Consider the following 72,089-nt stretch of genomic DNA (forward strand, 5'->3'; position numbering starts at 1 on the left):
AATCGGTCAGGGGCAATGGTGTCTTTATCCATACGCTTGGTATTTTTTCCATTATCTGAATATTTCAGAGGCGTTGTGCATTCTATCGTCTCCAATATCGAATACATAAATGCCATAGTACTCCTCTTTGGATATAGTTTGTCTCCACCCGAACTATCGGCAAGACTCGAAAGGGTTCATAAGGGCGAATTCCCCGAATACCTGGTAGAGGAAGCACAATATGTCTGCGGATCTCCACGATGACTTCTTTGGAGATGAAATAGTCAAGCATCCATTGAAGATCTTCTTCTCTCAATTCGGAAAAAATCTGAGCCCATCTCCCCCTTTTTCTTCGATTGTCCATATTCGCTCAATACAACATGTCATTCAAATCTTTAGAAGTATCAATGTCCTTCTTAGCATTTTCCCAGGTCTCGATACATATCGAACAAGATGACCTGAGCCATAGGGTAGTACTTTGTTATCCCTTGGTTCTCATACCCTTTGAACAAAGTATGCACGAGTGTTATAACTCGGGTATTCATACTTAGACTTGGACCATATGGAAATACTATCATTCCCAATAACGCTACAGCAAATGCTAGAGGACAAATTTTATTCCATTCTCTGTAGGAGATCTTGAACTCTCGGTTGTAGTGGTATAGAAGCTCGCATGTTCAAATCGGATATAAAGATCTCTGAATGCTACATGGGATTCTTGACACAAACGTGTATTGCACGTTTTTCCGTTATTACTGTATAAAATTTGTACAAGTCTAATCTTATATCGATTTACTTTATAGCATTATATTTTATACATTAAATACGATATACCTTGCATTGATTGTGTGTTTGTACATAGAGTTTACTTTAGCATTCAAAAAGAAAAGAGGATGAATTTCAAATATAATCTTCTAAACTAAAATATCTAATTTTAACAGATGTTTTTTGATACAAATATATGTTCAATTAATCCTTTTTTTATTTAGTTTATTGTTGTGAGTGTGTAACTCTATTTAGACTCAAATTAATCATTTGTAATTTTATTGAAAATTCTAACTACTATCAAAGTTAAAAAAATTTAATTGGTTTCTTAAAGAAAATTAATTTTAAACACTTAAAAAAACCCATCTTTGTCACGTTATCTCTAAGAGTTTTTATAATTTTATGTGTATGACTTTATAATTTTTTTCTTTTTTAATTTCTTCACACGCTATTAGGTGAGTGAACTTATTCTCTTTACTACGTCATCTCTAAGGGTTGCATTTAATTCACTTCAAAGATATTAAGGGGATATTTAAACACCCGTATAGTTTAAGTGCTAAAGTAAGTTATTCGACCAACAAAATTTTTTTAATATATTTTCTCTAAAGTACTCTCCTTATTTGGTGTTTCATGTCATACACTTACAGATTTATTTAAACTTTTTTCATTTTGGTACTCATTATATACATATTTTCAAATAATTTTTCCTCCAAAATTATAAAATTTACATAGGATACACGTGTGACAAACATATCATTCTTCAATTAAAAAGGAAATACTGTAAATCGCAAATCAATATTTATTACAAAAGAAGGTGCTATTGGAACACTATTTGATTATCCACTTCAGTTGTTCGTAAGAACCTAACTTTTTGTTATATAAGTACAACTATAATAACAAATATTTTCATTCAAATGTTAAGCATAGTTCATATAGAAGAGGTAAGAAAGAACATATATTATTAGAGTTTTCATTGATAAAAATGAGTCTCTCTGGACAAAAGTTTAATATTAAATTTTTTTACATAGTTCAAATTAGTAGTTGAACTAGGGCGGCGACTCAAGCACATTCTAAAGTCAAAATTAAATGAATGCCTTAAACTTTAGAAAAAACAATTTTTTTTATACATAGTCTATTCTTCTAGCTCTTAGAGTTTGAGATATAAAATACTTTTATATAGTTATTTTTTCAGTTAAAAATATAAGTAATTCATATAATCTTTTATGACACATAATATGTCGAACTTCATCTATAGTTTTTTCATATTTTACAAATAGTATACGAAAAATTTCTTTTAATTAAAATGAGCTCCTAAAATTTGGAGGCCTAATGTCTTTTCTGTACACTTCGAGTAGGGCTGAGTTGAATACAATAAAAAATGAGGTAAACAACATACTATTTAGATATGATCATCATTATTAACTAAAATAATTTTCCTCGAAAGATGTTACCTAAGTAGGATATGAAAAATGAAATTAAACTTTAACAAAATAAAGTGAAAATAAATGGAAGAAGAGAAAGAAAATGGTGTCTCCAAACTAAAAGATCATTACTTTAAAATTTCTTAAATGTATAACTTAATGAGTCTTTATTTTGATTATTCCCATAAGTTTCTATTATCATAGCCCCTAACTTAACTATTGTCACATTTATTGTTGGGTTTTAAAGGTGTGAATATGAAATGAAGGGTTGTGACTTTCCTGAATGTTGTGATCTTTATAAAAGGTTGTGTCCTTTCGAAAAGGTTGTGACGTTTGAAAGGTTATGCCTTTTCCAAAGTGTTGTGACCTTTCTAGAAGGATGTCTTCTTTCCTAAGAGTTGTGACCTTTACCCTTTGTTGACTATAAATAGAGAGATTGTCTCTCATTGTTTAGCATTGAATTCTTCTCTTCTTTTGCATAAATTTCTTACAAAATAAAATCGATCGATCGTGTCTGTGTGTCTGATTTGTTGCTTCATTTGAGTTCGCTGGAATTATTGAAGTTTGATGTACCGCTAATTCTTTAATGTTTAATCCATTTTATCTTGAGAGCAATTAATCTGCAACCTCGGGTACTTGAGTGGATTAAATTTCATAAGGACACACAATGGGTTCTGTGGACTCAGATAGTTCTTTGTGCTTTTCTTTTCATCTTTTATTATTTTTCTGGTTTGCTAATCTGAAATAGGAGATAACAAGCTTAAGAAATTTATATTGATGGTATTTTATGTGGTAAAAAATTACTTTTATTTTCTGTGTTCTTTTTGTTGAAAAGAAAAAAGAATAAAAAGAGAATTATTTTATCATATGATAAAAGAGTTTTGGGATGAATTAGTATTACTTTAAAATGTTTGAGTATATTTTTCGTAGTACATTTTCGTTGGATGGGTAAGATTATTTTTATTTTCATCCCAAGTGCATTGAAACATTGCACCTTTTCAGTTTTCCTCTTAATGAGAAAAGTTATTTTGTGCATTAAGGCTAAGATGTGCACTTTGATTATTTTTCCTATATTCTTGATTTTATATAACTATGAGAAGAAGTAAATGAACAAATGTTGTCTCCTAACAATATTTGAACACGAGTTTAGTTTTTTTTGAAATTCAATATATTCTAAGGAAAATTGGAATATAATGCAAATTGGGAAAGAATGAAAAATTAGCACATTTCTGACAGATTGAATATGATTCAATATGAGTAAGAATCAGGTTCTATCTTTATTTTTCTTGCTTATTATTATTATTATTTCTATTATTTATAAGTTACGAAATGTATTTCATAAATTTTAGGATAGATGGTCATTATGTGATAAACGCATATTATATCTTTATAATATATATTTTGTTTAGAGGAGGAATTTTTTTTGTAGTTTTCTACTCCATGTGAAATTTGATTGTGTCTTTCTTTTGTAGACTAAAATCTTATGATTGTTAACTCCTTTGGTTTGAAGGATATAAGAACTTCACGAACAAATCAGATTGTGCATTGGTGTGAAGAATATAGAAACTTCACCAACTTGTTAAGTACTCTGTTTGAATGAATATTCTGACTTGAAGAGTACAAAATCTTCGTCAGGACTTTTAAGGCTAAATGATTTGAAAAAAGATAAAATTTTCATCATTAGCTAGAAACAGTGTTGTATTTGAGGTTTGTGGAGGTTAAAATCATTTTTGGTTTACTACTCTGTCTGAATGTGAAACTGATTCGAAGAATATAAAAACTTCATTAGAATTCAAGTTTCATTCGGCTAACGATTAGAAGAAGATAAAAACTTCATCGTTAAACTAGAAACAAGTCTTAAAGATTGAATCTTTATTGTTAGTATTCTAAATACTATGTGGTCTGTCTAATTGTGAGAAAGGGAAAACAAAAAACACCAGTAACATAAAATTAGTGAATTTTTGTGCCAGCAATGAGTGTTTCTATGGATTAAATCTCCAAAAGAAGGATTCACGTTGCCAATGTGTATTTTGATGGTATACAATATGAAAGCATGAAAAAAATGTGTGGAAAATAATTTCAGATACTTAAAATAAAGAAAAAATTAGACTTACTATATTATTTCAATCTGAAAGTAAAAGATATGAAATTTAATGACATTCTTGTATTATGCTAGACACACAAAATTCTTGATATTGTGGTCGTTAAGTCTCTCTTTCTAGTATATTATATGACTAGCATAAACCACAAAATTATATTACTCTTTCAAAAGAAATGTATTCTTTGATGAAAAAATGTCACTTAAAATATTGTGATTTTCATGAAAAGATATGTCTATTTGTATAGACATGAACATTGGTGAAAATTGATTTGTTATGTTCGTGATGTAAAACAAATATTATGGTCATATATATGGCCCTTATTGGACCAATGATACTATGGTAATGGGTAATTCTATAATAAATTCAGTGTTATGGAAAGGTCCTTCTGAAAAGGACATATGACAAGGTGTTGACTCTAAAACAATGTTTGTATTTGACAAAGTTATAAAAAGTAAAGAACAAAATATTTGTTAGAAAAAGTTACCTCATAGAAGGTCTTTTTTTAAATTCAATATTTCTTGTTGTTCTTTCTTGCTTGAATCAAATTGTTTGTGACATGAAGTTTTACCTAACTTATGTTGCAATAAATCAAAATTTCAAGTATGTTTTGAATCTAAGTATAATAAGCATACTTATAAGTTTGTTAAAAGGAATTTAATTCCTTAGAATTGTCTTACACAGACATTTGTGATACGAACTCAACATCATCTCGTTGTGGAAAAAGGTGTTTCATAAACTTTATTGACAATTACACTATATACTGTTACGTCATTTGCTGAATGGTAAGGATGAAACAATAGAAATATCTAGGCAATGTAAAAATGAAGTTGAAAATCATTATGATGATTAGAAGTGGTAGGTATTAAAAAATGAATTTTCTTTTGCAGAAATATCTTCGGAAAATGGAATCATCCATCAAATTACTGCGCATACTCACCTCAATCTAATGAAATTGTTGACAGGAAAAAAAATCGAACTTTGAAGGAAAGTTTGAATGTCCTACTTATAATTTTAAGTTTACCACAAAACTTGTGTGGAGTGCTATCATTATAGCAATAGAGAACAACAAAAAATTGTTTGCTCAAAAAGAGAAACAAAAATTTTGTTTGTTAGTAAATGAAAAAGTTTGTTTGTTCAAAAAGAGAGAAACCAAAAGTTTTGTTTGTCAGTAAATGGAGCCACAAACGAAGAACTTTTGTTTTTTAAGAAGGGAGAAACAAAAAGTTTTGTTTGTTCAGACTTTGTTGTATCTTGATAGAGAATTTCTTGTTGCCCCTTAAAGTATATACAAGCATTAACTCTTGAAAGATAATGATCTAACAATTTCCAGTACAATCTATTACATATGAGAAATGGAAATGAGGGAACTATTCCCAAAAGGATCAAAATAGGACCTAAGATTGTGGATTGTATGTTCATTCGATATGCTACAAATAGTAAAGCATGTCGATTTTATGGTTCCTAAGTCCAAACCATCGGATAGTCATTTGAAGGGTCTAAACGACCTTGGAAAGAACCAAAGAAAAATGTACTTAATAATAGTTTCAGAGGCGTATTAAATGTCAATGGACAAATTACTTCCTTCGTGTTTGATTTATAACATTTCTTCTTGAAAATGAGTCTCATATAGTCGAAGAAGATATGCCTTCTGTGGAGTCATCCTCTTTGGAAAGAGGTTGTCAATAGTAAGATAGATTTAATCTTGAGCAACCACACTTAAGAGTTGGTTGATATTCTTCCAAGAAATAAACATTTGTGTTCAAAGTGGATAAAAGAAAGTTGATGAAACTATTGTCAATTACAAAGCAAGACTTGTTGCCATCCACTTTAGACAATAAGAAAGCCTTGATTATTTCGACACATAATAGTCACTAACTAAGATTACATCAATTCAGATGTTAATTGCTCGAGTTGTGGTATATGACCTTCAAATTCGTCAAAATGGATGTGAAAACATTTTTAAAAAAACGGAGAATTGGAGAAAGAAATTTACATGAAACAACCTGAGGGCTTTGTGGTTTCTGATTAAGAAAAGAAAGTCTATAGACTTGTTAAGTCACTTTATGGACTAAAAACAAGCGCCCAAATAATGACTTGCAAAGTTTGAACAAACTATGTTGGCAAATGTATTTAAGATTAAATAATGTGATAAATAATTTTACTTTAAATACACGTCAAATCACAAGGTAATTATTTATTTTTATGTTGATAATATGTTGATCATCAAAACAGACATTTCTGAAATACATGTTACTAAACTTATGCTAGAAAGTAACTTTGATAAGGAAGACGTTGAAGTTTCTGATGTGATTGAAAAGGTACTTGACAAGTTCAAGTATTTGGATTTCAATATTATCAAGACTCCAATAAATGTGAGCTTTGTACTTCAAAAGAATGAAGGAAAAAGTGACTCACAATTTAATTATGCTAGAGTATTGCGGATATTATATATATCATGAAGCGTAACCGATCAGATATAGCATGTGATATTAGTAAATTGAGTCGGTTCACAAGTAATCCCAATCAAACTCATTGGATGACAATGAAAAGAGTTTAAGACTATTTAAAACATACTTAAATACAATCTTTTTGCATTATAACTAGTATTCAATTTTATTGGAAGAATATAGTGATATAAATTGAATCACCAGGTCAGATAAAATAAAATTCACGAGTGCATATGTATTTACTCTTGGTGGAGGAGCAGTTTCTTGGAAATCTTCCAAACAGAAATGTTTGTCTCACTCTATTATGAAATATGAGTTTATCACTCTAGATAAGTCCAGTGAAGAAGTTGAATGGCTCCAAAATTTCTTGAAAGATTTTTTGCCCAAACCTTTAGCTCTAGTATGCATACACTGTGAGATTTAATTTGCAATAGGTTGGGCAGGGAGCATGATGTATAATGGAATGTCTCGTCATATGACGTAGACATAATATCATTAGAGAACTACTCTATATTGGAATTATCGTTATTGACTATGTAAAGTCAAGGATAATGTGGCGGATCACTTATAAAAGGCCTAACTAGAGAGAATTGATAGATTATCAAAGGGAATGAGACTATGACCGATAATAAGTCATTGTGTCAATAACTCTACCTAGAAGAATGTAGAATCCAAGATCTAGATTCAAGGAGATCAAACAAACTCATTAATGACGGTTCAACATTGTCAAAATATTTTGTATGGTCCATTCTAATGATAAGACAATGTTCAGTAACAAGGATAAAGACATTATCACTTCTTAATGATTTCTAAATCTGATATAGGGTATATCAAATGGTGTAACTATGGGATAACACATATATAAATCACATATGTAAGTGTGAAGTATAAGTTGCTTCAAGGAGAATCCGGTAAAGTCAGTTCTCTAAGCACTTATTAATGAGGTGTGTTCATGGCTTAATCGAATAAAATAATAAGAATGAAAAACAGTTCAAGGGTTGATTGTGTGACTTATGTTGTCTAGGTATACACCAAAGCTCAACGGTTCAAATGTATCAAATCTATCGATTGACCAAATATATCCGATATATGTTCAGTAGGGAAGTTTAAAGGGAAACCTACTTATGAAGATGTGATTAACCCTAACTTACGAATCATACAATTTTTCATGCATAGATTTTTTCAACAAAATAGTCATTCCCTATTCATATGGGGGATTGTTGGGTTTTAAAGGTGTGAACAGGAAATGAAGGGTTGTGACTCTCCTGAAGGTTGTGACCTTTATGAAAGGTTGTGTCCTTTCTAAAAGGTTGTGACGTTTGAAAGTTTATGTCTTTTCCAAAGTGTTGTGACCTTTTTGGAAGGTTGTATTTTTTCCTTAGAGTTGTGACATTTACCCTTTGTTGGCTATAAGTAGAGAGGTTCTCTCTCATTTTTTAGCATTGAATTCTTCCCTTCTTTTTCATACATTTCTTAGAAACCACAATCGACCAATCGTATCCGTGTGTCTGATTCATTGTTGCCATTTGAGTTTGTTGAAATTATTGAAGCTTGATGTACCACAACTTCTTTAAAGGTTAATATTTTTTATCTTGGGAGGAATTAAAATGCAAGCTCAGGTGCTTGAGGGGATTAAATTTCTTAAGAACACAGTGACTTCTGTGGACTTAGATAGTTCTTTGTGTTTTGATTTTCGTTTTTATTATTTTTCTAATTTGCTAATCTGAATACAGGAGATAACATTCATGACATTATGTATTATTTTATTTTGTAATCAAATAATAAATACATAAATGATCAAATTAGTCTTTTAAGCTATTATATGTTTGGTGCTTATTACTTTCATAATAATTGACTTGGAAAATAAGATAAAGGCTATTGAGTCAGCTTGTGGGGGCGGATATCGATAAGAGTTTGAAAGATTACACATTCATTTCATATTTTCTTAATAATTATAGTAGCAAGAATTATGTTTCATTATTTATTTTCTTATATGTTCTTCTTAATATTTCTTTTTTATATATTTTATATGAATCTAATTGTCATAAGTTTATAATTTCTTTTGATTCGAAAAAATAGTGACTTATTACTTTGTTGAAATTCTACTAAGTAACAGTTAGACTCGTTAACCACTTGATCTAACTACGTGCAGGAAAGACAAGGACTTGGGCATTGGTCTTGGCATGCATGGGGGCAAAACAATGAAATAAAGTTTCAAGATGCTTGTGTGTTGAAAAAATAGCTTGGACGTTCAAGGCTTACATGTGGGTAGAAGTCGTCGGCAAGACAAGGCAGTGTGTTGGCTTGACAAGGCAAGTCTATGGGACTTGAAGATGGCAAGAAAAAGGCATTCATATGGTTTGAGTGTTGGAAGACAACTGAAATATTCCAAGTGTTAGAAGCAGGCTAAAATATTCTAAGTGTTAGAATATTGTTATTTCGTATGGATAAGGATGTAATTCGAATTATATTCCTTCTGTTAGAAATATAGTTGTTCGAAACTTAGTGTGAATCCTGTGATGAAAAGTGTTTTACAAGTGTTGGTTGTAACTGACGTTTGTAACTGTCACATGTAACTGTCGTTTGTAACTCTCGCATGTAACTGCCATGTGTAGAAATTTTAAAAGGGTGGAAAATTCGTCCAAGGCTCAGCAGATTGATTCTGGCCTAAGAAAAAATTCGTGAAGCCTTCCTTGTATTGATTCTGAGATTAATAAAGGTTTGGAAGAGATTCCTGTAAAAAGTGTTGTTCATTGTTTAAGTTTACTGCTTTAAGTATTTCTATACTTAGTCAAAAACGTGAGTGAGATAGGCTGAGTTCTGCAGACGTTTTGAAGCTTTCGTTGGGATCACAGATGAAACTTTGGTAGACCCATCGTTTGTAGATCTTTTGACACAAATCATTGACTTGAGACTGCACACTGAGAGAGTTCAGGGTAAAGTCGTTGTGTATCGAAAAGATATTGATGGACACATCGCTGAAATCTTGAACTTTCGTAACGCAACTACATTACAATTGGAAGGACTGCAAAAGGAAAATGAAAACCTTCGCGCAAAGATCATTGTACTATGTCGGGCTGTGGCAACTTTGAGTTCAAGTCGTGGTGAATCGTCCAAGGTGAAAGAACTGGAGAATTTTATTTGGGATATGGAACAATATTTTACTACTGAAAGGGTGCCTGACACTGATAAGTTGAACATTACTACAATATACTTGACAGGTGATGCTAAACTTTGGTGGAGGATTCGAAATGCAAATGATGTAAGTGCTGGATGATCCATAATTGATACGTGGGATAAGTTAGTTAAAGAAATGCCCAATCAATTTCTTCCTAGCAACGCCTCTTGGCTTGCAAGGGACAAGTTGAAGAGACTGAGGCAGATGGGTTTGCTGAGGGAATACATTAAGGAATTTAACTCTGATGTTAGACATCCAAAATATGTCTGGTGAGTATAAATTACATAACTTCATCTCGGGTATGCAAGGTTGGGCCCAAAACGAATTTCGAAGGCAGAATGTTAAGGATCTGCCTGATGCAATTGTTGCTACAGATTCATTGTTTAATATTTAAACGACTTATCCAGTGACTAATGTTCCCCCTACTTCAAAAACTAAGAAAAAGAGTGACAAGAATGGGAAATAGAAAAGGTATAATCGTAAGGACAATACAAATGACAAAAGGAAGACACCAATGAAGGATTGTAAAGACAGACCAAAGAATAAAGATGGTAATTCAAAGGGCTGTTGGATTTTTGGTGGTCCTCATTTTGATAAGTCTTGTCCAAACTGGGAAGAAGTTAATGCTTTACTTGCTAAAAATGTGAATCAAGGGGAGGAGGAGGAGGAAGTTGTGGCTGCTATGGCAAATCCATTGGGATTGTCTTTCAATCAGATTACGTTTGTTAATAATGGTGGAGGAACGTTCAGTACGTGAATCCTTATGCTCCACTAATTCAAATAGAATGAAGGTTACAGCACAACGTGTGATGGCTATGATTGATACAGGGGTTACTCATACGTTTGTGGATTTGAAAATTGCTACAAAATTGGGGTTGAAGTTGACTAAAAGCCCTTCCTACGTCAAAACAGTCAATGCTAAGGCACAAGCCATTGTGGGCATGGCTTATGGGGGTGTCTATGTCGACTGGAAGTTGGGTGGGAAAACATAGTTTGATGCTGATCCCGCTTGGTGAATTTGAGATCATACTTGGGATTGATTTTCTAAGAAAACCAGTTTCTTCCATTTTTTCATTTAGATGGAATGATGATTTTGAATGAGAGCAATGCTGGATTTCTTAAGAGTGTTCATCCATTCGGAAAAGTTAGCAAAGTTGCAAAGGAGAAAAACAAAGGAATGTTGTTGTCTTCTATGTTAATTGACAAAGGGTTGAAGAGGGGTGATGAAACTATACTTGCTACCTTAGTCAAATTGAAGCCTGATGATATGGTAGAAGTGCTTGATTGTGTTGCTGAATTATTGAAATAATATGCTGATGTTATGCACCTGAGTTGCTAAAGAAGTTACCACGAATGAGGGATATAGATCACAAAATTGAGTTACTTCCAGGTACACTTGCTCCTTCACAAGCTCCTTATCGTATGGCTTCTAAGGAGTTTGCTGAATTACGGAAACAGTTGAACGAATTGTTGGATGTTGGTCTGATTCAACCATCTGATGCTCCCTATGGTGCTCCTATTTTGTTTCAAAATAAGCAGGATGGGACGAATGAGAATGTGTGTGTATTATAAGGCTCTAAACAAGGCAACCGTGAAGAATAAATATCCAATCCCACTGGTGCAAGATTTAATGGACAGGTTGAGTAAGGCATGCTGATTCACTAAGCTTGATCTCAGGGCAGGTTATTGGCAGGTTAGAATAGCATAAGGTGATGAACCAGACTATGTGTGTAACTAGAAATGGTCCGTATAAGTTCCTTGTCATTCCATTAGGGCTAACAAGGCTCCGGCTATGTTTTCCAATTTAATGAATGATGTATTGTTTGACTATCTTGATGATTTTGTGGTTGTCTATCTAGATGATATTGTTATCTATAGTCGAACATTGGAGGAACATGTTAATCACTTAAGTTTGGTTCTGTCTTAGTTAAGAAAATACACACTTTATGTTAAGATGGAAAAGTGTGAATTTTCACAACAAGAGATAAAAATTTTGGGGCATCTTGTTAGTAAAAACCAAGTTCAAATGGGTCCTAAGAAAGTGCAGGCCATTGTTGATTGGAAGACACCTCATCATGTTAAGGATTTGAGATCGTTTCTTGGGTTGGCTAACTATTACAGGAAATTCATTGCTGGTTATTCGAAGAGGGCAACAACTTTGATAGATTTTTTTAAGAAGGATACAAAATGGGTTTGGTCTGAACGATATGGGTAAGCATTTCAGAATTTGAAGGAAGCTATTGCATCTGAACTAATACTCAAGTTGCCCGATTTTGTGTTGCCCTTTTAAGTGCACACTGATGCGTCTGATAAAGGTATTTGTGGTGTGTTAGCATAGGAAGGTCATCCTGTGGCTTTTGAATGTCGAAAATTGAATGATGATAAGCAGAGATATTCGACACATGAGTAAGAAACGGTTGTTGTTGTGCATTGCTTGTAGGTTTTGAGAGTCTATCTCTTAGGTACTCGATTTGTGGTGAGTGCTAATAATGTAGCCAATACATTCTTCAAAAAACAAAAGAATTTGAGTCCAAAACAAGAAAGATGATTGAGTCGAAAAGAGGTATTTGCTGCACTCTATTCAATTTTGGAACTTGAGACTGATTTCTTTGATATAATCAGGTTGTGTGCCGCAAATAACTTATTGTATGTTAAGTAGATGGGTCAAGTGCAAGATTGCATGATGAGACGGTATTCGATCGAGGACAATCTAATCTATTTTAAAAGGGGTAGAATTGTTGTTACCAAATCAGGGTGGATTGCGCAAAGACTTGATGAAAGAGGCGCATGATTTTTCTTGGGCTGGACATATGGATGTTGAAAGGATGTTGGCTCTACTGTCTCATGTTTATTTCTGACTAAAGATGGAAGATGATATAGATGCGTACGTAAAGACCCGTCATATCTTTCAAGTGAACAAGACTAAACGTAAGAGGGAAGTCGGGTTGCTGCAACCCTTGCCTATTCTAGAAAGTCCTTGGTTGTCAGTAAACATGGATTTCATTTCCGGGTTTCCTAAGGTAGATGGAAAAACTTCTATTAAGGTTGTGGTTGACGCATTTTTGAAATATTCTATTTTTATTGTTGCACCTGAATTATGCTCATATGAGGTTGCTTCTTATTTATTCTATAAATATGTGGTGAAATACTTTAGTGTTCCACCTGATATTGTGAGTGATAGGGATACAAGGCTCACAGGCAGGTTTCCGACAGCTTTGTTCAACATGATGGGAAGTGAGTTGGAATTTTTTTTAATGTAAATCACCCATAAATAGATTGAAAAACAGAAAGGATTAATCACTTGTCTGAAGAATATTTGAGGCACTATATGACATCAAGTCAACGGAACTTGGTTACTTTACTAGGCACTGCGCAATTTTGTTACAATATGCACAAGTCGTCTACAACAGAAATGAGCCCTTTCAAAATTGATTTAGGCAAACAGCCTAATACACCATTGGATGTTGCTAAGACTTAGAAACAGGAAAAGTGTCCAGCAGCGTACATGGTTGCAGGGACATACTTGAAATGTTATCTGAGGCACAAGACAGCTTGCGCAAGGCTCAGCGGCGCATGAAGAAGTATGTTGATCAACATCGTCGCTCAATTGAATTTAATTTGGGTGACAAAGTGTTGCTGAAACTTACTCCACAAATCTGGAAACCAATTATAAGTAAGACTAGACATTGGAGTTTGATTCAGAAGTGTCATGGTCCATTCGAAGTGGTGAAATGAGTGGACGGAGTTGCTTACAGGTTGAAGCTACCAAAAAGGTTAAAGATCATCCCACATTCCATGTGAGCTTCTTGAAACCTTACTTTGCAGATGGAGATGATCCGGATAGGAACATGTCTAAGAAGGCTCCTCCAATAGTATCTACATAGTTTGATGCTAAAACTGAGAAGATCCTTGGTCATCGGGTTTTGAGCACAAGTAAGAAATATACGAAAATAGAATTCTTGATTCATTGGAAAGGTAAAAGTGCAGCTGATGCAGTATGGGAGAAAGCAAAAGATTTATGGCAGTTCAATGCACAGATCGATGACTATATCAAAATAGTATCGATGAGGACATTGAGTTCAAGTTGTGCGGGTGGTTTGTTAGACCAGTAAACTACTTGATCTAACTACGTGTAGGCATGACAAGAACGTGGCATTGGTCTTGGCATGCATGGGGGCAAAATAGTCTAATAAAGGTTCAAGATGCTTGGGTGTTCGCAAAGCAACTTGGACATTCAAGGCTTAAGTGTGGGCAGAAGTCGTCAGCAAGACAAGGCACTGTGTTGGGTTGAAAAGGCAAGACGGTGGGACTTAACGATGGCAAGACTTAAGGCATTCACATGGATTGCTGAAATATTCTATGTATTGAAAGCAGGCTGAATTATTCTACGTTGTTGACTATAGGCTGAAATATTCTAAGTGTTAGAATATTGTTATTTCGTTTGGATAAGGATCTAATTCAAATTATATTCTATCTGTTGGAAACTTAGTTTAAATCATGTGATGACAAGTGTCGGACAGGTGTCGCTTGCAACTGTTGCATGTAACTGCCATGTGCAGAAATTCTAAAGGGTGGAAATTTCTTCTAAGGCTCAACAGATTGATTTTGGCCTTAGAAAAAATTTGTGAAGCCTTCCTTGTATTGATACTGAGATTAATAAAGGTTGGGAAAAGATTCCTGTAAAGTGTTATTCATTGTTTAAAGGTTACTACTTTATGTATTTCTATACTTAGTAAAAAACGCTAGTGAGATAGGCTGAGTGTTGCAGACGTTTGCATACTGCGTAGGGTGGTGATCGATAATTATAAATCAACCCTCTTTCACTAACGAATTATTTATAAATAGATAGATAGAGATTGTAGTATTTACTTTTCTAAAAGAAGTATATTGTCATCTTTAAGACCGTGCGAAGCGTGGACAAGTTTACTAGTTATTTATATAGTTTGAAGATGTGTTGCATTGACTAACATGAAATACACGTGCAACATACGTGCTCGAAAACTAGTAAATCATGAATAACTTTCACTTGGTACATCATCTTAACATTTCTCTGTAGCATTCTGAAGGAGTTAACTCTATTAAGAACAAGATTGGTTTATGATTAAGAAGGAGAAAACACAAGCAAAGTAGTCATATCTGCAAAAGAAAAAAGAGAAGTTGTGCAATAATTTTATGACAAAGAAATTACCTCTTTTTCACTCTCTTCTAAACTTGAGTAACAAAAGACATCTGTTACATTGACATTAAGTCTTTCCTCTCCTCTGTACGCCTCTACATCTTTCTTAATTCATGTGGCTGAATGTCCAAGGTGATGGTCAGTTTGAACCACCCTAATGGACTTTAAAGAGTGTATATCCCCAAATGCAGAAGGGATCTCTGTAAGCCCATGACAATGTTCTAGTATTAATTCCACAAGCTTGGGAAAATTTTCCGTATAAACTTGTCATTCTCTAAGAAAGACATCTGATAAATGCAAAGTCTTGGGACTTTGATAGATGTCCTCACTTGCGTCCCATTCGTCCTCAAGGAAATTAGATTCTATAATCTGTAGAATTTCAAGCTCAGGCAATGTCGTGATTGCTAAAAACAAAGTAGGTCTCAGGGGAAACCTATGCAACTGTAACTATTTCAATCTTGTAGGGAAGTGATATTCATTGGGATTTTGAGTTTTTTCAAACTCAATCCAGACAGTTATTAGTACTGCTCCAGACATACCTGCAACGTAGAATTAGTGATTCAAGTTTATTAAGGACATCCAACTTGGGAAACCAATTGCCGTTTGTAGGAGGATCATTCGGTACCAGAATGTTGCAATCTAAGTGCTGAAGATTGGGAACTTCCCTAGAGCATCAAATGTGCCTTGAGAATATGAGATATCAACTAGGGATAAAGTTTTCAAATATTCTAACTTTGAACACTCAGCTTCCAATAATCTACTTGGCTGATGCATAATGTTGTTCTTGTCCTTTTCAAACAAAGAACTAGCTTCGATGCTCACATGTTTCAGCTTTGACAGTTCCATTATTCTGGGAAATTGTGCCTTGGTGGAATACCTGTTTAGGATCCACAGAGTCGCCAGATTCTAGAGGTTCAACGACCAAAATGGGAGAGATTTTTCATATGTCAGAAACCTCAAGAACCTCAAATGAAAAAGGAAGCCTATTTCTTCCATTGATGACTATTCCAGAATAATGATACCAAGTAGCAACACTTTGTTGGATTTTAAAGGTGTGAACAACAAATGAAGGGTCGTGACTCTCATGAAGGGTTGTCACTTTGCCGGAGGGTTGTGACCTTTATAAAAGGTTGTGTCCTTTCTAAAGGGTTGTGTCTGTGCCTTTTCCAAAGTGTTGTGACCTTTCTATAAGTTTGTCTTCTTTCCTAAAAGTTGTGACCTTTACCCTTTGTTGTCTATAAATAGAGAGGTTGTCTCTCAATTTTCAGTATCGAGTTATTCCCTTCTTATACATACATTTCCTACAAAAACAATTGATCGATCGTGTCTGTGTGTGTGATTCGACGCTGTCATTTTGAGTTCATTGAAATTATTGAAGTTTAAGGTACCGCTACTTCTTTAATGGTTAATCCGTTTTATCTTGGAAGGAATTAACTTGTAACCTCGAGTACTTAAGGGGATTAAATTACTTAAGGACGCACAGTGAATTCTGTGAACTCGGTTAATTCCTTTGTTTTCTTACATGTTTTATTTCTTCTAGTTTGCTAATCTTAATACAGGAGATAACAAGCTTTAGAAATTTAAATTGATGATATTTTCTGCGGTAAGGAAATTACTTCTATTTTCTGTGTTCTTGTTAGAAAGAAGAAGATGAAAAAGAAAATCATTTTGTCGTATGATAAAAGAGATTTGAGATAAATTAGTACTACTTTAGTATGTTATTTTGTGCATAAAGGTTATGATATGCACTTTAAAAAAAATTCTATATTCTTGGTTTTACATAACTATAAGAAGAAGTAAATGCTCAAATATTTGAACGTCATTTTAGTTTCTTGTTGAAATTAAATGTCCTCTTGAAAAAAAAATAAGAATATGATGGAAACTGAGAAAAGAAAAAAAAATAGCAAGGTAAGTGACTTGCATGAATCATTGCTGACAGATAGAATATGATTCAATGAGAGTAAAAATCAAGTTTTATTTTCATTTCAGTTGATTATTTTTTTTCTCCCTTTCCTTTATAAGTTATGATATTTATCTGATAATTTTTAGTATAGATGGTCATTATGTGATTATTATTACTAATATATATTACGTTAAGAGAGAAAAAACTTTTGTAAATTTATACTCCATGAAAAATTTGATTGTGTTTGACTTTTGGAGACTAAAATCATCTGATTTTTTTTTGTACTCCTTTGGTTTGAAGAATATAAGAACTTCACAAACAAATCAAATTGTGGTTGATTTGAAGAATATAGAAACTTCACCAATTGTTAGATACTCTGTTTCAATGAATATTCTGACTTGAGGTTTCAGGAGATTAAAACCTTTTTGGTTTACTACTCTGTCTGAATGTGAAACTGATTCAAAGAATATAAAAACTTCATCAGAATTCAAGGTTCATTCGGTTAACGATTAGAAGAATATAAAAACTTCATCATTAAACTAGAAACAAGTTGTACAAAGATTGAATCGTTATTGTTAGTATTCTAAATATTAAGTGGTCTATCTTGTGACTGAAAGGAAAAAAACACTAGTAACATAAAATTAGTGATTTTTGTACCTTCAATGGGTGTTTCTATGGGTTAAATCTCCAAAAGAAGGTTTCATGTTGTCAATGTGTATTTGATGGTATACAATTTGAAAGCATGAAAAAATATGTGGAAAATAATTTCAAATATTTGAAAAATATTTTTGAGAACATGTTTAAAATGTGGGGGGTTCTTTACTTGTGATAAAGACAAAATTAGACTTACTATCTAATTTAAATTTGAAATTAGAAGATATGAAATTTGATGATATTCTTGTATTATGTTAGACCCACAAAATTCTTGGAGTATATTTGATATTATGGTCGTTCAGTTTGTCTTTATCAGTATATGATATGACTAGTATAAAATCACAAAATTATATTACTCGTTCAAAAGAATTGTATTTTTTGATGAAAAAGTGTCACTTAAAATATTGTGATTTTTCATGAAAAAATATGTCCATTGAAGTTTTAATTTTTTATAGACATGAATATTGGTAAAAAGTGACGTGTAATGTTTGTGTTGTAAAACAAACTTTTGGGTCATATTGCCCTTATTGGACCAATGAGACTATGGTCATGGGTAATTCTAGAACAAATTCAATGTTATGAAAAGGTCCTTCCGAAAAAGACATATGGCAAGGTGTGGACTGTAAAACATGTCTGTATTTGAGAAAATTATAAAAAATAATAAAGAATAAAATATTTATGGGAAAAGATTACCTCAAATAAGGTCTTTTCAAACTTAGTATTTTTGTTTGTTCTTACTTGCTTGACTCAAATTATTTATGACATAAATTATTGTGACATATCAATTACAAAACCTTGCAAAAACTGATCAATTTAGAAGTTTTGCCTAACTTCTAGTGCAATAAATCAATGTCAAGTATGTGTTGTTAAAATGAATTAGAATACCTTAGAATTGGTTAACACTGACATTTGTGATATGAAGTTAACACCATCTCGTGGTGAGAAAAAATGCTTCATAGATTTTATTGATCACTGCACTATATATTGTTATGTCTATTTGCTGAATGATACAGATAAAGCAATAGAAACATATAGGTAATATAAAACTTAAGTCGAAAATCAGTTGGATAAAGAGATTGTCATGATTAGAAGTGATAGATGTAGAGAATATGAATATTCTTTTGCAGAAATATATTTGGAAAATGGAATCATCCATTAAATTATTGCACATACTCACCTCAATGAAATTGTTGACAAAAAAAACTGAACTTTGAAAGAAATGTTAAATTTCCTACTTATAAGTTCTGTTTTACCACAAAACTTGTTTGGGAATGCTATCATTATAGAAAAAGAGAACAATAATTGTTTTGTATGTTCAAAAAGAGAGCAACAGAAAGTTTTATCTGTTAATAAAGGGAGCAACAAATAGAAGACTTTTGTTTGTTAAGAAAGGGAGCAACAAAAAGTTTTATCAAACTTTTTTGCATTCTGATAGAAAATTGTTTGTCTTCCCTTAGAGTATATACAAAAAATAACTCTTGAAAGGTACTGATCTAATAATTCTCAATACACTCTATTCCATATGCGCAATGAAAATGAGGGAACTATTCCCAAACATGTTAAAATAGGACTGTGGACTGTGGACTGTATGTTCATTGAATGTTACAGATAGTAAAGCATGTTGATTTATGATTTATTAGTCCGAACCACCGGATAGTCATGTAAAGGGTGTAAACAACCTTAGGAAGAACCAAAGGAAAATGTACTTAATAAGTAGATTCAAAAGCGTAGTAAATGTCAATGGACAAATTACTTCTTCTGGGTTTTATTTTGTAATATTTCTTCTTGAAAATGAGTCCATATAGTTGAAAAAGATATGTCTTTTTAGGACTCATCCTTTTTGGAAAGAGTCTGTTAATAGTAAGACAGATTCAATCTTGAGTAACCATACTTAAGAGTTGGTTAATCTTCCTTTGGGAAATAAACTTTTGGGTTCAAAGTATATCTACAAAAGAGAAACAAAATCTGATGAAACTATTGACAAATACAAAACAAGATTTGTTTTCATAGACTTCAGACAATGACAAATCCTTGATTATTTTGACATATAATAGCCTCTAACTTGGATTACATCAATTCAGATGTTAATTGCGCTAGTTGTGAATTTGTCAAAATGGATGTAAAACTATGTTTTTTGGGGGCGGGGGGGGGGGGGGGGGGGGGGAATTTAACTGGAAAAACCTGAGAGCTTACTAGTTCCTAATAAAAATAAAAGTTTAAACTTGTTAAGTAACTTTATGGACTAAATACAAGCGCCCAAATAATGCCATGCAAAATTTGGCCAAACTATATTAGCAAGTGAATTCTAGATTAATGAATGTGATAAATGGTTTACATTAAAGACATTACAAATCACAAGGTTATTATTTGTTTTTATGTTGATGACATGTTGATCATCAAAAGAGACAAATTGGCATAAATGCTACTAAGCATATGCTAGAAAGTAACTTCGATATGAAAGACGTTAAAGTTAGTGATGTGATTGAAAAGGTACTTGAAAATTTCAAGTAGTTGGATTTCAATATTGACTGGACTCCAATAAATATGAGCTTTGTACTTCAAAAGAATGAAGGAAAAGGTGACTTACAATTGGATTATTCTAGATTCTTGAGAAGTATGATATATATCATTAAGTGTACGCGATCAGATATAACATGTGCTATTAGTAAATTGAGTCGGTTCACAAGTAATCGCAATCAAACTCATTGAATGACAATGAAAAGAGTTTTGAGTATTCAAAAATCATACTTAACAAACTGTTGCTTTGCATTATAAATAGTATTCAACAGTATTGGAAGAATATAGTGATGCAAACTGAATCACCAGGTCAAATAAAAATAAAATCAACAAGTGGATATGTATTTAATCTTGGTGGAGGAGTAGCCTCTTAGAAATCTTCCAAACATAAATGTATAGCTCGCTCTACTAAGAAATCTGAGTTTATCACTTTGGATAAGACTTGTGAAGAAGTTGAATGACTCCAAAATTTCTTGAATAGTTTTTGGCTCAAACCTTTAGCTCCAGTATGCATGCACTAGGTTGGGCATGGAGTATGATGTATAATGGAAGGTCTCATCATACATAACGTAGACATAATATTGTTAGAGAACTACTCTCTAGTGAAATTACCATAATTGACTATGTAAAGACAAAGGACAATGTGTCAGATCCACTTGTAAAAGGCCAAACTAGAGAGGAAGTTGATAGATTATCAAAGGGAATGAGACTATGGTTGATAACAAGTCATTGTGGAGGTAACTCTACCTAGAAGAATGGAGATCCCAAGATCTAGGTGCAAGGAGATCAAACAAAGTCATTAATGACGGTTTAACATTGTCAAAATATTATTTTTATTGTCCATTCTCATGATAAGACAATGTTCCATAAGAAGGATAAAGGCATTAGAACTTTTTAATGGTTTCTAAGTCTGATACAGGGTATATCAAGTGGTGTATCTACGGGATAACACATTTAGAAATCATATATGTAAGTGTGAAGTGTAATCCGGTTCAAGGAGAATCTAGTAATGTGAGTTCTCTAAGCACTTATTAACCGAGATGTGTTCATGGATGAAATGAACAAAACAATGAGAACCAAAAACAGTTCAATGGTTGATTGTGTGACTTATGTTTTCCAGGAATACATCAAAGCTCGACAGTTCAAAGATATCAAATCTAACGATTAACCGAGTATATCTGATATATGTTCACTATGAAAAAATTAAAGAGAAACCTACTTATCCAGATGCGATTAACCCTTACTTACGAATCACATAGTTTTTTCATGCATATGTTTTTAAATAGTCATTTCCTATTCATGTGGGGGATTGTTGGGTTTTAAAGGTGTGAACAGAAAATGAAGGGTTGTGACTCTCCTGAAGGGTTGTTACTTTATCGGAGGGTTGTGACCTTTATGAAAGGTTGTGTCCTTTCTAAAGGGTTGACTGTTTGACAGGTTGCGCCTTTTCCAAAGTGTTGTGACCTTTCTAGAAGGTTGTCTTATTTCCTAAAAGTTGTGACCTTTACCCTTTGTTGGCTATAAATATAGAGGCTGTCTCTCATTTTTTAGTATCAAGTTCTTCTCATTTTATGCATACATTTCTTACAAAATAAAATAATCGATCGTGTCTGTGTGTGTGATTCATTGCTTTCATTTTGAGTTCGTTGAAATTATTGAAGTTTAAGGTACCGCTACTTCTTTATTGGTTAATCCGTTTTATCTTTGGAGGAATTAATCTGTAACCTCGAGTCCTTGAGGGGATTAAATTTCTTAAGGACACACCGTGTGTTCCGTGGACTCGGATAATTCCTTTGTGTTTTTCTTTTCATCTTTTATTTCTTCTAGTTTGCTTATCTGAATACAGGAGATAACACACTCTAACAAGTCCAAAGTGTCTAATGTGACTGAGGGCATGAAGCCAATTTTTCACTTTCAAAGATATGAGATGCTTACTACCAGCTGAATACTTATTAGAATTGACAAAACACATCTTTTGTGGAGTTGGGAGTCGTCAATATGAATGGTTAGACTATGGTGTATTGAATCCAAAGAATGAAAAATGGAGCACCCGAATTTATTAACTTGAAAAAAATTTCCTTTTTCGCTATTACTGAACAAAAATCATGCACAACATCATGCACATAGCAAACCTTGATAGCAACAGAAAAACGGTGACTACTCTTGGAGACGCTAGGATCCACCATTACCAGGCTACTATAAATTAAAGCTTCCAAGTAATTTGAGTTATCCTCTAAACTACTCTTGTATGGGATACAATGATCCACAAACTCTTCGGCCATCCACAATTGCATCAACTTAGACAATGGAGTTCGTTTGTTCTTTTGAGATCTTTCAAAGTAAAACAACAACAGCTTCAGGTGATGTGGTAGGTGGTCATAACTTAATTGCATAACCTTCATGATCTGCAAATTGTTGTTGGCAGAAATAAGGGAATCCATATTATGTTGAATCTTAAGCCACAAATCCTTTTCCTTTTTCTTTCCTCTAACAATTACTCCAGCAATCAAAATAACAGCCAGAGGAAGCCCTTGACATCTCTCAACTATTTGGTGTCCAAATTCTGATAGTTCAGAAGAGCATCTTCCTTGATCTCCAAATACCCTTTTTTTTTTAATAAATCCCAACTTTTTTCACGTGTTAAAAGTTGATGGTAGAGAAGATCATTACGACATTTAACTTGCAAACCTACCTTGCTACTTTGGCTAGTTAAGATAATTTTATTTCCTCTCTCAACCCTCTGAAAGCATGCTATTAACATCTCCACTGTTGCAATATCCCACACATAATCCAAGACAATGAGGTACCTTTTATCGTATAGTTCTTATCGCAGCTTTTCAGCAAGATCAACAACTTTATCACCCTCATTACTTTCTTTATTGTCTTCCGACCCTGCAACTTGCTGAAGAATCACCTGCAACACCTTTGACTTGATAAACTTTTGGGAAATAGTGCACCAAGCACAAACATTGAAATGACTAGCAACTAGTGTATTTTTATACACTTTGTTGGCTAGAGTAATTTTACTGAATCCCGGCATTTCGACAATCGAAATGACATCAAGCTTGGATTCATGTTTATCAAGGAGCTGGTCAATGGTACAGGCTTCATCTTCCTCATGACCAACTGTTACCTCAACAAAAGATGATGAGGTTGACTCAATTGACTCATCGGAAGACTTTGCATCAAGGGGGTTATCATCCCCATTTTCATCATGCAGCTGTAAACTGGTGATTTCTTCCACGATAAGCTTGATCTTATCAGTGACACTTGGAAGTGAGAATATGAGATGTGTGAGAGCACTATCTCTGATAAGAATGGAACTAATTACATGTTCTGCTTCATATGTCACATCTAAAGCACGCACCCAACAATCTTTAACTACTCCGCTAGTGTCATCCAAGGATTGCTTGACTTTCCGGAAAGATTATCTTAGGAATTCAAGGCTTTCTTTCACTATCCCAATTTCTTTCTTTATCGGGGCAACTGAATAAACATTGGAAATGAGCAAATCATTTAAATGTCTGAGTAGAAGATTCATGATGATTAAACCATCATCCGTCGCAAAGTGAATTTGTGATGACTCTGGGCTTTCAAGAAAAAGTTGTCTGATATCTCTCTTCATTTATTCAATTTCTTACAACAAGTATGGATCTGAAAAGTCCGTTTCGTTGATATTATTCTCAAAAGTCTCCTCCATCAGCTTGCTCACCAGAATAGATATCTTCATTGTAAGTACTCCAACATGTGTCAACATATCATCCAATTTTTCACCATGGATATAGTGCTTTGGTATATCGCTAAGAAAGATCAATAGGAACTCCATAATCATATTAATGCTTTGAGTTGGAGCGTGATTGACAGCTACGGCACCTGCCATGCATCCTTGGATAAGAATCAGATAATTTTGAAGAATCTTTGGAGATGCTTTTAGTATTTGTTTAGCAAATTCTTCTAGCTATGTTGACCTTGATTCATTCATGAGCTTAGAAGTACAAATGTATAGAACCTCCAGCTCAAGAGGCAGTATATCGATGAGTAGAGAAGTGATCTCGGAAGAGCATTGAGAGATCTCATACTCCTTGTAATAGTAATTTATACAACAAACATCATGTTGATACTTTGATTTCCAAAGATCAAAACTGAATTGTGTTACTCTACCAGCAGTCAAATGGAACCAAGGATAGAGAAATTCAGTACTTGTTTTGTTGGCCACGAGGATAGGATAAAAATCTCTCAGATGTCCACATACTTGACGAAGAATCTTGTAGTCACTCATCAGGGGGAGAAGCAAATTAGCACAATACTTTGGTAGATCATGGAGGTGTTGAGGAGGCTATCCCTATATTCGGACGAGTTTAACTACATTCCACCGACGGTGAACAAAAAAAAATTACACGGCATCTTATTTTTGGAAATACTTAATATTTTTAATTAATATATTCAAATATTATTAATACTAAAATAAAAATAATAACAGAGTGTTATATGATAACTTGGATTCTAAATTAATTGTACAAATTTGATTAGGATTCTTATTTGTCTTACCAAAAATAAAAAATAAAAAATTCTTTCAGCTTTCTTAGTTGTATTGACGTTCCTTCTTCTTCTACATACACCATTGAATCAACTGACTATCCACCATTGAAGCAATTTGAAACAATTATCATGGTAGCATTTTTCTCGTATATCTTTTTTTACATAACTTATTAAGTCTTTTTCGCAACATGAACAAATATTTAGAGAGTATTTTTCATTGCTTCAAAATTAGTTTTCTTTTCTCATTCGAACAACAACACAACAAATTAACTGAAATAAACTTGTATTCAAAGTTCATATATCAAAAAAATTAAATGTTTCAAAGAAATTTTCTTGTTTTAATGTATGAAGAATTTTATGTTTTATAGTGACAATGATTTTAAAGAATACTTTTTAGAACTTTTCAGCAAATTGAAAAATTTCAATACATTAGCCATGAAAATATTTAAAATTTTAAAGCTAACTTACCCTATCAGTCTAATATCTAATAATTGTGTATTGCAGGAAACTTTTGAAATCTCTAATTAAGAAGAGCAAAATGCAGAAGGAATTGAAGATTCCTTGGAGGATATAGAAAGAAACATGAATGCAGTTGTACCTTTTATTCCTCAACTTGGTGAGCAAGAATTAAGAGAGCCTTACATTACTATGGGATTTCAATCACTTGATACTGGATTTAAATTTTATCTTGATTATGCTCATCGTAATGGTTTTAGTGTGCGCAAAAATCGAATTAGTAGATCAAGAAAAGATAAATCCATTATTGGTCAACAATTTATTTGTTCAAAAGAAGGATTTCATTCAAAAAAATGTCTGAGAGTAATAAGCAATGAGATGAGACTAGAGTGGGGTGCAAAGGGATGATATATATGTCAAAGAAAGAAGAAGAAAAGTGGGTTATAGCTAGGCTTGTCTTGAATCATAATCGTGAACTTGCTTCTCCTAATAGTCAGAAATTCTTGCAATCAAAAAGAAAAAAATCATAGGCTCAGAAAAATCTTATTGATCTCTTAAATAATTCTGGTATTCATCCAAGTAATGTTAACTACTCGGGCGGAAGGGGGGGGGCGTAGAGAATCTCAATCTAATTGTACGAGATATTCAGAATTATTTGAACACTAAAAGGCAAAATTGTCTTGAGAAAGGAGATGCATAATTGATGTTGAAATACTTTCAAAAGAGACAATCGGATAGCCCAGGATTCTTTTATGCAATACAAATGGATGTGGAGGGTCATTTAGCTAATTGTTTTTGGTTGGATGCTAGGTCTCAGATAGCTTACAAGATTTTTGGAGATGTTGTCCTATTTGATCCTACATACTTAACAAATAAATATAAGATGCCTTTTGTTCCATTTACTAGAGTTAATAACCATCACCAATCTATTTTATTTGGATGTTCTCTTGTTTGGGATGAAACGGAAGAAACTTTTCAGCGGTTACTTCATACTTCGCAAGAGGCAATTTTTGGTATTTCCCCTCGTACAATAATCACATATCAAGATGCTGCAATAACAAATGCAGTTGCAAAGGTGTTCCCGAATAGTGCACACCATTTTTGTATGTGGCACATTGAGAAGAACATTCTTGAATATCTAAGTCATGTTTTTCATGAATTTGATGATTTTAAAAATGAGTTTAGTAAGTGTTTACATTGTATAACAACTCCTGAGGAACTTGAAATTGCTTGGATTGATATAATGAAAATGTACAATTTAGAAGAGCATAATTGGTTGCTTAGGATATACACCATTCGCGAGAAATGGATTCCAGCATATGTGCGAGCTACTTTTTGTGTTGGAATGTCAACAACTCAAAGAAGTGAAAGTATGAATAAATACTTTAAAGATTATACTAACTTTAGTACACCAATGAGTGTATTTCTAACGCAATATGTATGACAAAGTATGGGAGAAGGATTATAAGACAAAGCATTCAAAGGCTATCTTGAAAACATTATATCCAATGGAGGATGAAGCAGCCAAAATATATACCAGAAAAATATTTCAAAAATTTCAAGAAGAGTTGATTCAATTTCATAAATTTATTTCAGAAAAAATTGAGGTTCAGGATGAAGAGGAATTCAATGGCAGGGAAACATTCCTCAATGCAGATCCTACAATTATTTTGATAAATTATGTAAAATTTTGACTAAGACTTATTCTTTATGTATCATTCTCTTTTTAGCTAACAAATTTCTTTTATTTAATCATTTTTAAAGGAATTCTCAGCATATTCAGAACCTTTTGAAGGGAAAAATGGCCGCGCTGATTCATATCCAACCTTATTTATGGTGGTTTGGTTTACTGCGTTTGTATGTATTTTATTTATAGAATATATGCATTTGTAAACGATTACTTTTTTAGGAATTGAGGAGAGCCACTTCGTATCCATATAAAAGAGGTTTCTAATCTACAAGTTGACTTGGAGTTTGTGAAGTTTAAAATCATAAAGGATGCCTGGAGAGACAATTATTCAAAATTCATTTTGTTCTGTTTTCCTTTTCTGGCAGAACATAAATCCAGGGATATTTTTTGTTGAAGACTTTTTTTCTTTTAAGTTTATACAATAACTCAGAGTTTTAGCTTCAACTTTTTTTTTGTTGATTGTGTTTTTATTCATAGTGAATTAGTTACTCTTTTATGACTTCATATATGTTAGCAAGGATACTCCACTCTCTGATACATAGCAGCAGCAATAACAACTTACAGCTGCAGTTTTTTCTCACGGGAAGAATAAAATTTGTAACCAAGCATGCAATTGTGATTAAAATCATGGGTCTTATTGGATCTAGGGGGCGGTGACTCAGGTGAGAGTCAGGTTTCTTGACAACCAGAACAGGTTTATCATGAGAAATGTAAAGGGACCAGTCAGAGAGGGTTATATTCTCACATTGTTGGAATCTGAGAGGGAGGCCAGGAGATTGCGTTGAGCCCATAGTTATTATGATTGCCATATCGAGTACTTGATTATTGGCTGGAATTTATTTCCTATTTAATAGTCTTTGATTTTGTTTGCTTAGACTCTTATAAGTTTGAATATGTTGATTTTGTTGCACTTTATGTTTCTGGAATAGTTTCATGTTAAAATTTTGCTAGCAATGCTTCAATGGCAACAAGTAATGGTTCTTATTAAAAAAAAATTTAAAAAAATATGTTGGCAATGATTTTCTTGAAAGGATTGAAGTGCTTTCCAATAAGAATACACAAGAAATTGTAGTATCTTAATTTTCTTTTACTATGAGAAAATGCAAATCATCTTAGTTTTCCAATTAAGTAATTGATGTATATCTTTGCCTGCCATGATGAAGTTCAATAGTGCACCAGGCTTATACTTTGAATCTGTTTTAAGTTAGTTATAGACACCTTGAAAAGCTTCACGTAACCAATATGCTGGATCTCGCGATAATCTATGTAAATAATATCATATGAAAGAAACATTTGTTTAAGGTATTTTACATTTTCAAGACGTGGTTCAAGAATGCTAGACAATCGCATCTACTTCAATTGAACTCCCGCCTAGTGGCCTCCCTCATCAATCAATTGCCTTATTTCATAGAATCCCCCCACCTCTATGCAGTGGCGTAAGTACTTGATGATAGAAAATAATTATCAGGATCTAATTGAAGAAGTTTGTTTGCAGAAATTTCAGCAAGAACCACATTACCGTGAAGTTTACTAGCACCTACGCAACATTCTCCACAAAACCACATCTGCCACCATAGGCATAAGATTTATATACTCAAATTCTCTATTTAAATTACTAGATCGGCACAACAAATCAACAAGACATCCATAATGCTTCATTTCTGGCACCAATCCATGACGTTATTCCATACTCTCGAAGAATTACAAACCTTTGTCCACTGAACCTGCATGAGCACAAACAAGTAATACACTAATTAAAGTACCATGAGTTAGCTTCCAACCTTCTTCTAACATCTTCGAGAAGAGCTAAAAAACATTATCATGAAAGCAATTCACAGGAAGGAGAGATATTATGGAAGTCGAAGAACAATATCCTTTTTGCTCATACTCAAAGAACTTTCAAGGCAGTATTAACAGATCCACATTTGCAGTAAATATCCGCACGTAATTATCCATTTTAATGTCATGCTGACGAACATAATCATGTGGCCTTGCAGCCGTTAAATCCCCTGCTTTAGCATACCCCATGGGGTTCCATGAAATCACATTTTTCTCCTCCATCGCAGTAAAAGTTTCTTCAGCTAAGATAATTATAATGCACACATACCATACATATCAATCAATGTATTCCCCAAATAAACATCAATTTTCACACAACTATCCCCTATATACTTCGCCAAAAAATTCGTAGTATCAAAGCCCCCCTAAATAGCTACAAGCTAGCACTACTTTCATCAATGTCACTGCATTCCCCTTCACATTTTCTGCCTGCATAGAAGCAAAAAGACCTAATACTTCATGATATCTATTACATTGAATATACCCACAAATCAATGACTACATATAGTGGTACATCAATACAAGTTATTTCAGTTAATTTTGTTATTTTGTTTATCGAATGAGAAAAGAAAATTAATTTTGAAGCAATGAAAATACTCTCTAAACATTTATTCATGTTGCGAAAAAGACTTTAGTAAGTTATACAAAAAAAGATATACGAGAAAAACGCTATCATGATAATTGTTTCAAATTGCTTCAATGGTGGATAGTCAGTTGCTTCAATGGTGTATGTAGAAGAAGGAACGTCAATACAACTAAGAAAGCTGAAAGAATTTTTTATTTTTTATTTTTGGTAAGACAAATAAGAATCCTAATCAAATTTGTACAATTAATTTAGAATCCAAGTTACCATATAACAATCTGTTATTATTTTTATTTTAATATTAATAATATTTGAATATATTAATTAAAAAAATTAAGTATTTCAAAAAATAAGATGCCCGTGTAACTTTTTTGTCCACCATCGGTGGATAGTAGTTAAACTCTATTCGAACATCATTTCCTCTGTTATCATGGCTACATTCTTCAAACACAAATAACTTTTGATTTCTTTCAGAATATAAGGCATAAGATGATCCATGTCATATTTTGCTCGGATAAATTCATCTTCATAGAAAAGTGACCAAGTCAAATCAGTTAACTTCTTTATATTCAGGGACATCCTTGAATAAAAGTCACCCAAACACGAATCTCCAAACAGGACAAAAGTTCTTAGGAATCTCACTTCCATTATTAGCTTTTCAAAGTCATCCAATTTTGAAGCAATTAGGTCTTTTTCTTCATTCTTTATTTTCTTCAAGACATAAAGGAAATCATCAATAAAATTCCTAATTTTTCATCTTTTTTCTCAAATACCACCTGCCAGATTAAAAAACAAACAAACATACAAGAGTAACATTTTAATTTGCATGTGTATGATGTTAAATTAACAGAATATTTTGGTGATCCGTTACTGAACACGACATTTAAAAAAAGAAGAAGAATTTCTTTGATATCTATGGAGCATCCCAACAACCTATGTCAAATCAAGTCTGGTATAGACTTGAGCATACACAAGGCTTTCCACTACTGCTGCATAAGATACATCCTTAAATTGGCCGCTGTTGGTATAACTAATAAGGCTCTATGGTTAAGAAAGATTCTAAGCAAAATGACATTGATGCTAAGGTTGAAAACAAGTCAGCAATATCTATGGCCAAAAATCCAGTGCAACATGCATGGTCGTACCAAGCATATAAATGTGAAGTTTCACGCTAGAGAAGGATGGCAAAGTTACACTTGTTCATTGCAGCTCAGATCAGCAGATTGCAGACATCATGACACAAGGCTCTTCCTAAAGGGAAATTTGAAGTTCTAAGGGCTAAGCTGGGAGTATCCAAGGGAAATCTCAAGGAGGAGTGTTAGAAAATGGATTTTTGAGTATGATTTTTATCGAAGTGTTGGTTTAAATGGAGTATATAAAAGAGTAATCAATATTGAGCGCCATGCCCTGATTGCAGGGTCAGAGAAACACCATCAAAAATGGTTGCATAGTGACAACATTGACTCAAAACTATTTATATGTTTCATTAAGTATCCAGAACTAATTCGGATTTGACGTGAAAGCATTAACTTAATCAGATGTGGTAATGTCTCCATTCATGTGTTGTTAACAAATTAATTGGTACCAACGCCACAACTAGCTAGTGACATATCAATTATATATGAGGAAGCTTGTGTTTGTCAAGTGATCCACTCACTCCAGTAGCACTGTATTTCTTAGCCCAAAGCCAAATCTCAGGCACAATGGGAGTAATTGAGTATTATTGATAATAACTTTTTCAGGTGGCACAATAGGCTTTTTGTTCTAATATTCATACCTTTATGCCATTTAACTAACCTCCCTTGTGCATCTCTGAGATTATTATATTTTATACCTCACACCAAACGGCTCCTAAAAATACAAAGAATTCAAAATCTTCTTAACATTTCTTGCTCTATTTCTTACAATTATTGCTGTTCTTAATTTAACATTGTCTATATACTTCCACTTGTTCTCGTTTTATCGACTTAGCCTAAAAAGAAGCAAAGTATTGATTGATCTAAATTTGGTTACTTTTAACATCATGCATCCCCTGTATTTACCTATATATTTGAATATGTAAAACATACAATTAGTATTGTTACAAAATTATGTAAAACTAATAATTATTGCTACAAAAAAAACCAACTTAGTTACTAGACATACTGATGATATGTTTTTTTACTCGTTTTTTCCACTTTCCTTTTGCCATTTATATATGCTGGATTTAATCTCTAACCTCCAAATTAAGCTTCAATATCCAGAGAATTGATATTGTTTCAATTATCACATTTAATGAGGATTCAAATTAGAATTAAACACAAGTAAAAGGAATGGCAAGAAGCAAGAGTTACGCATGTTAACTATTGAATTTATAGGTTTTGAATAGTAATTTACGATTCTGAATAAATACAAGATTTTAGTAAAGTTGTAACTTCTCGCACAGTCTCTAGTAACTTTCTCATTTTTGAGAAGTTTGTTTTTCGAGAGAAATATATTCTAAATATTAACCAGTCATGAGAAATTTGAAACATTATTCCATCCATACTGAACACACCATGTGTTAATAGTGTTTTCGTGTAATAGTGTCATTATATAAAAAATGATCTTTATCAATATTGAACTAACGATAATAGTTTAATTGCCGTTAAATATGTTTTTAGTGATATTAATACTCTTTATAAATGTCTCCAAAGTCTAAAGAAATATTTAATCCAATAAGAATTTACTAATGTTCATTTAACTATACTCTTTAAGTCTTGATTAATGTACATATTTATTATTTATTGCTTCTAATGAGCCAGTCACTTAAGATGTATATCTATATAAATTATATTAAAATATCCTGATTAGAGAGATTAATCTCCTTTTACAAATTTGGACCTTATATGGGTGTGTTTGGTACGAAGCACGATATGTGACTTTCTTACTGTTTTTGGTAAATTAGTAGAAATTATTAGAGTTTTTTATTAAAATCATCCCTGAAATATGACTTAAACCTAAAGTACAATCTTATATCATATAAGTGAACAGAAACATTCTTACATTATCCAAAGAGCTGCAGAATTTATCCTTCTGTCTAATTTTTTAAGAAACTCACGTCACCAATTAAAAAAATGTGTTAAGTCGAATGGATATATGTAAAATACATGGTTAAGTTAGTCTAGTTGGGTTATTTTTCTAATTTCTACTAATTGAGGATTTAAATCATATTCATACAAAATATATTTAAGGCATTATACATATTATATACCCTAAACTTGACTTCAAATTTAACTTTGACCTCCAACTTTCATAATGCAAAAACAACCATTTTAACTGTCCAACTTTTAAATAAATAAACACATGAGTCCTACATGACACAATACATGTAGGACACCACGTAGGACAAAAAACGACATGTAGAATGACATATAGGACATGTGTGTTTATTTGTTCAATTTTATACAAATTTAAATGTTTACTTGTGCACACTCAAGTTGAGGGGCATAAATGTAATTCAAAGCCAAGTTAAAAGGCATATTTATGCATTATGCCTGTATTCAAATTCTAAACTTTCTTTATAAAAGTATGGTCAAATAATACAACCTCAGTTTCAAAAATTTCAAATAAAGTTAATTATTTTTTATTTTGATAACTAAATACTTACATAATTTCACTAAATTTCCAAAATTTTTGTAAATAAAATGCAAATTGCATTGTATATGACATACATATGTACTGAATAATTTATTAAAGAAACTCTTTAAATAGTTGAACGTAATGTTTTTTAAATGAATTTTTTTACATAATTTTTCTAACCATCGAAGCCTATCATATAAATATTTCAAAAATTATGTATCGTTGCAAGTCAATTTACTTGATAATGCAAAAAAATATAAACTAACAATACACAAAATTTAAATTCTGAGAATGAAAAGATTATTTCCTATCCATATCCTTATTTTTTAGGTAACTTTATTCTTTTCGTGTGGCTAAGACACAATCAAATTTAAAACTATTTTTTTATTGGTTCACTCGATTTCTTAATAAAAAAATAGATTGAAAGATGATTCTTATTATTTTTTGGATAATATAAGGATGTTCTTTGCCCACTTAGATAATATAAGAATGTATATTAGATTTGAGTCATAATTAAAAGATTATTTTAGCCAAAAACTCAAATTATTATCTCAAAATTATTTTGTATACAATCTAGATAAATTAACGCATACTGCTACTTACGAAACTTAATTTTTTCTATTTGAGAGAAAATATTCTTTAATTAATACCTTTAACCAAACAAATATAAGAAAATTGAAAAACAATTTAGAGGATAACAAAACCCTAAGATTGCGGATGTGATCTACCAAGTGAGCAAAAATGAAATAGTAAAAGAAAACTAGAAAAATATTTCAACTTTTGCTTTACTTACAGGCTAAATGGTAGTCTGCCTTGTTGTAGATTTATGATATATTTGATAAAAATGAGTGGCAAAATTAAGGAGAAAATCTTGAAAAACTTAATTCACTTATCAAAAGCATTATTGTTAGATCTAAATGGATAAATTTAAGTTTATTGTATTTTGAATTATTAAAGGCATGTCTTTCTATACCCTATATATATACTAGAAGAACACGACCCGTGCCCAACAAAATATTATTAATTAGAGATGATTGATCGCTCAAAGTAATTATTAAGCTTTTCAAGAACTCATTTGAGAATGAATACAACTCAATAGACAATAATATGATATGTTTGGCTTTATGTAATGGTATGATACTCGTACATTAATATGAAAAAGGAAAGAATTCAGTATAACACTACATTAATTTTTCCAATTTGAATATGATAGAATCTGGTAATTCTACAAGAACATAAAATTGGTGTTTTGATGATAGACAAGAAATGCAAATATATGTAATGCAAATAACTGTCGCAGTTCGCAGCCAGTATCGCAGTGTCGAAGCCATCAGAATTAATTGTCGCAACCAAAATTAAACAAGTAAATGTACAAGTGCTAAAGATGTTGAAAATACAAGTTGATATAAATAAGGAAACCTTAATATATTTTATTAAGTAAGGAAGTTGTATAGGAAAAGGATTGTACAATAAAAGGTAAAATTGGTACTCCTTGAATAACTACAATTACAATTTTCTTACCTTGTTTGATAAGGATTCAAGACACGAGAAGGCAGAAGAAATATCTATAAAAAGAGATCAAACGCAAAAGAGGAAGACACGACTTTTACATAGAGAGAAAAGTGAGAGACATTCAGTAAAAGCCTTTGAGATCGATAGTGTTGCTAAGTTCAAGAAGTTCTTGAGTTAGAAAGTCTTGAACGTGTAAAACTATTTTCTTGATTCATTGTTGAGTTGTTAGTTACTTTTTTTGTACAAGAGGTGGGTTTGGCTTCTTGTAGAGTTGAGCTTTGGTGAGGTTTGTAACAAAAGGTGGATTTGGCCTTTTGGAGAGTAGAATTAGTCGATTATAGTTAATCGAGAGTTGTTGTAGTGGTGAGGTTATTGATTATTGAGTTGTAATCATACAATCATCTAGTTGAATTAATAAAACGAAGTTTTCCCTTCCTTGATTGAGGAAGGTTTATAATTTAACAATTGTTTGTGTTCTAACTTAAAACCAACTTACAAGAACCTTGTTCTTGTTCTAGGGGATAGGTTTCTTCAATTGGTATCAGAGCAGATCTTTTCGATAAAAGATTCACACCTTGAAAAGATTCAATGGCAGCACCACCTACCTCACAAGAGGGAGCTTCACAAACACGACCACCACTATTCAATGGCAAATACTATGGATGGTGGAAAAATCGTATGATGATCATCTTATCAGCGAAAATTCTGATCTATGGGGAGTCATTCTAGATGGAACAACTATACCTATGAAAATTGCAACTGATGGAATCACCAAAAAATACCAAAGGAAAGAAAAAAATGGAATGCTGAAGACAAGCTTGCAATTCAAAACAATGCCAAAGCCAAGAAAATTATGATCCATGGTATAGGACAAGACGAATACAATCGAATCTCGTCTTGTCAAGATGCCAAAACCATATGGGAAACACTCCAAACTGCTCATGAAGGAACAACGCAAGTTAAGAAGTCAAAAATTGATAACTTAAACAGACAATATGAACTATTCAGAATGGCAGAAGGAGAGATTTTACAGGATATGCACACTAGGTTCACTTCAATCATCAATGAGATGTATTCCTTGGGAGAGATAGTTCCCAATGGAAAGGCAGTAAGGAAACTCTTGAGTGTCCTTCCTGAAACTTGGAAAAGCAAAGTCGAGGCTATCACTGAAGCCTGCGACCTAAATGCACTGGCCATGGATGAGTTGATTGGTAACCTCATCACATATGAACTCAAGAAAAAAAATCGGAGGAAAGAGAAAGGAAGGGAACCTGGTTCTGAAGGCAACTGCATTAGATGATTTTGAGGATGAAAATATCGCCCTTATAACAAAAAGGTTCACCAAAATGCTGAAAAGAGGACAAACATTCCAAAAGAAAACTTCTCAAAGATCCAATGAAAACACTAAAGACCAGGTTTATCATAAGTGCGGAAGTCCAGATCACTTCATCAAATTCTGTCCACTTTGGGCTTTAGAGTAGAAAAAGACAAACTCTGAGAAGGGAAAAGACATTAAGAAAGATAAGTTTGTTCCTTCAAACAGAAGAAGGACAACTCAAGCGGCAGATATCTCAATGAAAAAGGCCTTTGCATTAATGGGGAATTCATCCGAGGAAGAATCTAAGGATGATGAGACAGAAAAAAATCCTTTCTTGCACTAGAACAAGAAGATGATTATGTCTTTCTTGCCCTAGCAGCAGTGGAAACCAAGGAAGAAAAGGAAACCTCCAAATCCCAAGAAACTATATTAGCACTCATGGCTGGATCAGATTCTGAAGAGAACAAAGAGGAAGACGATATGAATGAAAAGGCTAGTCTTCATCACATATAAGACAATGTAAACTCATACTCAAAAAGGGAGCTAGAATCTTTACTATACACCCTCATCGATGCATATAAAACAATAGACTCAAAAAGACAATTGATAATAGAAGACTATGCATCATTAAGAGAAGAAAACAAGAAGCTCGAAAAACAAAATCTTCATTTATTATTCAAAAATACTGAGCTAAGTAAAAACCTAGACTTGGTAAGTAAAAGGAATGAAGAGCTAACCAAAGAGCTTCTTGTGACTAAAACTGAAGCTGAGAACGGAATGAGATGGATCAGGTCCTCCATATTGCTTGACAACATTCACAAAAATCGTACTTCTGAGAGACATGGGATAGGTTTTGATAAAACTAGTCCTCAAGTGAAAAATCCTAACATAGATTGTTTATGCATGACAGTGGGCTGGTAAGGCATAAGAGTTACGATTGTCGAAGAAAATTGATTGCTCATAACAAAAATTTAAACTCTTTAAGAAAACCTCATCATGAGAAACCAATGAACAAAAACAAATCCCTACAGTCAAATCTCTTCCCAGATGGGCCAGAAAAAATCTTATTCATCCATTTTTTAAGAAACAAAGTGGATCTGGGTACCAAAATCAAACCCCCGAAATTAATTGCAGGGATTAGTGAGAAGGAAGCAACAACAATGGTACTTGGATAGTGCATGTTTCAGACACATGACTGGAGATAAAAGTAGCTTTCTCTCACTCAAAAACTTCAAAGGAGAAAACGTTGCCTTTGGTAATGGAAAAAATAGGGAAACTCAGGAAATTGGAAAGGTTGGGTCTATGAGTACTCATGCAATTAAAAACGTATACTATGTGAATGGTCTACAACATAGTCTATTGAGTGTATCTCAAATATGTGATAAAGGAAACAATGTACTCTTTACAGAAAAAGAATGCAGAGTGACAAATTCAGTGACTGGGAACCTAGTTCTACTAGGAAAGAGACACAAGAATGTGTATAAAACCAAGATTGTTGATTCTAAGAAAGATACTCTTAAATGTCTAACTGCAGTTTCTGATTGTTCCATGCTCTGGCACAAAAGAATAGGACACATAAGCATGACAACAATAAAAAACTTATATCTAAGGACCTGGTTAGGGGACTGCCAACCAAAAGCTTAAGTAACAACAAAGTATGTGAAACCTGCATTAAAGGAAAACAAGTGAGATCATCATTCAAGCCAAAGTCGACAGTCAGTACTACCAAGCAATTAGAACTGCTTCACATTGATTTGTGTGGACCAATGCGTGTACAAAGCAGAGGTGAGAAAAGATATGTGTTTGTAATAGTCGATGATTATTCAAGATTCACTTGGACACTGTTTCTTGCAACAAAGGATGAAACATTCACTATGTTTGAAATCTTTGCAAAGCTGGTTCAGAAAAAATTCAACAAAGAAATAATTAGCATCCTATCTGATCATGAATGGAGTTTGAAAGCTCACAATTCCTACAATTTTGTATTCCAAATGGGATTGAGCATAACTTTTCAGCACCTAGAACACCACAACCAAACAGTGTAGTTGAGCGGAAAAATAGAACACTGGAAGATATCGCAAGAACAATGTTGATCTCAAGCAAACTTCCAAAATCCTATTGGGCTGAAGCAGTAAACACAGGGTGCTATCTAATAAATAGATGCATGATCATATCAGTGTTAAACAAAACACCATATGAGTTGCTAAAAGGAAGAAAACCAAATTTAAGACATCTTAGGGCATTTGGGTATGTATGTTTTATACACAATAATGATAAAGACAACTTGAGAAAATTTGATGCCAAGAGTGATGAAGGAATTTTTTTGGGCTATTCTTCACAAAGCAAGGCCTACAAAGTACTTAATAAAAGAACAAACCGTGTAGAAGAAAGTGTTCATGTTGTCTTTAATGAAAATAACAGTGAAGTTGAAGGAAATTCAGAGGATGAACAGAATTAAGGAACCTGCTCCAAGTCATCAGAACCAAAAATATGGGAAGAAGAATTTATACCCTCTCAGTCTGCTACTGAAACTGGTCGTGCTGAATCTCAAGAGCCAGTAAACATCCAAACTCACAGCTGGAAGCATCAAAGTTCTCATCCTTTACAAAACATTCTTACTCCTCTTAACTCAGGCATCTCAACAAGATCCAAATTACTTAGTATGTGTGCTTTTTCTGCCTATGTATCCCTGATTGAGCCAAAAAATATAAAAGAAGCACTATTAGACTCTGATTGGATTAGTGCTATGCAAGAAGAACTTAATCAATTTGAAAGAAGCAGAGTATGGAACTTGGTTCCAAAACCTCAAAAGAGAACAGTAATAGGATCAAGGTGGGTGTATAGAAATAAGCTCGATGAATAAGGACAAATCATACGCAACAAAGCTAGGCTAGTTGTACAAGGATATAACCAAGAAGAAGGGATAGACTACGATGAAACTTTTGCACCCGTAGCAAGAATTGAAGCAATCAGAATATTGATCGCATATACTGCTCACATAGAATTTAAACTCTATCAGTGGATGTCAAAAGTGACTTCTTAAATGGTTATCTACAAGAAGAGGTGTATGTGAAACAACCCCCTGATTTTGAAAATACCAAGTACCCTGATCATGTATACAAACTAGACAAAGCGCTCTATGGGCTAAAGTAAGCACCTAGAGCATGGTATGATCGATTGTCCACTTTTCTTCTCACACATGGATACACAAGAGGAAAAATTGATAACACATTGTTTCTTCGAAAACAAGGTGAAGATCTGTTCATAGTTCAAGTATATGTAGATGATATCATATTTGGAGGAACTAATGACTCACTAGGAGTAGAATTTGCTCAACTAATGAATAGTGAATTTGAGATGAGTATGATGGGAGAACTAAACTTTTTTAGGACTCCAAATTAAACAAACTCCAGCTGGCACATCAATTCATCAACAAAAATACATTAAGGAATTACTGAAGAAATATGATATGAACGAAGCTAAGTCAAATGACACACCCATTGGGACAACAACAAAGCTTGATAAAGATGAACCAGGTTTACCAGTAAATGACACTAGATATAGAGGTATGATTGGATCACTCATATACCTTACTGCCAGTAGACCTGATATAGTGTTCAGTGTTGGTCTATGCGCACGTTTTCATCCTGTCCCAAGGAATCACATATAAAAGCTGTCAAAAGAATCTTGAGATATCTAAAAGGCACAATGAACCTGGTCCTCTGGTATCCAACTGGAGACACAATCAATCTAAAGGGATTTGCTGATGCAGACTATGCAGTACATACGGTAGATAGAAAAAGCACCTCTCGAATGGCACACTTCTTAGGACCATGTCTAATATCCTGGGCAACTAGAAAACTAAATTCGGTTGTTTTATCCACTGCTGAAGCTAAGTATGTGGCAGCTGCGTCTTGTTGTACCCAACTTCTTTTGATAAAACAACAGCTTAAAGATTTTGGTATAAAAACCGATTATATTCCCATTCTCTGTGATAATACCAGTTCTATGAACATGGCCAAAAACCCGGTTCAGCACAAACGTACCAAACACGTAGATAATAGACATCACTTCCTTCGTGATAATGTTGAGAAAGGGAACATAGTAATGACATTCTGCAAAATTGAGGATCAAGTTGCGGATATTTTTACCAGAGCACTAGGAAGAGAATCATTTCAGAAAAATTGACTTTCGCTAGGGCTTATCTTTTCGGATTGATTACTGCTTTACCAAGTCCTCAGGATGTAAGAACCAGGTCCAGTCTAGTTGGTTCTACAACTGCTTTACACTAAGCACGGAACATCAGCAATCAAAAAACAAAAAAAAAGGAAAACTATTTGTCTTTCTCTCTCATATGTCACTTCTTTGAAAAGCAGGTGCAACCTTCAATACACACGTTCCTTCAATGTCAATCCCTCATAATTACTAAAACCCCTCGAAAATAACACCAAAACCGTTCCCAATAGAGCACTTCCTCCAAACAAGCAACCAACTCCTTCTCTTCTTCCATTTTTCAGAAAAATCCTCTTTCATCACCATGGTTAATTTTCTTGTTGCTTACTCAGATGATAAAAATTCATCTGACAATGCATCTTCTCAGGGGGAAGAGAACCCCTCCATTGATACAGTACCTGCTCAGGGAGAAGAAAATCAACCCACAAGCAAACCGTCTACCTCTTCTCAATCTTCCCCAAAATCAGTTCAGCCTACATCACCACCACCACTAGTCACAGAATCAACTCCACCACCAGTCACAAAATCACCACCATCACCAGTCACAGAATCACCACTAACAACAGTCCCAGAAACACCCATTACCACTACCACTAAAAAACCCTCTTCTTCTCCATCCCAGAAACCCACTCCTCAAAACCTACCTAACTCCCCTCTACCACCATCCCCACATTCACTAAACACTGATGACATTCTTCTCAGCACACTTAACCCTCAAAAACCAAGAAGGCCACAAAAACACATTGCAGTCAAACAAGTTCGTCCGCACAGACCAGTAACTCGGAGTGTGAATGTAATCAAACCAACTGGTGGTGCGACATCCAGTGGGAAGCGTCGTCGTCTGGGTAGGTCTGTGAGTTACTACGGTTTCAGGGATAGGAGGAGCTATTTCTTGAACCTAATCTGATTTATGAACAAGAAGTATTAGATTTTTACACAAATTTAAAGATCTTGGAAGGGGATGTGGTATCTTCTAGTGTGAAGGGAGTTGAGATTGTTTTTATGCAACTAAGCTTGGAGAAATTTTACACATACCATCTGTGGGTATTACTGATTATCATTGGGTTTTTGATGAGCATTCTAGTCTTCCAGCTAAGTTTTCTCATGGAATAGCCAATTCTAGGGCACAGACTATGTTAAAAGGTATCATGGGATCAGTTCATAAGCTTCTCTTTGAAATAGTACATAAGGGAATATTACCCGGGGGTCATCAACGTCACATTGCTTCCATAAGGGACATGGGACTTATGAATGCTCTTGAAGTAAAGAACGTATTGACTGGCCCATATTGATCATCAAACACTTTGCTAGAATCGTTGATCCTCAACTTGATTCTCATCAATTAGCATTTGGGAATATTTTAACTAGAGTGTTTAATGCATTTGAAGTACCATTGGGAGAATGAAGGGTCTTGACTCGTGCAGATATGTTTACTCAAGCTATTCTTGCTAATTGTGGCATTCCCATGGAATCGAAGAAGGTTGCTAATGCTTCTCCACGTTCATCTGGTCCTGTTGCTCAATTACTCAGGAAACTCAAAGTGGCAGAAGAAAAATATGCCACTCTTGAATTGGAAAACAAGAATTTGTGTGTTGAACTTCATACTTCAAATGCTGAGATTCATAGGTTAAAAGATCAGTTGGTGCAGCAGCAGCTTGCTAACAATGCAAGGGTTGATAGAGTACTTGATATGCTTGCTTCTACCTCCACCAAGCCTAGCAAATCTTCAACTTGAAAAGCATCTTTTTTGCACCTGGTTCTTTTGATTCCTTAACTTTGTGTTGATATTTCTCTTTGTGTTGCCAGAACATTTTTTTTGCTCAACTGACTGAGCTTAAAGTGTTGTTGTGGATGTTATCTTGTTTTGTTTAGCTGTTATTGGACTCTTTTTTATTTGTCAAAAGGGGGAAGATTATTATATGTTGCAGCACACAGGTTTGTCTTCATCAAAAAGAGGGAATATGATAGAATCTGGTAATTCTACAAGAACATAAAATTGGTGTTTTGATGACAAACAAGAAATGCAAATATATGTAATGCAAATAATTGTCGCAGTTCGCAGCCAGTATCACAGTGTCGAAGCCATCGGAATTAATTGTCGCAGCCAAAATTAAACAAGTAAATGTACAAGTGCTAAAGATGCTGAAAATACAAGTTGATACAAATAAGGAAACCTTAATATATTTTATTAAGTAAGGAAGTTGTATAGAAAAAGGATTGTACAATAAAAGGTAAAATCAGTACTCCTTGTTTAACTACAATTACAATTTTCTTACCTTGTTTGATAAGGATTCAAGACACGAGAAGGCAGAAGAAATATCTATAAAAAGAGATCAAACGCAAAAGAGGAAGACACGACTTTTACATAGAGAGAAAAGTGAGAGACATTCAGTAAAAGCCTTTGAGATCGATAGTGTTGCTAAGTTCAAGAAGTTCTTGAGTTAGAAAGTCTTGAACGTGTAAAACTATTTTCTTGATTCATTGTTGAGTTGTTAGTTACTTTTTTTGTACAAGAGGTGGGTTTGGCTTCTTGTAGAGTTGAGCTTTGGTGAGGTTTGTAACAAAAGGTGGATTTGGCCTTTTGGAGTGTAAAAGTAGTCGATTATAGTTAATCGAGAGTTGTTGTAGCGGTGAGGTTATTGATTATTGAGTTGTAATCATAAAATCATCTAGTTGTATTAATAAAATGAAATTTTCCCTTCCTTAATTGAGGAAGGTTTTTAATTTAACAAGTGTTTGTGTTCTGACCTAAAACCAACTTACAAGAATCTGGTTCTTGTTCTAGGGGATAGGTTTCTTCAGAATACAACTTCCCAATAGCATAAGTAATAAATCATTGCTGTCAATAACATAAAGATTATACAATACAAATTGAGTTACTTTATTGAACTTTAACACAAGCAACTTATATGATGTTTAAAATATCTTCATTCTCTCATAGCGTCTTTGCAAGGTATATGTTCGATGTTTGTCCTCATGGCAAGAGCGGCAAACATATTAGGTCCTCTAATAACTCTACTGTACACATTAAAGAAAAAAGTAATGACATGAAAACATAGTAATGACAATAAAAAAAATGTAAGTGTTAACAAAAATCAAGTGGGTCATGAGTCACAAAACAATCCTTCTTATTATGTCCTCGCCCTCTCTCGTCTTCTCTATTTCTTTTTGGAAATTCACTTAATAAGTCCACTTCCACTTTCCGTAAGTGCACAGCTTGGTCTTAATTGGATTAACCAAATATAATCGCCACAAAATTATGTGTGAATGTATTTTGCCAAGGGATTCTAGATAACAGGGTAGTACAACTATAATAAGTTGTTGAAATTTAGAGACTCCGAAATGATTTTTGCTTTGATTAAAATTTAATATTACATATCTATGTTGATTGGTAAGTTATAAGGAAGTTTCAATATGGTCTTCTTTTTTTACTATTCTTAATTCGTTTGTGACAATGACTGATATTTGAAAATGATTCACCGAACATGTATGAGGAAGAGAAAACTGTCATTACCTTTTCTCCTTGCTGCTTGAAATTCTGTTCAAGGTGCCACTGTAGGAACACGAATAAATCCAAGGGCAAAAATAATTCGACAATGCACAAAGTGGTGATCGGCATCAGCAAGTCCAACAATGATTCAACGTTGCATAAAGAGGTGGTAGACATCAGCTAGTCCAGCAAGATACATTCTCTTGCAGAAGTAGTCGGGAAAGAGCAGTTGTAGTTAGACGCCCAATGGTTTCTTCAACTTCAAACACCCAATGGTGATGAAAGAACACTATAAATCTCTACTTCGCGCACACATAACACTAATGCAAGACATTTTAGCCACCTAGTTACTTGAAATAAGAGCACTGAAAATTGTCAAATATGACAACCTTCTCAGAGATTTTTCATTGAAGGAGATTAGGATATATCAAGCTGATGGAATAAAGGAGAAAGAATAGGGTTGAGGAACTCACCTCAAACGGCAATTTGTTTGCCGATTTTCACTTGTTATCACACTGTACTCTTTTTGTAAGATCAGCTCTTAGATGAGAAAAATCAAATGATGAAGGGTGAAATGAAATGTCGGATTGAATCACTGAAGCCTCAGGACTAAGACGAATAGATATGATTGACGAAATGAGGTCTTCCCCCTTACCTTAGTCAGACTAGCATGGTGCTCACTTGAGGAATTAGGAAGATGAAAGAAAGAAAAGTGTCAATGGCAATGAAATAGACCCATTTGAATTAATCTTATAGATGTTATTACCCTGCAAAACCGAGAACAACCTGAGAAGATTTTTGTGCACCATTTAAAAGCGCTCCAAAATAGTCAATACAGTATAAACCAGGAGCAGTTGAACATTTACCTACATATTCCCTCTACTTTTCTTCATTATAGACATCAGTTCGTAAACACCACAACATCAAAAAGAGAATAACCTAGCTGCTATCACGCATGTCTTCTCTATAAATAATATCTTTCATGGAGATAATGTATAATCTTTAAATATGCATTAGTCCATTTAGGAGCAATGCCAGATGCGCATATGTCACGCTTCTCATTCATTTTTTCCTGCAATTTAATGAAGAATGGACAGTAATTGCACGGATCACATACACTTATCAAGATGTATCATTAACTCCAGATTCCATCAAATTGTGATGCAAACAACATTTTACTCGCAGAGTTATCATTTTACTTTGGTTTAGCCACTACTCAACTTAGAGTATACCTCAATTAAAACAAATATGCAGCTAGAGTTGAATCACATTTAACTAAACAAAAGAACTCCAAAAAAATTTTGGTTAAAAAAAAGGGGAATGTCAATTACCCTGCTCATTTGATATTTATCATCTGTATCCTTTTCATTATTAAAGGGATAGTTATGGAAGCTATTAAAGCAACTTTAAAGAGATTTGAGTTCTCAGTAATGACTTTACAGGTTAGAGCTTTATATACCTGACAATGTATTTTACTTTCCAACACCATCCCTTGTTAATTGGAGTCAAGCTAAGCATGTATCTCAAAAGTATATAATAAAATAAGTTTTTCAAGCTTATGCCTGTAGTGCGTGAGAAATCTAGGGACAGATTTCCTAGCTCTTCTATCAGATCTTATGGACCACAATAAAAGATACTGACATATGCATAAATTCAAAAATAAAAGTTTTAAAAAGGATCAAAACATTGTTTGCCAATCTGTATTATCAAAATCAGAAATTACTGCTTGTAATAAATTGTTCAAAACACGAAGTAACTGAAATTTATAGAATCAGAAAGTAAGATGAACAGAAATTTATTTGTCAAAAAATACTTGAATTTGTAAAAACTTACCAGAATCTGATATAATCTTTTTAGTTTGGAAGAAAATCAAGTCCACTGAATTCAGAGTGTCCCCTTAAGAAAATTATTCCCCTCTAGTATCCAAGGTTTGATTTCGAATATAACCTCCCAAGGTAAAATGATCTTAATCAATAGACTGTAGATACCAAAAACTCTACTGTCAGAGAATCAATCCACAGCAGAAAAGTACACGAAGAAATATGTGTTTAGAAGAAGAAGGAAGATCAGAAAATTTGTTGAAAAATATTCTGAAGACTGAGTGGTATTTATAGGCAAGAAGAATATATTTTGAAAGGTTGCAACCCTTTCAGAATATACACGACCATTAATGAAAGGCTGCAAAATTACAAATGGTATGACTGTTCCTGAAAGTTGCAACCTTTCAGAATAGTCATGGAGGGAATTTTAAATATAACGAAAATTAAAATGGATCACGCGCACGGATTCGAGTCGGGTCGGGTTAACTAAAAAGTTGAAAATATTTCGGTTAACTTCTGTTATCAACTAATTAATTGAAAATTTTGGCCATTTAATTAATTAAATAAATAATTAAAATAAATTTTGTCCAAAAAATAATCTCTCGATCATTTGCCAAAGTCGAAGCCGAAGCGAGCGACGACGACGACGGCGCGAGGGGGTCCCACTTTCCAACCCTTTTAACAATAAATAGGAGTGTTTATGTATTTAAACTCTACTATTTTCTTTTCCATTACCGATAAGGGACAATTGCCTTTTTTATTAAAGCATTAGAGGACTTTTCAAGTTCCCAACTTTTCAAATTTCTCTCATTTCCTCTATTTCCCATCAATTCTTGCTACATACCCAACAATCCCCCACATTGATGGGGAATGTTTATAACATAGGAATGCACGGACAATTGTGTACTTTACAAGCAAGGATGAATGGCATCTAGATAAGTAGGTTTCCCCTTGGACTTTTCGTAGTGAACGTATATCGAATATACTCGGTCAATCGGTAAATGTGATATCTTTGAACCGTTGAGCTTTGGTTTATACCTAGACAACCATATGTCACACAATTAACACTTTATTGTTTATGGTTCTTACGGTTGTTTTCGTTTTAGCCATGAACACCTCCTGGTTTCATGAGTGTATAGAGAATAGGCTTTTGACATGAAATTCTCTTTGAAGCGTCTTCCACTTCACACTCACATAGGTGATTTCTAACAGTGTCATCTCATAAATACACTATTTGGTCAAATCTACCAAACTTAGCAAATCATTAAAAACTTTAAGTTTTATTACCTCATTAACAAGCCTTAAAGTCTTAACTTTTTCCTGAACATTGTCTTCATCATGAGAATGGATTGAGTTAATTGACAATGTCGAACCGTCAGCCACAACTTTGTTTTTCTCCTTGAATCTAGCTCTTGGGATCTCCAGTCTGCTAGATAGAGTTACTGTTATGCTGACTTGTCCTAAGCTGTAAATCCATTCCCTTAGATGATCTTTCAACTGTCTCTCTCACTAGGCCTTTCGTTAGTGGATCTGACACATTATCGCTTGACCTTACAGATTCAATTGTGATAATTCCACTAGAGAACAGTTGTCTTACGGTGTTATGTCTCCGTTGTATATGACGAGACTTTCTGTTGTACATAACGCTCCCTGCCCTACCTATTGTTGCTTGGCTATAGCAATGTATGCAAATTGGTCCAACACGTTTGGGCCAGAATGGAATATCCTCTAGGAAATTCCGGAGTCATTCCGCTTTTTCACCAGCCTTATACAATGCAATGAATTCAAATTCCATTGTGGAGCGAGCAATACATGTCTGTTTGGACGATTTTCAAGAGACAGCTCTTCCACCAAGTATGAATACATAACCACTCGTGGATTTTACATCATTTGACCCGGTGATGAAATTTGCATCACTATATCCTTCAATCACAGCAGGGTATTTATTATAATGCAAAGCATAACAACACACGTTTCATAGCCATCCAGTGAGTTTGATTCGGATTACTAGTGTACCGACTTAGTTTACTAATAGAACATGCTATATTTGGTCGCGTGCAATTCATAATATACATCAAACTTTTCAACACTCTGGCATATTCCAATTGAGAGTCACTTTGACCTTCATTCTTTTTAAATGTACAACTTAAATCATTTGGAGTTTTGACAACACTGAAATTCAAGTATTTGAACTTATCCAATACTTTTTCATCAATATAATTAGATTGAGATAATGCTAGTCCCTGGGAGTTTTGATAATCCTGACCCCTAAGATCAAATCAGCAACTCCTAAGTCTTTCATATCGAACATGCTAGACAACATGCGCTTAGTAACATTTATATCGTCAATATGTTTACTCATTATTAACATGTCATCAACATACAAACAAACAATAACTTCATGGTTCATAACATTATTAATGTAAACACATTTATTACATTCGTTAATCTTGAATCTATTTACCAACATTGTTTGGTCAAATTTAGCATGCCATTGTTTGGGTGCTTGCTTGAGTCCATAAAGTGACTTCACAAGTCTGCACACTTTCTTTTCTTTACCAGGAACTATAAACCCTTCAGGTTGTTCCGTGTATATTTCTTCCTCCAACTCTCCATTCAAGAAGGTTGTCTTTACATCCATTTGGTGAATTTTAAGATCATGCACCGCTGCTGGTGCTATTAACATCCTAATTGATGTTATCCTTGTTACTGGAGAGTATGTGTCAAAGTAGTCCAAACCTTCCTTTTGTCTGTACCCTTTGACTACCAGTCTAGCCTTATATTTGTCAATAGTCCCATCAGGTTTCATTTTCCTTTTAAAGATCCACTTTGATCCTAAAGTTTTATTTCCTGAAGGAAGATCAGCTAATTCCAAAGTGTGATTGCTTAAAATTGATTCAATCTCACTGTTGACTACTTTTTTCAATAAGTTGACTCTGATGAAGACATAGCTGCTTTAAATGTTTGAGGCTCATTTTCAAGCAATAGTGTTACAAAATTTGGTCCGAAAGAAGCAGATTTTCGTTGCCGAGTACTACGCCTAGGTTCCTCCCTAGTTAGAATGTTTTCCATTGATTCTTCTCGTGGTTGTTTAGGTCTTTCACTTGTTGACTCACTTTCAGTTTTATACGATAAATATTTTCATAATACTCTGCATTATCTGATTTAATTATCGTATTAACATGAATGTCAGGATTATCAGATATGTGAACCAAAAATCGACAGGCTTTACTATTCAAAGCATACCTAATAAAGACACAATCTATTGTTTTGGATCCAATTTTAACCCTCTTCGGTAAAGGAACCTCTACCTTGGCTAAACACCCCCACACTTTGAAATATTTCAAGTTGGGTTTTCTTCCTTTCACAACTCATATGGAATTGATTGTGTTTTTCGATGGGGTACTCTATTGAGTATTTTATTAGCTGTAAGGATGACTTCCCCCCAAAGGTTTTGCGGTGAACCAGAATTGATCATTAAGGCATTCATCATTTCCTTTAATATTCTGTTCTTCCGTTCTGCCAAACCGTTTGACTGTGGAGTATAAGGTGCAGTAGTTTGATGAATAATACCATATTCCAAACATATCTCTGCAAAAGGATATTCATATTCTCCACCCCTATCACTCCGAATCATTTTTATCTTTAGATTTAATTGGTTTTCCACTTCATTTTTGTATTGCTTAAATGCATCAATTGCTTCATCCTTACTATTAAGCAAATATACATAACAAAATCGAGTGCAATCATCAATAAAAGTTATAAAATACTTTTTCCCACCACGAGATGGTGTTGACTTCATATCGCATATATCTGTGTGAATTAAGTCTAAAGTTTTAGAATTTCTTTCAACAGACTTGTAAGGATGTATAACAAACTTACTTTCCACACAAATTTCGCATTTCAACTTATCGCATTTAAAATCAAGCAATACTTCTAGATTAACCAATTTTCGCAAGGCTTTATAATTTACATGTCCCGAACGGGCATGCCATAAATCATTTAACTCCAATAAGTAAACAGAAGCAGAATTTTTATTAATACTGTCAACAACCATTACATTTAGTTTCAAAAGACCCTCTTTGATGTAGCCCTTTCATATGAACATTTCATTCTTACTTATTGCAACTTTATCACTAACTAGGACACACTTAAACCCGTTCTAAACGAGTAGTGCAGCAGAAACTAAATTCTTCCTAATATTAGGGACATGCAGAATATTGTTCAAAGTCAACACTTGCCAGATGTCATTTTCAACATTACTTTCCCAGTTCCTGCAATCCTTGTTGTTGTTGTGTTTCCCATGAATAAATCTTCATTGTACTTAGCAAGAGAGTACGTTGCAAAGGCTTCTTTCGCAGAACAAATATGTCTAGTGGCACCTGAGTCGAGAAACCACTCCTTGGGATTTCCAACTAAGTCACACTCCGATATCATTAAACACAAGTCATCTGCATCTTCCATCTTTTCCACGATGTTTGCTTGACTTTTGCCTTTGCCTTTGTTTTTGTCCTTTCTTGGAGCATGATAGTCAGAAGACCTATGACCAGCCTTGCCAGAATTGTAACAGTTGTCTTTGAATTTCTTCTTGGCCTGTTCTGACTTCTGCCCGTTGGACTTCTTTCTCTTTTTGTCTTTGGTAGGAGCTTCTTCAACAATATTAACTCCAATGATTGTTGAACCCTTACGCGACTTCTTTTCGGAGTTTTTGTTATCTTCCTCAATCTTGAGCCGAATCAAAAGATCTTCAAGCTTCATTTCTTTACGCTTGTACTTTAGATAATTCTTGAAATCATTTCACGAAGGAGGCAACTTCTCGATCATTGCAGCCACTTGAAAAGCTTCATTTACTACCATATCTTCAGCAATCAGATCATGGAGAATAAGTTGAAGTTCCTACACTTGTGGATTATTTATGTTTGTCAGGAATGAAAGACACGTAAAAGAATTTGTTGAAAAGTCAAATATGCCCTCAACTTCAAATATATTGACATGAAGCTAACATGTGAAAGTTAAAACTCCCTCATATATATATATATATATATATATACACACACACACACACACACTAGAAAAAAGGGGATAATTATATATAATAGCAAACTAATAACCTAAAATAAATGTAGTTATGGTTTGATTTAATTGTGCTCCATAGCAAACATTAGTCAAAGTTTGTCAATCGCTTCTCTCCCAAAAATCTCGCTCGCCACTCTCCCTCTGCTCGCCTCTCTCACTTTATACACAGAAATGTATAAATTGTGTTTCTGTTTGTATAAAGCGAGAGAAAATTGTATATACACATGCAAAAATAATATATCTTCGTGCTATACACTTAATTATATAATTTACAAACATTTTACTTCAGTTCAATTGTAGACAAATGCAAATTTTATACAAATATTGCAGCGAAAAAGACCAACGAATTATACAATTGCGAATTATACAATTGAAGTGAAATACAATTTTCTCTCACTTTATACAACAGAAGTGTATATATTGTGTTTCTGTTTTTGTATAAAGCGAGAGAAACATATATCTTCTTCCTATACACTTATAATTATGCAATATACATACATTTTACTTCGATTCAATTGTATGCAAAGCAAATTTCATACAAATATTGCAGCGAAATAGGCAGCGAATTATACAATTGTGCATTATACAATTGCAGTGAAATAGGATAGCGAGTTATACAATTGCAGCGAAATAGGCCAGCGAATTATACAATTTAGGCCAACGAATTATACAATTGTATATGTATAGCGAATTATATAGTTTTATGTTTGCTATGAAGCAGCACTTATGCAAACTTTGCTATAGCATACAAATATGAATTTTTTGTTTGCTATATGTGAAAGTTGCCCTAGAAAAAATGACCGGTGCATGCACGGCCCAACATGATTCAGCCATTTAATTGATGCTAAATAAATTAAAAGTCATCAAGTGAAAGAAAAAAATGGTACTACTATAAATAATAAATACTTTTTTTTCTATTATATAAATACTAAATATTTTATTATTATACTATATTTATGTAGGTTTTCCTTCTTTATATGGATTGACACGATTTAAATAAAACAATATTCATCAAAGCAACTGAGAGTACATATTAAGGAAGGACTACACACAGTTACTACTTTCATTTCATGTTCTTAAACAATTTATTTTTCCAGTTGTAACTCAAGTTGTTAAACTAATTGTAACTACAAAAATATATGTCCAATTGATCAATTAATAAATGAAAAGGGCCAATGTACCTGTTTTACATCATCCAAATAGCTCATACAACATAATATTTTCAAAAACCATAATCTCTAAGTAGTACGTTGACCACAATTATCAAAACTACTTCAATTGCTAGAAATAAGTAAATGCAACAACCTGGTGAGTACAACAAGGTAGTATCACCACGGGGGGATCTACTTAGAATTGTGGTGGGTCACGCTACCCACGAGCTTCGATCGAAACGCGATATATGTATAAGTGTATATATGTATCATTTGCATAAACAAATAAATGGCACCCACAGAACCAAAAGGCGTTGTAGTGCCACTGGTAGAGGGTGGTACTCCCGCCTCTCAGACCCCAGATCAAATTTGGATGATAACATTTAAAAAAAAAATAAAAAATCAGCAGGATGAGGAATTTAGCTTCAACAATTCATATTTTGAAGATTATATTTCCCCTTTTTCTTTTAAATTCTAGTTGACTTTGTTTTAATTAGTAATTATTGTAGACTAATTTAATTTATTAATCTTTAATTTTTTATAATTTGTTATTAGTTATTTGTTTGATGGAGAAGTGTTAAAAATAGTTATGCTGTCACGTTAAAATGAAGATGTTCTCTATTAATAATTTTATTAAAAATGTCCATATGGTTTATAATTTATTCAAAAAATGTCTCCACTACTAATATTTTGACCCTAAAAATGTCTATGTTATTATTTTATTATGTCAAAAATACGCCTCTAATGAACATAATTTTTTTCTATTTTCTAATAAAATTATTGTTTTTAAAGAATCCCTTTCTTTTTTCTTTTCTTTTGAAAACATTTTAGCTAAAAATATGGACATAGTAATATTTTTCTTAATCTCATTTTGTAATTTAAATACAATAATGTGATGTATTTTGTAAATAATATCATAGTAACTTCATCTTTAATTTTTATTTAGTTATAATAAATCCTTTTTCCTAATAAAATAAAAAAAATTCTATTTTTTAATATTTTTAGAATTGATTAAGTAAATATTTAAAATATGACTTTCTTCCATGCAGTAGATAAAAAAATGAAATATGAAATAAGAGTGATGATTAATATTAAAGTGATTCGTTTAGTTTGTTAGCAACGGACATCTTTACAAATATAAGTAATTTAAAATATGTAAACTCGTCGAGAAATATCATAAATAAATAATATATAAATATTAGTAAAATTATTTAAAAAAATGTTAAGCTTTATGAACTTTGTGTGGAATCGAAACCTAAGGTTGATTTAGTGATCTAAGCAATGTGTCTCCTTGGCACCCACGAAGTTCAAATCCTGAATTCGCCTCTAAGTATCACACTCAATTACATGAAAAGCAATATAACAATAGATCCAATTACATGAAGAGCAATATAACAATATATCCATGAGCCCCAATAAAATTTATATGTAAAAACTATTGTTCTATAGTAAAATAGTTTAAAATTCGAGAGACGATAAAAATAGTTTAAATTTGTATCATCAATTGTAGCTTAAAATTTCTCATATTTCTTTATAGCTTCGCACTCTTATATCTTTCAAGCCTCTTTTTTTTTTTGAGTCGAAGCTGTTTCGGAAGATAAACTCTATGCTGCCAAAAGTAGAGACATCCTGCGTAGATCTTGCTTATGGGATAATCATTTCTTTTAAGAATTTAAAAATCAGCATATTGGACACTTTAAGTTGTTACCTTGAACTATCATTGAGTTATGTCATGAAATTAGTGTCAAACACTTTTAGCTTGTTTTTCCTCTTCAAAATTTTATCCTGGACAAGGAATAAAGAGTATTGAACATTCCAAAGGCGTAAAATCATAATTACAACCCTATGTTAAGTGAAAGGAATTTACTATGACTATAGATGCAGGTACTTAATAGACTTACTGGATTCCCTTTCCATTCAGATATCTCATCCTATACCTATAAAACACGTGCAAATATGAAAAAAGAAACAAATTAATGATGAGCTTCAAATTAGCTAAGTGTTATAGTAGCACCAAAGTCCTATATACTGTAATGCTAAATCAATGAAAAGGTGATAACTGAATTTCTTTGAACTCAAAAATTTTATGAATATTTTCTCAGCTCACTTGCTAGGTCTTAAAACTAAAATCGCACTTCACACATGACAATCATATATGATATAACTCTCCAGACACACTCTGAGAAAATTTATCGGATATATCTAAGATTTTAGAAAGTGTATCTTTCTTATGTACGTATTTAAGATTATAATTGTATAATCACAATTAAATAAAGTATAATATAATACAGAATAGAACAATATTAAACGAAGATAAAAAGAAACAAAGGATTTATTTACTTGTGATTAAAATTAGAGATAGAACAATACAAAGAGAAATTGCACATTTGTAAATTACTCTTACTCGCCACGCCATATATAGCCTATCATTATTATTCTAGAAACATCGATCAGTTAAAGAATTACATTTTCAACCTTCGACGATTTTAAAAAATAACACAACCTCTGCTTGCCTCTATCATCCAAGATGTAAGCACACATTCATCCAAGATGTAAGCACACATTGCTTTCATCATTCAAGTACTAAGTAGGACCAGTGAGAACAAAAAAATGACAATATGCTCCAAGGACAATGGCACATAATTCACTCAAACACTTTTGATTGAATTTTGATTGAGGCAGTTAATTGCAATCCCATTTTAACCTCCCCTCCCCTCTTAATCTGCAAGTTTTCTTGTCCCAAAATGAAGCAATTTGTCACAGTCCAAAACAAAATCCTACAAATCTCGTAGTCCACAAATATCCCAGAGAAAATCTATCAAGAAATTTCCTCTATTACAAAAGTAAAGTCTACATGTGCAATTCAATTTAGCACCTTGAGAAATAGCGAAATCGAATTGGATCTTCCTCCATTAAAAATTATGTATGATTAATTCAAAAAGGAGAAAATAATGACCAAAAACATACATATCCACACATATAGCAGGGGCAGCAGAATGGTTATATATATAGCAGCCAAAAACACACCTCCAGAACATTTATGCTGTGTGTTTATTCAACTTTACTATGGAAGACACGTATGTAACATAGGAAATGAACAACAAGAGTTATCAATTTGATAAATGTAAATGACTAAAATATCCTTGTATTTCATTTTAAAAAGACAAACAACACACATGTTAAAACTCCCTCTTCTACATAAGACTAGAAAGTATAGCATGTGCCAGCACGGGCTCAACACAATATCAGAATCACTAAGCTATTGAGGATCTCAGTAATCAATTTTCAGTAATGGTTAAGATCCTTAAGCACATGTTCAAATGGGACAGAAGAGAGGATTGAGTAATCAAACGAAATCTTAACGTAATCTAATGTTTGTTCCTGTGCTTTATTTATAGTCATTGCAAAGCATAGACGTATAGAAAACTGTGTTCTTTTAAAAGAGGAAACAGGTATTTTTTTCATCCTCTGATGATAGTAATGGTATTCTTGATACAAATACGTGTTCGTCTCTGAAATCACCACTTGCAATTTTACAACTTATAACATGTTTTTTTGAAATCACAGCACACCAATCGTGTGAAAAGCAGAACTAACATCAGTAAGCGTGCCCTGCTTTTTTCAGAGAAAATTCGTGTAGAAGTCTTCTCATTAATTTCAGTTTGTTGCTCCCCAGCATCATGATCAACCAAAGCTCTATCAACCTGATGGCCTCTTGCGCATTGTGTTTTACACAATAAAATTTTATCAAATAAAATAGTAACAAATAATATAAAGGATATCTCATGATCACGTGATGAAATGAAGTCAAGTACTTTATTGTTGCAATTACTATCCATATATTATAACTACCAACACATCAATCGATCCTGAAACAGGATATAAAGCTAAAAAAATATGATGGAAAGCTCTGCATAAAGCTATTGCCATCAATTTCTTGTAGGATTTGGATTGGAATCCAACATGTTGCCAATTGAGAATTGGCCCTTCTACTGTTGCCAAACGGATAGTATGACTTTAGCAGTTCTAAAATCATAAGAAGATAGTTAAAATAACTTAAATAAGAGGCTGTCCAATATTTGTGAAACATGACTTGAGCCTAGCTAAAAATATTCCTTTCTCTTCCTTCACAATTTTTTGGTTAAGCACATAACACAAAAACTTACAATAAAAGCAGAATAACACAATGAAGTGTCCGTAATAGAGAAACTCCAACCAAAAAAGAAAAGAAAGATGAATACATCTCACTAATTTAAGTGCTAATAATTTTTCAACATCTTCCTACATAAGATTCAAGTGTACATGCAATTAACTTTTTGTGTAGCATCAAGTGGTAATGTAGAGTAGCAGCAAGAGTAAGCAAGAAATTGCACTGGAAATTAGAAAAAAAGAAAAGCTCAAGAGGTACAACAGTTGCATAGCAGTCTAGTTAACCAATGTTATAGTATATAAATCAGCTAAGTGTTATCAAAAAGGAAATAAAGAATTAGCATACAAGCGAAGCACTTAGGGAGCAAAAGAAATATGTCCAGCCGTTGGAAAGGTATTTTGAAAGATTAAGAAAATCAACCGGCTTGCTCTGCCACTTGTGTGGCATTGGAGATGCACCTACCTGTACAAAGAAACAATTTCTTGTGGGCAAAAGTATTCATTATCCCCTAAACTTGAAGCTTATTATTCAGTGTACACCTAAACTTTATTTTGTTTCAATTACCCCTGAACTTGCTTATTTATCGAACACGTACGCCTTTTCTGTCCACCTGGCATAGAAACTGAAATTAAACTCTACAAGGCGCGTGAGACAGCGATTTTTTGCCACATCATAAAGACAACGACAATATATGTAAAAAATCTATTTTTTCTTTAATATTTGGCTTATTTTAAGAATTTTTCTCTCTCTATTCTTTAGCTATTTATTCTTCTTTATCCCTTCTCCCTTTTCAAATTTCAGATTTTTCTCAAGAGCTTCGGGAATCCTCTTCTTGAAACACAATTCATCAAGTTCCAAATCAAAAATTTTCCTCTTATAGAAAAACTCTTTTGCATCTTCAACTCTACGAGCTGCAACATATCTATTAATCAAATACCATAAGTTTTTTCATTAACCAAATTTCCTCTCTTAGACATTTCGTCAAGCACTTGGTTGAGTTCATCAAACGTCTCATACAACCAAGAATATCGAGAATTCATTGAAAGATTTAATATTTGGTGAATACCTACATGGATTTTCACCTGCTAATATCCATTTGAAGAAGATAAAAGCTGGTTTCCAATCAGAACGGTGTCGTTTAAGCACGTTTAGAATAAAATCTTCAGATAATGTGAAATTGCAATTACTTAGAGATTGAAAAATGTCACTCACTGATTTATGGGCTTTATTCTTGAGAAGGGTCTGCACTTCCAACGCGCAGTTTTCTTCTCGGATATTGTGTGCATTAGGAATGAAAGCAACTCGTCATTTTGGGTTGAAAACTGTAGAAACGCTGAATTCTCCAGTAGAATTCTTTAGTTGACATTCCGATGACCTTTCCGGTGGAACGCCGGAAAAATAGATTTTGTTGGAATGAAAGCAATAGCAAACAAGAGCAAGTCATATAAGAGAAAGTTTGATTTGTGAATTGTGAAGGTTGGCATTATCTAGGTGACAAAATATTTATCTAGGTGGCAAAATATTTAACTAAGTGGCAAAATATTCATCTAGGTGTCGTGCGCGTGTGGACACGATCGTAGTGAGTGAACAGAAAAGGTGTACGTGTTCGATGAATAAGCAAGTTCAGAGGGTAAATAAAACAAAATAAAGTTTAGGTGTACACTGAATAAAAAGCTTCAAGTACAGTGGGGTAATGAATACGTTTGTCATTTCTTGTGAGGTAAGGTATAATACATTATAAATTAATAAATTAAATCACAATACAATAAGCTATATCTAATGTCACATTTAGCATATCTAATATATCTTCTTTTATCTTTCTTCGACGGAGCATTGTTGCTCATCTCAACATGTTATTTTTTCAACTTCGCAAATTACAAAATTTTAGGATTTTCGATCTATTTTACTAAGCGTGTTTTTCATTTTGTAACCTAACATCTAACATGCACATATCAGATTGCTTTTCACGTTTGCTTTTTACCAAGCTCTAAGCCTCTAAATTCTTAACATTTATTTTTCTTTCGGAAAAGGGCCTAAAATATCTTTAAAGTATTAAAAATTGTATAAAATTACGCTCCACCTACCTATTGGCTCCAAAATACCCTTCTCACCCACCTATTGGGTCCAAAATACCCTCGTCATCCACCTTTTGGTTCAAAATTGACCACTTATTTAACGATTTTTATATTTAAACTATTTAAATATTTTTTAAAATACGTGGTGCTCAACTATTTGTTATAATTTAACTTATTAGTATAATTTATAAATCAATTCATTACCCACCCATTATTAATTAAATCCCTCTTAATAAATCCATCACATTATTAATGTAAGCTACTGCCAATTGAGTGTTTTTAAAAATTATAGAAGTATATTATCATACATTCTAGTGGCTAAATAAAAATCACTGATAAACTTAAAAGTCTGACTATGTTCATCTTAATTATTCTTACTTCTCAATTATGTAATGTTACTTCATAGGTAACTTTTTTTAAAATAATATATTAAAGGTTTTAAAACAAATCATAAATATTTATAAAATTATATTTTAAAAAAGTGCATGAATTAATTTCGGATGAATTACTTGTTTACCTGTAATAATTTCTAATTCAATTTTAAAAGAAAGTGTCCTCCTAAATAAGCGGCTCAACCTACATTTAATTGGGATTTTGATTCGGACTCGAATAATTGTGGATGTCATTTTGCAGAATCTATGATTTTACCGTGTTTTAGTAGTGTTTATGACAATTTTGATATTATAATTGGATTATTAATTGAGTGAGGTTTAGTTAGGTAATGAGTGGGTAGTGGGTTGATTTTTATAAATTATATTAATAAATTAAAATTATAATCAATAGTTGAACGTCAAGTATTTTAAAAAATATTTAAAGAGTTTAATTTTAAAACAATTTAAAAAGTGGTCAATTTTGAACCCAAAGTGGATGAAAAGGGCATTTTGAAGCCAATAAATGGATGAAGGGTAATTTTATACCATTTTCAATAATTCAAGGCTAAAAGCCGTTTTCCTTTTCATATCCTTCTTGTTGCTCTTTAAGTTCCTTTCGTCTATCCTTTCATTCTTCTATGTCCAGTGTAAAATACTGATAAATTTATTTATGGTATTTGTATAATAATGACAAAGACTAATTCGAGCACTTCTATTTCTTAAAATGTTATCTAACTAGTCGAAAAGTATACTCACTGCATATTCTCAATTAAAAGTTGTATTCGAATCTTTCAGCAACTAATTACAAAACTTTCAAAAGCTACAAGTGAATCTCAACAGCTCAACCCCTTTTAATCTGCAAGGTTATTATCCCAAAAAGAAGAAATTTCTTACGGCTCAAAAGTAATTTAAAAATAAAAAATTCTTATAACCCGAAACAAAAGCCTACAGATTTGAAACCCACAGTAAAACATATCAAAATATCTCTTATAGCAAAAAAGTAAACCTAATCGTCAACAGATCTTGCAATCCAATCTAGCAGGTGAGATATACAAAAAATCAAATTGGGTCTTCTTCATTCTCAATAATAATTTATCTAAAAGGGAGAAGATAGTGACTGAAAGCACACCTGCAGAATAACACCAGCGCACACAGAGTAGCTGCAACAGAAATTTTCTACATACAACAATGGAAGAGCAAAAGTTTTAGGTATTAAAGCTGAATTAGAAAACTTTGTGTTGCTTGAGAAAATTCCTGATAAAAAGACACGTATAGAAAATAGGAGAATTCAAAGAAAAATTCATCACTTAGATAAGGTGAAATGATCAAAATACCCTTATAAAATAATTGAATGACAAAGAGCACACATGTTAAAGAACTTTAAACTCTCTCTTCCATATAAGGCTAGGTAAGAGTTGCCCGTGCAAGCACGGGCCCAACATTGCAATACTTTTGTGAGTTGAATGTAATGATAGTGCATACATTGAGACACGAGATTTTACGTTCTACAAGCTGCATTTTGACTCTTTTTCAGCATTATTCAGCGGCAGAGAGCACGTCTAGGATAAGAAGGAATAAATTTAGCGTTTAGTTATGGAGAGGATAAATGTGGAGTGTGATTGCAACATTTAAGTACCTAACGGTTTGCAACAATAGAAGCAAAATCCACGCTATCAACAACAAAACTGCAAAAGTGTCCTCCATCAATATTTATAGTAGCCGAGTAGACAAAAGAGTGGTGTCAGCCATATCGCAAAAAAGTGTGGAGTCCATACCCATTGTAGATAAACATAGCAAAAATGGTTGAATTTTGTTTGTTTATTATTGTTAAAGTCAACAAATGTTGCAACAAAATTCAAAGCTCGCCATTTCTTTTTCAACTAAAATCTTAGCAAGATTTCTACATAGGTGAAAATGTTGAAATCTTGTGTTTCTTGTGATGTCATTGGTGACATCATTAGGAGTAGATTAACTATAAATAGAGAGCTCTTGCTCATTTCAATATACACCCAAAAAAAAAGAATTACAAAGGAGAGAAAAGAAGAGTGAGACATCATAGAAGAAAATAATCTGTGAGGAAAAATAGAGAGTGTGAGCGGTATTGTAGTGAGGTGGAAAAATCAAAATAGTGTTATTTCTTTTGAATGTGTAGTGGTCTTTGGAGTTTTACTCAGACATACAAGTGTAAAATCCTTACTATAGTGATATTCGTTGCTCCTCTCGGGTTGTGGTTTTTCCCTTATTTAGGAGAGTTTCTACGTAAAATCATGGTGTCATTATTTCTCTTTTATTCTCGTTGATTAACAGTATTGTTGTGTTCCGCATTTGTTGCCTTTATTACCGCAAATATTATTTCTGTTACGGATTTATTCCCAACAATTGGTATCAGAGCACAGGTTCTGCTCATTTACAGAAATTTTGCAGCTTATTGTACTATACTCAATAAAAAAATATCTGGAGTTAAGTACGAGGTAGCAAAATTCAACGGTGATAGCGGTTTCTCAACGTGGCAGAGAAGGATGAAAGACTTGCTCATCCAACAGGGTTTGCACAAGGCACTAGGCGGCAAATCCAAAAAGCCCGAATCCATGAAACTTGAGAATTGGGAAGAAATGGATGAAAAGGTTGCTAGTGCAATTAGATTGCACTTAACAGATGATGTAGTTAATAACATCATCGATGAAGAGAGTGCATGTGGCATTTGGACAAAGTTAGAAAATTTATACATGTCCAAAACACTGACAAATAAATTATACCTAAAGAAGCAGTTATATGCGCTACATATGGGTGAAGGTACAAATTTTTTGTCTCATTTAAATGTACTTAATGGACTAATCACGCAGCTAGCAAACCTAGGAGTAAAGATCGAGGATGAAGATAAAGCCATAATGCTCTTAAACTCGTCGCCATCTTCCTACGATACTTTAGCAACAACCATTTTACATGGTAAGGACTCTATTGAGTTGAAGGATGTCACATCAGCCCTTTTGCTTAATGAGAAGATGAGAAAAGGGCCTGAAAATCACGGACATGCTCTCATCATAGAAAGTAGAGGCAGAAGTTACCAAAGGAGCTCAAGTAACTATGGTAGATCCGGAGCTCGTGGAAAGTCCAAAGTCCGATCAAAATCGAAGGCCAGAAATTGCTACAATTGCAATCAACCAGGGCACTTCAAAAGAGATTGTCCAAATCTAAAAAGGGGCAAAGGGGAAAGCAGCGGCTAGAAGAATGATGACAACACAGCTGCCATGGTGCAAAATAATGACGATGTTGTTCTCCTCATAAATGAGGAAGAAGAATGCATGCACTTGGCAGGTACAGAGTCAGAATGGGTGGTCGACACAACAGCATCTTATCATGCCACACCGGTAAGAGATCTTTTTTGCAGTGATTATGGCAATGTGAAAATGGGTAACACAGGGTACTCAAAGATTGCGGGGATCGAAGACATTTGCTTAAAAACAAATGTTGGATGCACATTAGTGTTGAAAGATGTGCGCCACGTACCTGATTTGCGGATGAACTTGATCTCGGGAGTTGCTTTGGACCAAGATGGATATGAGAACTACTTTGCAAATAAAAAATGGAGACTCACTAAAGGGACATTAGTGATTGCAAAAGGAGTTGCTCGTGGCACATTATACAGGACAAATGCAGAAATATGCCAAGGTGAATTAAATGCGGCTCACGAAGAAAATTATGCAGATTTATGGCATAAAAGAATGGGTCATATGAGCGAGAAAAGATTACAAATCCTTTCCAAAAAGTCACTCATATCTTTTGCCAAAGGGACAACGATAAAATCGTGTAACTACTGCTTATTTGGTAAACAACATAGAGTCTCATTTAAGACATCATCTGAAAGAAAGTCGAATATACTTGATTTGGTATATTCTGATGTTTGTGGTCCAATAGAGATAGAATCGATAGGAGGTAATAAATACTTTGTTACCTTTATTGATGACGCTTCTCGAAAATTGTGGATTTATATCTTGAGAACCAAAGATCAGGTGTTTTAAGTATTTCAAAAGTTTCATGCTCTGATAGAAAGAGAGACAGGTCGAAAGCTAAAACGTCTCGGAACCGACAATGGAGGTGAGTACACTTCAAGAGAATTTGAAGAGTACTGTTCAAACCATGGAATCAGACATGAAAAGACAGTTCCTGGAACCCCACAACACAATGGTGTAGCTGAGAGAATGAATCGCACCATTGTTGAGAAGGTGAGAAGCATGCTCAGAATGGCTAAATTACCCAAGACATTCTAGGGTGAAGTAGTTCGGACAGCGTGTTATCTTATCAATCGTAGTCCATCAGTTCCATTGGAGTTTGACATTCCGGAGAGAGTTTAGACCAACAAAGAGTTGTCTTACTCGCACCTAAAGGTGTTCGGTTGCAAAGCTTTTGCACATGTACCGAAGGAGCAATGAACCAAGCTAGATGATAAATCAGTTCCTTGCATATTCATCGGATATGGAGATGAAAAGTTTGGGTACAGACTATGGGATCTTGTAAAGAAGAAGGTCATCAGAAATAGAGATGTAATCTTTCAAGAAAGTGAAGTTGGAACTGCTGATGATCTATCCGAGAAGGCCAAGAAAAAGAATGGTATAGTTCCTAATCTTGTTACCGTTCCTTCTTCTTCTAACCATCCCATAAGTGCAGAAAGTATGATTGATGAAGTTGCTGAGCATGAAGAGCAACCTGATGAGATTGTTGAGCGGGGGAGCAACTTGGTGATAATACCAAGCAAATGGAGTACCCAGAAGAAGAACAATCTCAACCTCTGAGGAGATCAGAAAGACAAAGGGTAGAATCAACCAAATACCCTTCCTTAGAGTATGTCCTTATCAATGATGAAGGTGAGCCAGAAAGTCTTAAGGAGGTGTTCTCTCATCCAGAAAAGAGCCAATGGATGAAAGCCATGTACGAAGAGATGGGATCTCTACAGAAAAATGGCACATACCAGCTAGTTGAACTTCCAAAAGGAAAAAGACCACTTAAGTGCAAGTGGGTCTTTAAACTCAAGAAAGATGGAAATGGCAAGTTGGTGAGGTACAAAGCTCGATTGGTTGTAAAAGGCTTCGAACAAAAGAAAGGTATTGGTTTTGATGAAATTTTTTCACCTGTTGTCAAAATGACTTCTATTCGAACTATTTTGAGCATAGCAGCTAGTCTAGATCTTGAAGTGGAGAAATTGGACGTGAAAACTGCATTTCTTCACAGAGATTTGGAAGAAGAGATTTATATGGAGCAACCAAAGGGATTTGAAGTATCTGTAAACAAACACATGGTGTGCAAATTGAATAAGAGTCTTTATGGGTTGAAACAGGCCCCAAGACAATGGTACAAAAAGTTTGACTCTTTCATGAAAAGTCAAACGTACACAAAGACCTATTCTGATCCATGTGTATACTTCAAAAGATTTTCTGACAACAATTTTGTTATTTTGTTGTTATATGTGGATGACATGTTAATTGTAGGACAAGACAAAGAGCTGATTGCAAAATTGAAGAAAGATTTCTCCAAGTCATTTGACATGAAAGACTTGGGCCCAACACAACAAATTCTAGGGATGAAGATTGTTCGAGAACGAACAAAAAGAAAGTTGTGGCTATCTCAAGAGAAGTACATTAAACGTGTACTAGAACGCTTCAACATGAAGAGTGCTAAACCTGTTAGCACGCCTCTTGCGAGTCATCTGAAGTTGAGCAAACAGATGTGTCCTACAACAAAAGTGGAGAAAGAGGGAATGGCTAAAGTTCCTTATTCTTCAGCAGTGGGGAGTTTGATGTATGCGATGATGTGTACAAGACCTGATATTGCTCATGCAATTGGTGTTGTTAGCAGATTCCTTGAAAATCCTGGAAAAGAACACTGGGAGGCAGTTAAGTGGATACTCACGTATCTAAGAGGTACCACAAGAGATTGCTTGTGTTTTAAAGGATCTGATCCAATCTTGAAGGGCTATACTGATGCTGATATGGCAGGTGACCTCGATAATAGAAAATCCACTACTGGATATTTGTTTACATTTTCAGGGGGAGCTATATCATGGCAATCAAAGTTGCAGAAGTGTGTCGCACTCTCTACAACTGAGGCAGAATATATTGTAGCTACTGAAGCTGGCAAAGAGATGGTATGGCTGAAATAATTTCTTCAAGAACTTAGATTGCATCAGATTGAGTATGTCGTCTATTCTGACAGTCAGAGTGCAATAGACTTGAGCAAGAACACCATGTACCATGCAAGGACGAAGCATATTGATGTGAGATATCACTGGATTCGTGAAAAGATAGAGGATGGATCTATGCAGGTCATGAAGATCTCTACTAGTGAAAACCCTTCAGATATGCTGACCAAGGTGGTATCAAGGGACAAGTTTGAGCTATGCAAAGAACTTGTCGGCATGTAGTCAAGCTAGAAACCTAGAGCTACCTCCTTCAGGGTGAATGGGTTTGGAGGGGGAGATTTGTGGAGTCCATACCCATTGTAGATAAACATAGCAAAAATGGTTGAATTTTGTTTGTTGATTATTGTTAAAGTCAACAAATGTTGCAACAAAATTCAAAGCTCACCATTTCTTTTTCAACTAAAATCTTAGCAAGATTTCTACATAGGTGAAAATGTTGAAATCTTATGTTTCTTGTGATGTCATTGGTGACATCATTCGGAGTAGATTAATTATAAATAGAGAGATCTTGCTCATTTCAATATACACACAAAAAAAAAGAATTACAAAGGAGAGAAAAGAAGAGTGAGACATCACAGAAGAAAATAATCTGTGAGGAAAAATAGAGAGTGTGAGCGGTATTGTAGTGAGGTGGAAAAATCAATAGAGTGTTATTTCTTTTGAATGTGTAGTGGTCTTTGGAGTTTTACTCAGACATACAAGTGTAAAATCCTTACTATAGTGATATTCGTTGCTCCTCTCGGGTCATGGTTTTTCCCTTATTTAGGAGGGTTTCCACGTAAAATCTTGGTGTCATTATTTCTCTTTTATTCTCGTTGATTAACCGTATTGTTGTGTTCCGCATTTGTTGTCTTTATTACCGCAAATATTATTTCGGTTACGTATTTATTCCCAACAATCAACAACAAAACTGTAAAAGTGTCCTCCATCAATATTTATAGTAGTCGAGTAGACAAAAGAGTGGTGCCAGCCATATCGCAAAAAAGTAGTATATACTATGCTGATAATAAAGGAGAAAACTGTTAGTTATTGAAAAAAAATAGTGTAAAAATATATTAAAGTTGTATAATTTGATTATTTAGTTAGGAATAAGGTGAGTATCCTGCAGGTTGTCATCCAAATCTAGGCATTATTCTGAGGAAACATGGGTCCAAAAAAAAAACAAAAGACAAAGTAAATGAAAGTGTAAATATTTGAACAAAATATCAACGAACATGTGAGTCATCGACAGTCCATCCCTTCTCTCCTTGCATAATCAAAGTTCTGATGAGACTACAAGTTGCTGAACCAAGTTACTGAAAAGCAATATGTGAGCAATTACGTCCACAATCAATGACAGTGTTCGAGTTAATGAATCATGATACTACCCTGGTTTTATTAACAACTAAGAAACACAACCTCAAGGTATTGTCATCCTCTTTATCACTAGAAAAAAGACTTATTGGACAAGTTAGATACCGATTCAACAAAAAAAAGAATCAATCAGTAGCAGTACTACTATCATCCATGCCACTGTCAGTACCCAAACACCACCCCAACAACAACTTCACTCTGATATTACATACCTCATTCACCAAGCCAAGTTGAATGGTTGGTATATTGAACTCCGTGAGGTACATACAATAATTTAAAATTTATTTTTTTTGTACTAACTTGAACTTTAAGATGACATGTGTATTTATGGAAACATATTCAGGTGGAAGAAGAAGTGGCTCAAGGAAGCATAACACATATATATAAAGAAAGATGGAAAGGATATGAAGTTGCAGTCAAAATTCTGTCTTAATATACTTTATGCATCTTCCATAAGCAGAAGTCAATCATACTGTAACAGCCTAACACTTCTTTACAGAGTTGTTAAATCAAATTCACTAACCTATCATCATAGTAGACTAATATTGAAAATGTTAAGGTAAAGTTGCTCCTATTCCTTCGAATACTCATGTAATACCCTTGAGATTTTCATGTACTTCCCCCTACTACAGATATCAAAACTTATACATTGTTGCAAAATATCAAAAACTTATTGTGTGTTGTTTTCTACAGTTCGTTAGTAGTTTATAAATTTGGTAGAGCGGCTAACAAATAATTTTATATAAATGGTAAGAAAATGACTAATCCTCTTGACCTCCTTACAATAATTATAACGCCAGAGCATAAAACTGCTTTTCATCCGAATGCCAAGAAAAAAAATAGAATTTGCAAAACCTTCAAATAATTGTTCTCACATAGAAAGTTGTAAATTTTAAATCATACACTAATTTAAGGTATGATTTTTGGCAGTCCATATAAATATTTGCTAGTGGATCATTGACGACAAAGGTATGAGATTTAGTTTTGTAGTCTTTATTATTTTGTTAGATCTCAAATGGATTAGTTTAACATGGTTTGACAAAATTGTTTTTCTTTATATTAAACTTTGGAAAACTTTTACATATAGCCACAAAAAAATAATTAATTACTCTCCATAACTATAGTTTGATAATTACAAATTTGTAGCTGCATGTTATATGGAGGAGAGAAGCGAGCGAGACTGGGAGAGAGATGAGAGAGGCGAGAGAGGGGAAAAGAGTGAGAGAAAGTGAATTGTATATGTATACTGGGTAGATAATTGTATATTATACATATGTATTTGTATATATGGCAAGAGAGATTGGGAGAGGGAGGAGAGAAACGAGAGATACTGGGAGAGGGAGGAGAGGGTTGAGTGAGATCGAGAGAGGGAGGAGAGAGGTGAACTGTATATGTATATAATTGTACATTATACATATACATTTGTATATAGGGCAAAAGAGATTGGGAGAGAGATGAGAGAAGCGAGCGAGAGAGGGCAGAGAGTGAGAAAGAGGTGAATTATGTATGTATATAGGCTAAATAATTGTATGTTATACATATGTATTTGTATATTTTGGCGAATTGTACATATATACAAGCATGACTAATTATACAAATTCGAAGTCAGCCCACGTAATTAATGTGTAATGTTAGTCGCGAGTGATAATTATAGCAAACTATAACTATGATGAGTAATTAAATTTGTTGTGTAATTTCCCTTCAATTTTTTATATTAATGCATACTATGAAAAGCATGAGTTATTTAATAAATACTTTAAAATAAATCATTTTTAATAATATTCATTAATACGAAGAAACTAATATAAAGTGAGACAAAATTTTCAAATATTAATTTATATTTATTTTAAATAGAATGAAAATGGTTATAATAAAAATTAAAATAAAAAAAGTAAGCATAATATCGTATATCACATGGAGGTGAGTATTATAGAGCAAAACTTCAACAGGCTTCTCTGAAATTATCCTTTAAAAAATATGAAGAAGTTATTTTGTTAATTTAATGTGTAATTTATAATTGATAATAAAGATATTTACTAGGCTGAAAAATCGAAACAAAAATATGAAGTATGTAATATGTTTTCACCAATTACTTGTATATTTATCTTGCATATAAAAAAAATCGCACCACCTCAAATAGATTCTATAATACACGATATAGATTTAATTGGAGCTTCGATATAGATTTCGAACACTAATTTTTTTTTAAAATGTATTATTGTGGGATGCTTCACGTAAGACTACCAAGTCAGGAAAACGTTATTCAATTAGTCCTAATCATTAACGCCTGACAAGAAAAATGGCATGTTGATGTTAATTTATTTACTTTTCTACATATAAATGAATTGAAAGCAGTTTTCTAATTATAATATACATACGAATGACTGGAAAATGGACAAATGGTTGGTTGATTTGCAATTATAGTTTCTTTCTTTAAAATAATAATAAAAAGAGCTATGATAACTGTTAGATCCGTAAACTACATGATCTAACTACGTGCAGACATGTCAAGGACTTGGGCATTAGTCTTGACATGAATGGGGGCAAAACAGTGCAACACAGGTTCAAGGTTCTTGGGTGTTGGCAAGGCAACTTGAACATGTAAGGCTTACGTGCGGGCTAGAGTCATCAATAAGGCAGTGTGTTGGTTTGACAAGACAAAGTTGTGAAGACTTGACGATGGTAAAAACAAAGGCATTTCACGTGAATTGCTGAAATAAAACTAAGTGTTAGAGGGCAGCTAAAATATTCTAAGTATTGGAAGCTGGCTGAAATATTCTAAGTGTTGGAATGTAGCCTGAAATATTCTAAGTGTTAGAATATTAATATTTCGTGTGGATAAGGATATAATTTGAATTAGATTCTATCCGTTAGAAATATAGTTGTTGGAAACATAGTTTTAATCCTGTGATGACAAGTGTCGGACATGTGTCATTCGTAACTGCCACATGTAACTGCCATGTGCAGAAATTTTATAATGGTGAAAATTTCGTTTAAGGCTATAGAGTGTGTTTCTGGCCTTAGAAAAATTCGTGAAGCCTCCCCTTTGTATTAATTATAAGATTAATAATGGTTGGGACGAGTTCCTGTACATTCTATCTGTTGTTTAACTTTGCTATTAAAGTATTTCTATACTTAGTCAAATTTGTGGGAGTAAGATAGGCTGAATGTTGCAGGCGTTTGCAAGACTGTCTAGGGTGGTGTTCGGAAAAAATAAATCGATCCTATTTCAATTGGTATCAGAGCACGGTTGAACGATGGTGAAAAACGCAAAACTGTGGGAACTGGCACAAAAAATTGAAGCATTTGTTGGGTTTACAGATGTTATTCTAGGAGATCATTCGTTTTTGGATTTGTTGACACAAGTCATTGATTTGAGACTTAACGCTGACAAAGTTCAGGAGGGGATTGGTGTATATCGACAGAATGTTGATAAACACATCACTGAAATCTTGAATTTTCGTAACACAACTACACAACAACTCGAGGGACTGCAGAAGGAAAATGAAAACCTTCGTGCAGAGATCGTTGTATTGTGTCGGGCTGTGGATACGTTGAGTTCAAATCATGTTGAATCATCTAAGGTTAAAATTCCAGAACCTAAAGCCTTTAGTGGTGCAAGAAGTGCTAAAGAACTGGAAAATTTCATTTAGGACATGGAACAGTATTTTACTGTGCAAGGGTGCCTGAAGCTGACAAGTTAAACATTACCACAATGTACTTGATGGGTGATGTTAAATTTAGGTGGAGAACTCGAAATGCAGATGATGTAAGTGTTGGTCGTCCTAGAATTGATACGTGGGATAAGCTAATAAAAGAAATGTGCGATCAATTTTTTTTCTAGCAACGCCTCTTGGGTTGCAAGGGATAAGTTGAAAAGGCTAAGGCAGACAGGTAAGGCGAGGGAATACATTGAAGAATTCAAACATTCAAAACATGTCTGATGAGGATAAGTTACACAACTTATTTCGGGTATGCAAGGCTGGGCTCAAAACGAACTTCGGAGGCAGAATGTTAAAGATCTACCTGAAGCAATTGCTGTTGCGAATTCGTTGGTTGATTTCCGGACAACTCGTCCTTTGACGAATTTTCCTTCTACTTCAAAGACTAAGAAAAATAATGATAAGAAAAGGGAATGAAAAAAGGACAGCCGTAAGGACCGTACAAATGACAAAGGAAAGACACAAATGAAGGACGGAAAAGACAAACCAAAGAACAAAGATGGTAATTCTAAGGGCTGTTGGACTTGTGGCGGTCCTCATTTGGCCAAGTCTTGTCCAAATCGGGAAAAAGTAAACGCTTTGCTTGCTGGAAATATGAATCAAAGGGAGGAAGATGAGGAAATTGTGGTTGCAATGGCAAATTCATTGGGATTGTCCTTCAACCATATTATGTGTGTTAATAATGTTGGAGAAACGTCTAGTACTCTGTATCCTCATGATTCCCTAATTCATATAGAAATGACAGTGAAACAACATCGTGTGATGGCAATGGTTGATACAAGAGCTACTCATACGTTTGTAGATATGAAAATTGCTACAAAGTTGGGGCTGAAGTTGTCTAAAAGCCCTTCCTCATCAAAACAGTCAATGCTAAGGCACAAGCCATTGTGGGTATGGCTTATGGTGTGTCTATGTCGACTTAAAATTGGGTGGGAAAACATAATTTGATGGTGATGCCGCTTGGTGAATTTGAGATCATACTTGGGATTGATTTTCTAAGAAAATTCCAGTTTGTTCCGTTTCCTCACTTAGATGGAGTGATGGTCATGAATGGAAGCAATGCTTGATTTCTTAAAGGAGTTCATCCATTTGGCAAATAAAGTTGCAAAGAAGAAAGACAAAGGAATGTTCTTGTCTGCTATGTAAATCGACAAAGGGCTGAAGAAGGGTGATGACACTATACTTGCTGCCTTGGTTGAAGTAAAACCTGATGTTAAGATGGAAGTTCCTGATTGTGTTGCTGAATTGCTTAAATAGTATGCTGATGTTATGCCGCCTGAATTACCAAAGAATTTACCACCAAGGAGGGATATCGATCATAAAATTGAGTTGCTGCCTGGCACGGTTGCTCCTGCACAGGCTCCTTATCGTATGGCTCCAAAGGAATTGGCTTAATTGCGTAAACAATTGAATGAGTTGTTGGATACTGGATTGATTCAGCCATCTAAGGCTCCATATGGTGCCTGTGTTTTATTTCAAAAGAAACAGGATGGGACAATGCGAATGTGTGTAGACTACAGGGCGCTGAACAAAGCAACTGTAAAGAATAAGTATCCTGTTCCATTGGTGCAGAATTTGATGGACAGGTTGAGTAATGTTGGTTCACAAAACTTGATCTTAGGGCAGGTTATTGGCGGGTTAGGATAGCAGAAGGTGATGAACCAAAAACAACATGTGTAACTAGATATGGTTCATATGAATTCCTTGTAATGCCATTTGGGCTAACTAATACTCCAGCAACATTTTGCAACTTAATGAATAATGTACTGTTTGACTACCTTGATGACTTTGTTGTTGTCTATCTAGATGATATTGTCATTTGTAGTCGAACATTGGAGGAACATGTTAATCACTTAAGTTTGGTTCTGTCTCAGTTGAGAAAATACACACTTTATGTTAAGATGGAAAAGTGTGAGTTTGCTCAACAGGAGATAAAAATTTTTGGGGCATCTTGTTAGTAAAAACCAAGTTCGAATGGATCCTAAGAAAGTGCAAGCCATTGTTGATTGGCAGGAACCTCGTCATGTGAAGGATTTAAAGTCGTTTCTTGGCTTGGCTAACTATTATATAAAATTCATTGTTGTTACTCAAAAAGGGCAGCAGCTTTGACAGACTTGTTGAAGAAGGATACGAAGTGGGTTTGGTCTGAACGATGTGATGAAGCATTTCAGAATTTGAAGGAAGCTATTGCGTCTGAATCAATACTCAAATTACCTGATTTTAAGTTACAATTTGAAGTGCACACTGATGCGTCAGACAAAGCAATTGGTGGTGTATTAGTGCAGGAAGGTCATCTTGTGGCCTTTGAAAGTAGGAAATTGAATGATAATGAACAGAGATACTCAACACATGAAAAAGAGATGGTTGCGGTAGTACACTGTCTGCGGGTTTGGAGAGTTTATCTCCTAGGTACTCGATTTTTAGTAAGAACTGATAATGTAGCAAATTCATTTTTCAAGAAACAGAAAAAGTTGATTCCTAAATAAGCACGGTGGCAAAAATTCCTGGCAGAATACGATTTCGTGTGGGAACATAAGCCAGGAAAACACAACCAGGTTGCTGATGCGCTTAGTAGAAAAGAAGTATTTGTTGCAGTATATTCAATTTCAAAACTCGAAACTGATTTCTATGATAGAATCAGGTTGTGTGATGCAAATGATTAATTGTATGTTAAATAGATGGTTCAAGTGCAAGATGACACAAAAAGACGATATTGGATCGAGGACGATCTGCTCTATTTTAAAGGGGGGAGAATCGTTGTACCAAATTAGGGTGG

The 72,089-nt window shown here is 33.7% G+C and overlaps 1 protein-coding gene, 1 long non-coding RNA gene and 1 pseudogene across 2 annotated transcripts; 1 reads left to right on the top strand and 2 right to left on the bottom strand.

Annotated features, from left to right (window-relative positions):
* Positions 1 to 15,179: 15,179 nt before the first annotated feature.
* Positions 15,180 to 29,996, bottom strand: LOC101251374 (putative late blight resistance protein homolog R1A-3; annotated as a pseudogene).
* A 5,218-nt stretch (positions 29,997 to 35,214) lies between these two features.
* Positions 35,215 to 35,661, top strand: LOC138348163 (uncharacterized). The gene has a single exon (XM_069296776.1). It carries the CDS (start codon positions 35,215 to 35,217, stop codon positions 35,659 to 35,661), a length of 447 nt encoding a protein of 148 aa, XP_069152877.1.
* A 20,214-nt stretch (positions 35,662 to 55,875) lies between these two features.
* Positions 55,876 to 59,304, bottom strand: LOC104646974 (uncharacterized). Its single transcript, XR_011220723.1, has 3 exons — positions 59,175 to 59,304; positions 56,812 to 56,974; positions 55,876 to 56,209 (listed from the first exon to the last, which is right to left on the bottom strand). It is a non-coding gene; the product is annotated as an uncharacterized lncRNA (long non-coding RNA).
* Positions 59,305 to 72,089: the final 12,785 nt, after the last annotated feature.

This window comes from Solanum lycopersicum, chromosome 4, assembly GCF_036512215.1.
Source record: "Solanum lycopersicum chromosome 4, SLM_r2.1".
Classification (NCBI taxonomy): Eukaryota; Viridiplantae; Streptophyta; class Magnoliopsida; order Solanales; family Solanaceae; genus Solanum; species Solanum lycopersicum.

What these genes read in the sequence shown, in the direction of transcription:
- LOC138348163 (XM_069296776.1), top strand. Translation starts at nt 35,215, where the DNA reads ATGATCCATGGTATAGGACAAGACGAATACAATCGAATCTCGTCTTGT.